Source organism: Coregonus clupeaformis, chromosome 7, assembly GCF_020615455.1.
Source record: "Coregonus clupeaformis isolate EN_2021a chromosome 7, ASM2061545v1, whole genome shotgun sequence".
Taxonomy (NCBI): domain Eukaryota; kingdom Metazoa; phylum Chordata; class Actinopteri; order Salmoniformes; family Salmonidae; genus Coregonus; species Coregonus clupeaformis.
This window is the reverse complement of record NC_059198.1, coordinates 11,381,487-11,452,489: the sequence shown is the minus strand read 5'-3', so window position 1 is coordinate 11,452,489 and position 71,003 is coordinate 11,381,487. Positions and strand designations below refer to the sequence as shown.

At 43.9% G+C, this 71,003-nt stretch overlaps 5 protein-coding genes across 12 annotated transcripts in view; 2 read left to right on the top strand and 3 right to left on the bottom strand.

Moving 5' to 3' along the window:
* The window catches only part of prex2 (phosphatidylinositol-3,4,5-trisphosphate-dependent Rac exchange factor 2), a 232,533-nt gene extending 231,440 nt beyond the window's left edge, over positions 1-1,093 (bottom strand). For both annotated transcript variants that reach the window (XM_041880313.2, XM_045221164.1), the window contains exon 1: positions 639-1,093. In XM_041880313.2, the coding sequence (XP_041736247.1) occupies positions 639-782 (144 nt within the window). In that variant the 5' untranslated portion in view covers positions 783-1,093. The remainder of the gene's footprint in view (positions 1-638) is intronic.
* A 9,559-nt stretch (positions 1,094-10,652) lies between these two features.
* LOC121569399 (proteasome activator complex subunit 2) lies at positions 10,653-17,450 on the top strand. Its single transcript, XM_041880314.2, has 11 exons — positions 10,653-10,789; positions 11,434-11,466; positions 11,605-11,667; positions 12,254-12,340; positions 15,313-15,358; positions 15,548-15,645; positions 15,896-15,964; positions 16,097-16,164; positions 16,288-16,342; positions 16,460-16,546; positions 16,987-17,450. Exons 1-11 carry the CDS (start codon positions 10,742-10,744, stop codon positions 17,065-17,067), a joined length of 735 nt encoding a protein of 244 aa, XP_041736248.1. The 5' UTR covers positions 10,653-10,741; the 3' UTR covers positions 17,068-17,450.
* A 632-nt stretch (positions 17,451-18,082) lies between these two features.
* LOC121569400 (U6 snRNA-associated Sm-like protein LSm5) lies at positions 18,083-28,122 on the bottom strand. The gene is made up of 5 exons (XM_041880315.2): positions 28,035-28,122; positions 20,746-20,841; positions 19,788-19,815; positions 19,627-19,699; positions 18,083-18,394 (listed from the first exon to the last, which is right to left on the bottom strand). Exons 1-5 carry the CDS (start codon positions 28,117-28,119, stop codon positions 18,362-18,364), a joined length of 315 nt encoding a protein of 104 aa, XP_041736249.1. The 5' UTR covers positions 28,120-28,122; the 3' UTR covers positions 18,083-18,361.
* Positions 28,123-28,664: 542 nt separating this feature from the next.
* LOC121569401 (late secretory pathway protein AVL9 homolog) lies at positions 28,665-62,942 on the top strand. Of its 5 annotated transcripts, none has more exons than XR_006661169.1 (16): positions 28,665-29,418; positions 39,703-39,823; positions 43,505-43,593; positions 43,772-43,843; positions 44,888-44,977; positions 45,145-45,211; positions 45,740-45,780; positions 46,038-46,076; positions 46,333-46,402; positions 46,536-47,083; positions 49,033-49,167; positions 49,991-50,210; positions 50,443-50,560; positions 50,763-50,816; positions 50,942-51,093; positions 51,333-52,267. XR_006661169.1 is itself a non-coding variant. In XM_041880316.2 (16 exons), the coding sequence occupies exons 1-16, from the start codon at positions 29,335-29,337 to the stop codon at positions 61,740-61,742; spliced, it is 1,974 nt and encodes a 657-aa protein (XP_041736250.2). In that variant the 5' UTR covers positions 28,665-29,334; the 3' UTR covers positions 61,743-62,942. The 5 variants fall into 5 exon arrangements, 3 of the variants coding, with proteins under 3 accessions (XP_041736250.2, XP_045077097.1, XP_045077098.1); XR_006661168.1 differs by having other exon boundaries at positions 50,914-51,093; XM_041880316.2 differs by lacking the exons at positions 50,942-51,093; positions 51,333-52,267 and adding exons at positions 61,273-61,361; positions 61,606-62,942.
* Positions 62,943-67,324: 4,382 nt separating this feature from the next.
* LOC121569402 (kelch repeat and BTB domain-containing protein 2) overlaps positions 67,325-71,003 on the bottom strand; it is a 10,166-nt gene continuing 6,487 nt past the window's right edge. For all 3 annotated transcript variants that reach the window (XM_041880317.2, XM_041880318.2, XM_041880319.2), the window contains 3 exons: positions 70,544-70,709; positions 69,996-70,229; positions 67,325-69,733 (listed from right to left, as the gene is read on the bottom strand). In XM_041880317.2, the coding sequence (XP_041736251.1) occupies positions 68,405-69,733; positions 69,996-70,229; positions 70,544-70,709 (1,729 nt within the window). In that variant the 3' untranslated portion in view covers positions 67,325-68,404. The remainder of the gene's footprint in view (positions 69,734-69,995; positions 70,230-70,543; positions 70,710-71,003) is intronic.

Below are 71,003 nucleotides of genomic sequence, written 5' to 3'. Positions count from 1 at the left end.
CCCAGGGAGATGTATAGTTCAAGTAGATTCATATTTTACTGAGTATTATTTGTAAACACTTAGGTATCAGAAAAATACATCACAGAATAGCTTTAATCACAGAATAATAAACCTGGATCTAAATCTCTCAGTGGAGTCTTATAATAAAAGAAGCCTTGTCTTTTAAGTAGCAAAAAACGATTATAAAGTTGTATTGTTGAAAGAATGTGAGAATAGGATTAAACAGTCACACTGGTCTCAGAAAGTCATAGAGAAGAATGCCTTCCTTTATGCAGTTGCTGCTTTATTTATTTCTCACACTTAATCTGAAAAGGTAATCTCCTTTAAGAAGAGGCCTAGGCTACAAACACTGCTGGTTAACCCTCAACTGGGCTAGATTATTAAACAGTGGTTTACTCTGAGATAGACAAATTATAGTTTGAGTTTCAACATCAATGAGATTGACAGGCAATGCACGACTCGGGTTTTGCGGTGAACCGCATGAGTTCTGTTGTTTGGGGGTCGGAGGACTCCTATGCGCCTTGCATAATAAGTAGGCTAGTTTGTTGTCTGTGACTGAGGTTTCTTCCAGCAAGCGAATATATCTGGGAGATATTAAATAGACTATTTCATTAAATAATAAAACTTGATGAACTCACTGAAAGGAACTCGAGTGTCCCGACATAATCCCGTTCAGTCTTCAGAAGTTCGTTCAAAACACACACTCTCAAACGTAGCTGTTTCTCCAAATCTTTCCCGTATTCTCCTTTGCTTTCATCAGTCATGGTGATAACGCAATTCATGAAGGCGATATATTGTCTGCAGAACGTTTGAAATGAAAAAGTTTAATTCAGTTGTTGCTGAAAAAAGTTTGCAACATGGTATAAAAGTGGAGGTGAAACTCTGTTCACTCACTTCCCTCACTGCGCTGCAAAAACACTCAGTCCAATGAATAAAATGCCCTTTATAACACAACATCCGAAACAACCAAAACAAAAAGCTCAATTTAACAACTTCGCCGCTATAAACGCTCAAAATTCACGACCAAATGTGGAGACGCTCGCATAGTTTCACACGCCTGCCTGACTGAGAGAAAGGAAAGCTGTGAAACCCAACAGTGGTATGCGTCTGGACATCAGTCACACAACTTGACTCCTGTTTAGTTCCAGCCTCCCTCCTCTTTCTCACTCTTCCACCCATAGAGTTAGTTAGAGGACCCAACATTGTATATGTCATGTTATGGAGTCTATGAGCATGAGCAGAGCCATTGGGGCCAACTCCATTTTAAAGTAGTCAATTGTCATATTGTACAACTTCTATGAGTTGGTAAACGAACTGAAAGTGTGCATACTAACACCTGGAGTGTGTTGTTTGAAAAGGTATGAAGCCAAGGTTGGTGATTTACTGCAAACATAGAACGTTTTCTCACAAGTATACGTCATTAGCTGATCCCCCCTGATGACCTGGATGGAATTATGTCATCCTTCCTTAACCCATAGGAAATCCCACCCAGTTGACTACTTAAAAATGGTTAAAGTCCTCAATTGTGCTGCCCATGATTAAACAAGCTTTTGGGCACTAGAATCCTCTATCTATCTCTATGCTTCCACCCAACCATCACCACCAAGAGGACAGGAAACCAACCCTGGGAATGGCCGCCAGCAGACCCAGGTCATGTCCCCAAAGACATTTCACTAATGGCACTCTATACCCTACATAGTGCACTACTTTTGACCAGGACATTAGTGCACTATATAGGGATTAGGGTGTCATTTGGGAAAGACCCAGCCTGCTCCCTTCAGACCAACAGTGTGGAGGGGAAATGTTCATGACATGCATGGTAAGGGTAACATGTAACACTTACCCATAGTGTAAGTGTTACACTATTCATAGGCCTCCTCTCTGGGATTTAGAAGTTATGTATTAGCCTAATGCAAAAGTGACATTTAATGTGAGAGAGTAGTTACAGTTGAAGTCAGAAGTTTACATACACCTTAGCAAAATACATTTAAACTCAGTTTTTCACAATTCCTGACATTTAATCCTAGTAAAAATAGCCTGTTTTAGGTCAGTTAGGATCACCACTTTATTTTAAGAATGTGAAATGTCAGAATAATAGTAGAGATAATGATTTATTTCAGCTTTTATTTCTTTCTTTATTTCATTACATTCCCAGTGGGTCAGAAGTTTACATACACTCAATTAGTATTTGGTAGCATTGCCTTTAAATTGTTTAACTTGGGTCAAATGTTTCGGGTAGCCTTCCACAAGCTTCCCACAATAAGTTGGGTGAATTTTGGCCCATTCCTCCTGACAGAGCTGGTGTAACTGAGTCAGGTTTGTAGGCCTCCTTGCTCGCACACGCTTTTTCAGTTCTGCCCACAAATGTTCTATAGGATTGAGGTCAGGGCTTTGTGATGGCCACTCCAATACCTTGACTTTGTTGTCCTTAAGCCATTTTGCCACAACTTTGGAAGTATGCTTGGGGTTATTGTCCATTTGGAAGACCCATTTGCGACCAAGCTTTAACTTCCTGACTGATGTCTTGAAATGTTGCTTCAATATATACACATAATTTTCCTTCCTCATGATGCCATCTATTTTGTGAAGTGCACCAGTCCCTCCTGAAGCAAAGCACCCCCACAGCATCATGCTGCCCCCCCATGCTTCATGGTTGGGATGGTGTTCTTCGGCTTGCAAGCAACCCCCTTTTTCCTCCAAACATAATGATGGTCATTATGGCCAAACAGTTCTATTTTTGTTTCATCAGACCAGAGGACATTTCTCCAAAAAGGACGATCTTTGTCCCCATGTGCAGTTGCAAACTGTAGTCTGGCTTTTTTATGGTGGTCTTGGAGCAGTGGCTTCTTCCTTGCTGAGAGGCCTTTCAGGTTATGTCGATACAGGACTCGTTTTACTGTGGATATAGATACTTTTGTACCTGTTTCCTCCAGTATCTTCACAAGGTCCTTTGCTGTTGTTCTGGGATTGATTTGCACTTTTCGCACCAAAGTACGTTCATCTCTAGGAGACAGAACGCGTCTCCTTCCTGAGCGGTATGACGGCTGCGTGGTCCCATGGTGTTTATACTTGCGTACTATTGTTTGTACAGATGAAAGTGGTAGCTTCAGGCGTTTAGAAATTGCTCCCAAGGATGAACCAGACTTGTGGAGGTCTACAATTTTTTTCCTGAGGTCTTGGCTGATTTATTTTGATGTTCCCATGATGTCAAGCAAAGAGGCACTGAGTTTGAAGGTAGGCCTTGAAATACATCCACAGGTACACCTCCAATTGACTCAAATGATGTCAATTAGCCTATCAGAAGCTTCTAAAGCCATGACATAATTTTCTGGAATTTTCCAAGCTGTTTAAAGGCACAGTCAACTTAGTGTATGTAAACTTCTGACCCACTGGAATTGTGATACAGTGAATTATAAGTGAAATAATCTGTCTGTAAACAATTGTTGGAAGAATTATTTGTGTCACGCACAAAGTAGACGTCCTAACCGACTTGCCAAAACTATAGTTTGTTAACAAGAAATTTGTGGAGTGGTTGAAAAACGAGTTTTAATGACTCCAACTTAAGTGTATGTACACTTCCGACTTCAACTGTATATATATATATATATATATATTTGTATTATTACTTTAGTAATTTAGCAGATGCTCTTATCCAGAGTGTCTTAGAGTTAATGCATTTATTTTAAGATATACAGTAGCAGTCAAAAGTATGGACACACCTACTAATTCCAGGGTTTTTCTTTATTTTTTATATTTTCTACATTTTAGAATAATTGTGAAGACATCAAAACTATGAAATAACAAATATGGAATCATGTAGTAACCAAAAAAGTGTTAAACAAATCAAAATATATTTTAGATTCTTCAAAGTAGCCACCCTTTGCCTTGATGACAGCTTTGCACACTCTTGGCATTATCTCAACCAGCTTCACGAGGTAGTCACTTCAATTAACAGGAGTGCCTTGTTAAAAGTTAATTGTGGAATTTCTTTCCTTCTTAATGTGTTTAAGCGAATCAGTTGTGTTGTGACAAGGTAGGGTTGGTATACAGAAGATAGCCCTATTTGGTAAAAGACCAAGTCCATATTATGGCAAGAACAGCTCAAATATAGAAGCATACCAGATGGACATCATGAAAATGATCGGAGGAAGTTCAGGAGTAAAAACAATGTATATAGTATGTATAAGCATAAAGTAGAGGCCTAAGCATTGTTGTTCACTAGTTTCCTCCAATTAGGGAGGGGATGGTGTGGTTGGAAAGTAATAAAGGGAAATAAATATATTTTGAAAGGATATGTATGTATGTATATATGTATGTATGTGTATATATATATATATATATATATATATATATATATATATATTTACATTTTCGTCATTTAGCAGACGCTCTTATCCAGAGCGACTTACAGTTAGTGAGTGCATACATTATTTTTATTATTTTATTATTTTTTTATACTGGCCCCCCGTGGGAATCGAACCCACAACCCTGGTGTTGCAAATGCCATGCTCTACCAACTTAGCTACATCCCTGCCGGACATTCCCTCCCCTACCCTGGACGACGCTGGGCCAATTGTGCGCCGCCACTCCCGGTCGCGGCCAGCTACGACAGAGCCTAGATTCGATATACTGTATATATATATATATATATATATATATGTATGCGAGAAAATAAAATAAAAAACATATGGGGGATTGGAAGTGATGCAGACAATTACATTGATGGAAGTTACAATCTATCTGCAATATTAAAGCTGATCTACCCCCCCCTAGACTGGTGGAAATCTGTCCTTTGGTCTGATGAGTCCAAATTTGAGATTTTTGATTCCAACCGCCGTGTCTTTGTGAGACGCAGAGTAGGTCAATGGATGATCTCTGCATGTGTGGTTCCCACCGTGAAGCATGGAGGAGGATGTGTGATGGTGTGAGGGTGCTTTGCTGATGACACTGTCAGTGATTTATTTAGAATTCAAGGCACACTTAACCAGCATGGCTACCACAGCATTCTGCAGCGATACACCATCCCATCTAGTTTGCGCTTAGTCGGACTATCATTTGTTTTTCAACAGGAAAATGACCCAACACACTTCCAGGCTGTGTAAGGGCTATTTGACCAAGAAGGAGAGTGATGGAGTGCTGCATCAGATGACCTGGCCTCCACAATCACCCGACCTCAACCCAATTGAGATGGTTTGGGATGAGTTGGACCGCAGGGTGAAGGAAAAGCAGCCAACAAGTACTCAGCATATGTGGGAACTCCTTCAAAACTGTTGGAAAAGCATTCCAGGTGAAGCTGGTTGAGAGAATGCCAAGAGTGTGCAAAGCTGTCATCAAGGCAAAGGGTGGCTACTTTGAAGAATCTAAAATATATTTTGATTTGTTTAACACTTTTTTGGTTACTACATGATTCCATATGTGTTATTTCATAGTTTTGATGTCTTCACTATTATTCTACAATGTAGAAAATAGTACAAATAAAGAAAGACCCTTGAATGAATAGGTGTGTCCAAACCTTTGACTGGTACTGTAGGTGAGACAACCACATATCACATAGTCATAGTCAGTACATTCTTTCCTCAATAATGAAATGGTGGTACTAATCAGATATTTACATACTGGGCTGTTAAGTTGTGGGAAGGAATACAATCTACACCACAACTGACTAGAAACAAACATAGTCCTACATTTGGGAAATCGCTAAATGAATATTGGTTGGGATTTTGTTTATGTTGTTGTTGTTGCCATTTTTGCAGGCTACTAATCATTTGGTCTTCACTAAAGTATAGTATCATGTTAAACTTCAGAGTAGTGGACCGTCTTGGCAAAAAACTTGTGTGAGAATATGTAATATCTGAACAGTTCATCATTACCAAAAAAGAGAAGAATTCACACTTCTGAAGTGAGTGTTACCCATTTATAACACTGACTGAATATGAAGGTGATGTGTGAGGTGACTGCAACCTGGACTCAGGGGTAGAAGTAACATAGTAAATGAAAATCTGGGACACTCAAATTAATATGATATGTTACATTTGGTATGGTTTTAATTTGTGGATGTCCATCATCCATTTTGTATGATATGTTACAAATTACAATTCGTATGATATATTATGAATTACAATTGGTATAATATGTTACTAATTTCAATTTGTACAATATGTTACGAACTTGCAATATGTATGATATGTTATGAATTCCAAGTTGTTGTAGCTAATGTTAGCTAGGCTAGGGGTTACGGTTAGGGTTAAGGTTGGTAAACTTTCGCAAAAGCAGTGCACCACAAAGGAAACAGGACAGATATCATAACAACAACAACAACAACACACTACTGTAGAATCCTGTAGCCTCATCCTTGAACTGTAACACAGTATGCAGGTTCCCAGACCAGCACTACTAACAATCACTAAACACACCATAGTGGTGGTGGTGACCCAACCAGACATATCAGCATTTCAATCCTACGTAGCATTTCAACAGTGTTGTGTTGCAGATGGCTTACGTGTTACATGAAGCGTTGAATTTGACATTTAGAGTTAAAACTACCTGCCGCCCCATGATTGTCAGGTGAAACATTGTTCGGGTACAGATTACAGAAACAGGCTGGTTAGATTGTTCTGACACACACAAACACACACTCACACAAAAGAGAGAAAGAGACCAACATGCGCACACACACACACACAACATTCAGGTACACACTCACTTCAGCGCTTGCTCCCATATGAATAGGAAGGGGAGCCTATATTGGACTCTTTTGCCTTGAGCTCCTTTTCTTTCTCAACCACAATATTAGGCTCATTTACCCCTTCAATCAGTCTATTCTTTAGATTAATGTACAGCTACTGTGAATTCAAAGTTGTTAGCCAGAGTCTACCTCTATCCTTTGAATTGCTGCAGTTTTTTTGTCCATTTGTTTTCATCTACCTTGGTTTTTAAACATCCCTGGTTTGTTCTCTCCATTTCCCCCTTACTCACACTCACTCACACACACACACACACACACACACACACACACACACACACACACACACACACACACACACACACACACACACACACACACACACATTTAGAGATTAGTGTGGAGGCATTGGGTCTGCATTAACCGCCCGAGGCAAAAGTCAACAAATGTTGTCCAGCTGAGGTCCTAGTCAGGCCTCAGTGAGTTAGGCCTGCTTTTCCTCTGTTAACACCCCTTAACTCACACTCACACCACACACACTCAACAGTGTGACCCCTGTAGGAAAGGGACCCCAAAGCTGTGGTGTCAGAGGCCCCACACACACTGTATGAGGTCTCTCTCTGCCATGCTAACACTGACATGGCGTCTACGCCTTTAGTACATATTTTGGCCAAACTTTGCAGTAGGCCTACCATTACAGGTCTTAGGAATGACCTATGCAATTACCCTGTATCCAACTGGTAAGTACAATCTACCAGCTCGTCCTCTCATCGCTTTCTAAAAGTATAGTGACTTACTTGACTTAAACCTTTTTGGTCTTTGGGGAGCATAGGTCATTCACAATTGTCCTTCATCAGGATCGGTTCTGTGCTGTTTTCTCCACTTGTTTCAAGGATCTTATTGCTTCTCTTAGTTCTGCCTCCACAACCTTCTCCAGCTGTGCCCTGACAAATAGAAATGGTATTGTCAGTCGGTGGACTACTGGACAGAGTCTAATGCCATTTTAAACTGGGTGGTTCGAACCCTGAATGCTATACCATGGGTATGACAAAACATTTAATTACAGTGGGGGAAAAAAGTATTTAGTCAGCCACCAATTGTGCAAGTTCTCCCACTTAAAAAGATGAGAGAGGCCTGTAATTTTCATCATAGGTACACGTCAACTATGACAGACAAAATGAGAAAAAAAAATCCAGAAAATCACATTGTAGGATTTTTTATGAATTTATTTGCAAATTATGGTGGAAAATAAGTATTTGGTCAATAACAAAAGTTTCTCAATACGTTGTTATATACCCTTTGTTGGCAATGACACAGGTCAAACGTTTTCTGTAAGTCTTCACAAGGTTTTCACACACTGTTGCTGGTATTTTGGCCCATTCCTCCATGCAGATCTCCTCTAGAGCAGTGATGTTTTGGGGCTGTCGCTGGGCAACACGGACTTTCAACTCCCTCCAAAGATTTTCTATGGGGTTGAGATCTGGAGACTGGCTAGGCCACTCCAGGACCTTGAAATGCTTCTTACGAAGCCACTCCTTCGTTGCCCGGGCGGTGTGTTTGGGATCATTGTCATGCTGAAAGACCCAGCCACGTTTCATCTTCAATGCCCTTGCTGATGGAAGGAGGTTTTCACTCAAAATCTCACGATACATGGCCCATTCATTCTTTCCTTTACACGGATCAGTCGTCCTGGTCCCTTTGCAGAAAAACAGCCCCAAAGCATGATGTTTCCACCCCCATGCTTCACAGTAGGTATGGTGTTCTTTGGATGCAACACAGCATTCTTTGTCCTCCAAACACGACCGAGTTGAGTTTTTACCAAAAAGTTCTATTTTGGTTTCATCTGACCATATGACATTCTCCCAATCCTCTTCTGGATCATCCAAATGCACTCTAGCAAACTTAAGACGGGCCTGGACATGTACTGGCTTAAGCAGGGGGACACGTCTGGCACTGCAGGATTTGAGTCCCTGGCGGCGTAGTGTGTTACTGATGGTAGGCTTTGTTACTTTGGTCCCAGCTCTCTGCAGGTCATTCACTAGGTCCCCCCGTGTGGTTCTGGGATTTTTGCTCACCGTTCTTGTGAGATCTTGCGTGGAGCCCCAGATCGAGGGAGATTATCAGTGTGTCTTCCATTTCCTAATAATTGCTCCCACAGTTGATTTCTTCAAACCAAGCTGCTTACCTATTGCAGATTCAGTCTTCCCAGCCTGGTGCAGGTCTACAATTTTGTTTCTGGTGTCCTTTGACAGCTCTTTGGTCTTGGCCATAGTGGAGTTTGGAGTGTGACTGTTTGAGGTTGTGGACAGGTGTCTTTTATACTGATAACTAGTTCAAACAGGTGCCATTAATACAGGTAATGAGTGGAGGACAGAGGAGCCTCTTAAAGAAGAAGTTACAGGTCTGTGAGAGCCAGAAATCTTGCTTGTTTGTAGGTGACCAAATACTTATTTTCCACCATAATTTGCAAATAAATTCATTAAAAATCCTACAATGTGATTTTCTGGGAAAAAAATTCTCAATTTGTCTGTCATAGTTGACGTGTACCTATGATGAAAATTACAGGCCTCTCTCATCTTTTTAAGTGGGAGAACTTGCACAATTGGTGGCTGACTAAATACTTTTTTTCCCCACTGTAAGTTGGTAACCAGTTTATAATAGAAATAAGGCACCTCTGGGGTTTGTGGTATATGGCCAATATACCACGGCTAAGGGCTGTATCCAGGCACTCCGCGTTGCGTTGTGCATACCACACACCCCTTGTGCCTTATTGCATAATTATCCTGCAGCAATTGCATTCATTCACCTCATATAACACCTATTGTCTGGTCATTACAGTAGGCCACAACAGTAGAGAGACCAGGGGCCGTATGTGTCAAGTTTTTTAGAGTATGAGTGTTTGATGTTGCACCAGTCTGGCAAGCATAGTAACTTGAAGAGCACTGTACCAGACCCTTGGTATTGTGTGCATTCCTAATCAGATGGAGAGAGCCCTTGGGCACCTGTTTAAGCAGAATCATTAACGCCCACATTTACCTGTTTTAGTTTCACTGGGTGTGTTGAAGGACTAATAATTTTAAAGAGGATTTTGACGGAGTCATTTTCACAACCTAAACTAATGGTTTAATAAGGATTAACCCTAATCAAATATTTAATGTGAGAATTCAATTAGATCTATTTTACACTGTGTTTGTGTCCCAAATAGCACCCTATTCCTGTTATAGTGCACTACTTTTGACCAGAGTCCTACTATTGATCTGAACATGAATTAGGCCTACTCATTGGGTGAGTAGAACATTTATTCAGAATGTCTCTGACTATTTAGACTAGAGTATACGCAGGTAGAATACCTCCAAATGAAGACATTACTATAAATATAGTGAGTAAAGCTTTTAGACATGTCCTCCTGGTTAGTCTAGCTTTCCTAATCGGGATCCTAATAAAATACAAAATACCAAGTTTGACAAGCAATGGTATGTGTATTTTATTATCATAGGCTATATTTTTATGCACATAAAACATACAAACTGAAAAGCTGCTATGCAGGTATGCGGCGAAAGGTAGTCCTACAGTAGTAAGGTGAAGTGAAGACATCCATCATTGGGAAATATAATAAACCTTGGTGTGTGCTGCCCTCTATTGGTCTATGATCATCTGTTCGTTTGTGAGGAAATTTCAATCAAAGCCAACTTCAATGTAAATTTATTATAATTATGCCTATGCCAAATGTGTTATAGACAGAATTGTTGTGGGTGCCCTCAATTAAAATGTTCCCAGTAAATTTGTTTTGTATAGAGTTTTGGTCTTGGTGGTCTTCAATGATGAGTTTGTGAGCAAGCTACTGTATTTTAAATGGCAATTTAATTCAATAGCAAACAAATGTGCTAAATATCAAGCGGCTAAATTTTTTAAAAATAATTAATTATTTCAGTGGGTGTGGCTTGATCAGGTGGTTTTCGAATGTAATCCTATGAAAACGAAAGTAGGCTACTTTGAGGAAATAGACTTACACCGACGGGTTTTTACTTGATAGAAATTTCACTAAACCGTTTGCTCAAAATGTCGAGGTCATCTGTACTGAAAATAAAAAGTGTGAACGCAGTGAAGGTAAGCACTAACTAATGCAAATGTTGTTAATAAGTGTTAAGCGTTAATTTAGCCGAGTTTTTGGCAACGCCACGATGTAGCGAGCTAACGTAAGCTACTTTAGTTAGTTAGCTATATGTAGCCTAAATCACATCAATGGACCCAGAAACCCAGCTAGCGTTAATTGGGCTAAATGTTTTTTCTTACATAAAATGCTCCCCTTTAACTGTGCGCGAATGGTTGCATATGAGCACCTATAGATTATAACTAAACGTATTTTTCTGCGATATGGCCTGAAAAAAAGATAACTTGTTCAGTTTTTCTCTGTTACGCACAACCGTTGTTTGTTGGAAAAGTCCCTAGTCATTCTGCCAGACAGCCATTACTTGTGCAAAAGAGAAAGCGAAACAAAACTGGCAACACCGGTTTCATGGGTTTACTCGATTGAGGGGGCGTTCCAGGCTGTCTATTTTTTTGCAGTGCGTCTGTAACACCACCTGAGTTTAGGTGTGTAAGGTAGTTTACAATAGATTACACAATTATGACACACTGATCGTAATGTGCTTGTGAGTTTAAGTTGTTTTATAGTATGAGTTTAGCAAACCTATTTCCACATTATGCAACACTTAGACAGAAAGTGTGTTATTTTCATCCCTTCGGCTTAGGTGGAGAACTTCCGCCAGTCTCTGTATCAACAGGTTAGTCTCTGTATGTGTTTGCCTTATTGTATTAAAACAGATGTGTGTTGGTGCAATTGCATTACCATTTGAAGAAGAAATGGAAATGCTGTTGTGGCCAAATTGTGTAGTTAGTAATGACCTATTTCTGTTTATTAGGCAGAGGATCTGTTTTCAAACTACATCCCATTGAAGATCAACCAGCTGGACAACCTGCTGAAGGTAGGCCTCATTGGTTAGTTCACATCCCATGTATCACTGTCTGTTCCCACATTGTGAAGTTAACCTTCATTTTCATCCTTCATATCTTGTCCAACCCTCTCTACCTACTTGCCTCTCCCTCTCATCTATCTCTCCCTACCTCTACCTCCCTCCCCTACTTCCCTCCCTCATCTCTCTCCCTCCCCTACCTCTTTAACTCCCTCCAATCTCCCGCTTCTATCTCCCCTTCCTCCCTCTCTCCCTCACCTTCCTCCCCCTCCTCTCTCTCCCTCCTCCTCCCTCCCCCTCCCCCTCCCCCTCCCCCCCCTCTCTCCCTCCCCTCTACCTCCCCTTCCTCTCCCCCCTTCCTCCCCCTCCCCTCATCTCTCGCTCTCCTCTATCCCTCCCGCTCTTCCTCCACCCATCCCTCTCTTCCTCCACCCATCCCTCGCCTCCCTCTCTCTCTCCCTCCCTCACCTCCTCCCTCCCTCTCTCCCTCCCTCTCTCTCCCTCTCCTCTCTCCCTCTGCTCTCGCCCCTCCCCCTCCCTCCCTCCCTCCCCTCCATCCCTTTCTCCCCTCCCGCTCTCCTGTCTATCTCTCTTCCAGGAGGAGGATTTCAGCATCACAGACCTGTCTACTCTCCAAGCTCCTCTAGACATCCCTATACCAGACCCTCCTACTCCAGAGGATGAGGTGACTGGCTATCATGCTCTTCTAACCAAATACACCATGCCTGCGTCCCAAATGGCACCCTATTCACTATTTACTGAACTGCTTTTGACCAGGGCCCATTGGGCTACCCACAGGGCTCTGTTCAAAAGTAGTGCACTATATAGGCAACAGGGTGCCATTTGGGACACAGACCATATATACTGAACAAAAATATAAACGCAACATGTAAAGTGTTGGTTTCATGAGCTGAAATATGTGCATAAAAAGCTGATGTAATTTTGTGCACAATTATTATTATATATAATATTTTTCCTTTGCCAAGATAATCCATCCACCTGACAGGTGTGGCATATCAAGAAGCTGATTAAACAGCATGATCATTACACAGGCCACTCTAAAATGTTTTGTCACACAATACAATGCCACAGATGTCTCAAGTTTTGAGATAGTGTGCAATTGGCATGTTGACTGGTGGGGTTATGGTATGGGCAGGCATAAGCTACGGACAACGAACACAATTGCATTTATTCGATGGCAATTTGAATGCACAGAGATACTGTGGCGAGTTCCTGAAGCCCATTGTCGTGCCATTCATCCGCTGCCATCACCTCATGTTTCAGCATGATAATGCATGGCCCCATGTCGCAAGGATCTGTACACAATTCCTGGAAGCTGAAAATGTCCCAGTTCTTCCATGGCCTTCATATTCACCAGACATGTCACCCATTGCGCACGTTTGGGATGCTCTGGATTGACGTGTACGACAGCGTGTTCCAATTCCCTCCAATATCCAGCAACTTCACACAGCCGTTGAAGAGGAGAGTTTCAACATTCCACAGGCCAAAATAAACAGCCTGATCAACTCTATGCGAAGGAGATGTGTCGCACTGCATGAGGCAAATGATGGTCACACCAGATACTGACTGGTTTTCTGATGTACGCCCCTACCTTTAAAAAAATAAGTATATGTGATCAACAGATGCATATCTATATTCCCAGTCATGTGAAATCCATAGATTAGGGCCTAATTTATTTATTTCAATTGACTGATTTCCTTATATGAACTGTAACTCAATAAAATATTTGAAATTGTTGTATGTTACGTTTTATATTTTTGTTCAGTATAGATCAAAAGGATTGAATTGTTTGACTTACTTGCCTTTAACCTCTTGGCCCAATTGGGAGCATATGGCATCCACCATGATGCTCCACCTCACTCTGTTCTGTGCGAGGGCTTTTGTCTCTTGCCAGGAGATCCCCACTTTACTCAGTTCCTGTAGAGTGGAGCGTCTCCAGTTGGTTTTTGGCCTTCTCTGCTGGGGAAAGCATTTAGGGTTTGAATAGCAGTTAGCTCATTCATTATAATAGCAGCATATACAGTGCATTCGGAAAGTATTCAGACCCCTTGACTTTTTCCATGTTTTGTTACGTTAGTCTTATTCTAAAATGGATTAAATCGTTTTTTTCCCCTCATCAATCTACACACTATCCCATAAAAACGTTTAATTTTTTTCAAATTTATAAAAACTATTAACTGAAAATACATTTACATAAGTATTCAGACCCTTTACAAAGTACTTTGTTGAAGTACCTTTGGCAGCGATTACAGCCTTGAGTCTTCTTGGGTATGACGCTACAAGCTTGGCACACCTGTATTTGGGGAGTTTCTCCCATTCTTCTCTGCAGATCCTCTCAAGCTCTGTCAGGTTAGATGGGGAGCATCGCTGCACAGCTATTTTCAGGTCTCTCCAGAGATGTTCGATCAGGTTCAAGTCCGGGCTCTGGCTGGGCCACTCACGGACATTCAGAGACTTGTCCCAAGCCACTCCTGCGTTGTCTTGGCTGTGTGCTCACGGTCGTGGTCCTGTTGGAAGGTGAACCTTTCACCCAAGTCTGAGGTCCTGAGCACTCTGGAGCAGGTTTTCATCAAGCATCGCTCTGTACTTTGCTCCGTTCATCTTTCCCTCGATCCTGACTAGTCACCCAGTCCCTGCTGCTGAAAAGCATCCCCACAGCATGATGCTGCCACCACCATGCTTCACCGTATGGATGGTGCCAGGTTTCCTCCAGACACGACGATTGGCATTCAGGCCAAAGAGTTCAATCTTGGTTTCATCAGACCAGAGAATATTGTTTCTCATGGTCTGAAAGTCCTTTAGGTGCCTTTTGGGAAACTCCAAGTGGGCTGTAATGTGCCTTTTACTGCAGAGTTGCTTCTTTCTGGCCACTCTACAGTAAAGGCCTGATTGGTGGAGTGCTGCAGAGATGGTTGTCCTTCTGGAAGGTTCTCCCATCTCCACAGAGGAACTCTGGAGCTCTGTCAGAGTGACAATCGGGTTCTTGGTCACCTCCCTGACCAAGGCCCTTCTCCCCCAATTGCTCTAGGAAGAGTCTTGGGGGTTCCAAACATCTTCCATTTAAGAATGATGGAGGCCACTGTGTTCTTGGGGACCTTCAATGCTGCATAAATGTTTTGGTACCCTTCCCCAGATCTGTGCCTCGACACAATCCTGTCTTGGAGCTCTATGAACAATTCCTTCGACCTCATTGCATGGATTTTGCTCTGACACGCACTGTCAACTGTGGGACCTTTATATAGACGGGTGTGTGCCTTTCCAAATCATGTCCAATCAATTGAATTTACCACAAGTGGACTCCAATCAAGTTGTAGAAACATCTGAAGGATGATCAATGGAAACAGGATGCACCTGAGCTCAATTTCGAGTCTCATAGCAAAGGGTCTGAATAGATATTTATTTTAAATGTTTTATACATTTGCAAACATTTCTAAAAACCTGTTTTCGCTTTGTCATTATGTGGTATTGTGTGTAGATTAATGAGGAAAATGTTTTATTTAATACATTTTAGAATAAATAAGGCTGTAATGTAACAAAATGTGGAAAAAGTGATGGGGTCTGAATACTTTCTAAATGCAATGTATATTTGACATGGTAGGCTAAGGCTACAGATTGACAAATGTATTCTCCTTCCAGGAAATGGAGACGGACAAGAATGATGATGATGAGAAGAAGAAGAAAGGTAAGAGACAGTGGTTCAAGTCATGACCTTCATTTAGGAGTGGCAGCTGCCATTCCCTAGCTCAAAAATAGGCTTCTAAAATAATTCCAAGTTGTGTGTATTTATTATTTTACATAAATGTATTTTATGTGGATGCAGGTGGTGGTAACTTACCAGTTGGTGTTGTTGTTCTTCCTTGGTCTGTTTCAGCTCCAAAATGTGGCTTCATCAAAGGGAATGAGAAGATTGTGAAGCTGCTTGACACAGTCAAACCAGAGATCCTAGCACTGAGGGAGACCATCATTACAGTAAGAATTATACAGAGATCCTAGCACTGAGGGAGACCATTACAGTGAGAATAATACAGAGATCCTAGCATTGCGGAAGACCACCATTACAGTAAGAATTATACAGATATCCTAGCTCTGAGACATCACAGTAAGAATACAATAAAGCAACAGTGACGTCTTGTGGTCAAATGAAAGATCCAACGCTCTGATACAGGCTGGTGAAGGTTTAAATTTACTGTAGCAGTCATTGGTGTTGGTATCTTCTTAGGTGTCCTGCTGGATTCAGCATCTCATCCCCAAAATAGAGGATGGGAATGACTTTGGCGTTGCAATCCAGGTAAATGGTCAACACATGTATGGTTATCTTTAAGGTCAAGTGGTCATTCATGAAAAAAGTTAAACTGGTACAGAAGGAATTGTATTCTCCTGATGTTTCATTAAAATCAACATTTCCATGTGCTACTTCCAGGAGAAAATCTTGGAAAGAATAGCTGCAGTGAAGACCAAAGTGGACGGCTTCCACACCAACATTAACAAGTACGATAGATTTTCATCCTTTCAAGTAACTTAGAGCCCTTGAGGTTATCATACATTGATCCTACATTTGACAATAACTTTTGACAAAATAGATATACGTTTCACAATAACTTTGTCATTCAGGTACTTTTCCGAGAGGGGGGATGCAGTGGCTAAAGCCTCCAAGTTAACTCATGTGGTGAGAATTGGCATTTGTAGACACTCCCCAATTCTGTATTCAACTATGACCTGATGTCTGACACATCCCTCTTCTCTTACTCATCCTCATATTTCTTCTCCTTCTTCCTGTTATCAGATGGACTACCGCTCTCTGGTCCATGAGAAGGATGAGGCTGTTTACTCTGACATCAGAGTCATCCTCCTGGACATCCGTGGCTTCTATGTGAGTGACTATGACTTCATCCCAAACGGTACCCTGTTCCCTATATAGTGCACTACTTTTCACCAGAGCCCATAGGGTCTCTGGTCAAAGGTATTGCACTATATAGGGAATAGGGTCCCATTTGGGACAGAGCCAAGATGCTACTACCATATACACGACTATAGTAGTCTATATACTGCTACTACTAACACTAGTCTGTCTATCATCATTAATAACATCATTAATCTATAAGGGAAATGGGTAAAGGGATAAACAAAAGTTTGTCAGATGTTTTTAGACCTCAAAAGTTAACTAATGTCAAGATGAAACCACGTCCCACAACGTTGTTTGGTTTTGATCCAGCTATACGCCTCCAACCCCAAAGATAAGCTCCAGTGTACAGTAAAGGATGCAAGAGCACTTACTTCATCAATGTTTCTATCTGTGTTTGTGTGCTACAGGCGGAACTGTATGACATCATCAGCAAGAACCTGGAAAAAGTGACTAATCCAAAAGGAGAAGAAAAGCCGTCAATGTACTGAGATACGCATGAAGGGAAGGGGGAGGAATGAAAGAATAGTTGAGCTCAACGATGTGACATTTTTCAGGGGTGTACTAAGGGATGGAATTTAATGATCTTTGGTACTGGCCAGCCGGGCTAGTAGACCACAATTTGTAATAACCCGTATGACATTGTACTATGGTCCAAAATATGTGCCATGCGATATTTGAAATTAGAGGATTTAGCTGGCGGGCTAGTTTGGCACATTTTCTACTAGCCTCGAGCTAGCAGACTTGTTTAATTTCCATCCCTGGGTATCCTACTATACCAATCAGTCCTGTTTGTACATCAGCAACAACGCTGCTTGTCTTTGTCCAGATTTGTCAGTTTTTTCATGCTAATAAACACATCTTTCATGTTTAACACTGAACCTAGACACATTTTTGAAATTGCAGGCAGTGATTAACAGATCACAAACTTCCAGCTGACTTCTAGGGCAAGACACACCATAACGAACGTCGTCCGTGCAGTAGAACTGTGCCAATTCAACATTAACATTTTAGTCATTTAGCAGACGCTCTTATCCAGAGCGACTTACAGTTAGTGAGTGCATACATTTTCAACAAGTACAATCGTCCGCGCAGTAGAACTGTGGCAATTTTAACAAGTAAAATAATTGGGAAATCAACAGAAAATGACGGCCAACGTTCTAAAACGAATCAAAATCAAATTCATTTGTCAAATACACATGGTTAGCAGATGTTATTGCGAGTGTAGCGAAATGCTTGTGCTTCTAGTTCTGACAGTGCAGCAATATCTAGCAAGTAATATCTAACAGATCCACAACAAATACCTAATACACACACATTTGTAAAGGAATGGAATAAGAATATATAAATATATGGATGAGCAATGTCATTATCAGAGTGGCATAGGCTAAGATGCAATAGATAGTATAGAGGACAGCCACCCGCTGGGCACGGCCGACATTCGTGTTGGTCTGTCTTGTCCTTTAGGAGCTACAAATGAACACACTGGGGGTTGTTTATTTCCAATGACACTTGATTCTGTGATTTATTTATAACAAAAAACTAGTAGTTTCACCACATGGTAGAAATGGTTTACATGTCAAAGGTCAAACCAACTGTTGCTCTGTACACACCTTATCAAGGCTTCATTAGGAAAAACACTTGTTACAAAAATCTTCTCAAAACCGAAAGAAAGAACCCAAATATAACATGATCACAAACTAGTTAAAGTAACTACTGATGGGAAGGCAAGTATACATCCACAAGAACATAAAAAAAGGTTTCAGAAAACCTTCGCTTCTTTTTTCATACTTCAGGCCCTTCGCCTCCAGGGATGAGCTAGAACAGAACAAGTAGTGACAGTATCATTATATCATGCAGCAAGTGTTTGGTAAGTTCAGCTTGAAATACCACTACCCGCGCCATCGAATTGCAAGAGGGCAGTCACGTGTGTTTGTGTAGACAGAAGATCCAATATCGAATACCAGTGTGTGGAAGGAAGCATTACCGTTAACCCTTTAACTGTATCTTCTTGAAAAACATGTTGAAACAATTATTTCACCTTAAATTCCTATTACTAACAACTCGAATAAGAACTTCCAATAGTTGTTTTTTCTTCTTGATGTTTATTTTGGAAATAACAGAGCTCTCTACCAGATGGTTGAGAAGACAAACGGTCATACCAGCAATGCCATACTCGAATGGCAATTTGCATAGCATTTTTAGTTATTTCAACAATATTACAATAATTACTTTAGGTCTGCTTCAATGGCTTTTATAGGTAGGTATTAGCTAAGCATTGTAAAATAAGGTCACATTATGGTAATTGTGTATGTCCAAACATGAATATTCAATTACATTGAAATTAATGTGTTTTCAGGTGGTGTATAGTGGAATGTCCCTCAAAATAGTACATTTCAAATGAGCCAGGTTCTTCCACTATGTTTCCCACATCTTCAGACTACATTTTGAGATATTTGACAATGTGCAGTTTTTTATTACTATAATAGGCATTATTTTATAGGCGACCTTAAATCTGAATATTTATTAATTTACCCCATTGGCCATGAAATGTGGTTTAACGAATTGATGTTGCCTAATATAGTTTGTCAACAATTTATATTCTTCACCAAAATAAGTATTTTTAATAAAAAAATAAATGTAACCTATTCTTAGTCCACCATACTTTTACTGACATATTAACCGCTATTTAGCTTTTTTACATTTATTTTCATATTCCTACTCTTCAAGGTCTCTACTAACAGGAATGGTGCAATATCAATCCCTCACCAACTGAATTCCTGCCTTTTTTCCTATATCTTTGGTGACTGAGTTTTCTTACAGCCCTCTGAGTGGGCAAAGTTAGAGTGCCACAACACTGAACGGCAGAAACCCAAAAATATACAAAATAATGTAAAGTGATGCAGGAGGGCTGGGGGAGTTGACCAATCAAGTTCAAGTGAAGATTGTTTTAATATCCACTTATAAATCCATTGTCAAAACATGCTCTACCAGCCGGTTGAGAATAGGGTTAAAGGGTTAAGCAAGCAGCATGACCTCGTTACACCTACCATGGTGATGTTGTTGCCGTTGAGTAGGATCTGGTCCAGTTTGGTTATCCTTCTTCCCTCCGGTGTGATTTCACTAAAACACACAGTCATCAAGGAGAAGGATAAAACATGTCCAGAATCATCAGATCTGAAAGGATTTAATGGGTAAAAGAAGTACTTACAATTCTGTCACGTCTTCCAACACCATGTCTGAAGGGGTGGGTGAAGGATCAACTATATATATTGACAATATACACTGAACAGAAATATAAACGCAACATGTAAAGCGTTGGTCCCATGTTTCATGGGCTGAAATAAGAGATCCCAAAAATTTTCCATACACACAAAAAGCTTATTTCTCTCAAATTTTGCGCACAAATTTGTTTATATCCCTGTTATTGAGCATTTAGCCTTTGCCGAGATAATCCATCCACCTGACAGGTGTGGCATATCAAGAAGCTGATTAAACAGCATGATCGTTACACAGGTGCACCTTGTGCTGGGGACAATAAAAGGTAACTCTAAAATGTGCAGTTTTGTCACACAACACAATGTCACAGCTGACTGCAGGAATGTCCACCAGAGCTGTTGCAAGATAATTGAATGTTCATTGTTTTAGAGAATTTGGCAGTACCTCCAACCGGCCTCACATCTGCAGATGGTGTTGTGTGGGCGAGCAGTTTTCAGATGTCAACGTTGTGAACAGAGTGCCCCATGGTGGCGGTGGGGTTATGGTATGGGCAGGCACAAGCTACGGACAACGAACACAATTACATTTTATCGATGGCAATTTGAATGCACAAAAATACCGTGACGAGATCCTGAGGCCCATTGTGATGCCCATTTTTTTCATGGTATCTTTGACCAACAGATGCATATCTGTATTCCCAGTCATGTGTAATCCATAAATTAGGGCCTAATGAATTTATTTCAATTGACTGATTTCCTCATATGAACTCTTAACTCAGTAAAATCCATGACATGGTTGCATGTTGCATTTATATTTATGTTCAGCATAAATGACTACAGTAGCAATGTTTGAATTGAATAGATTGCAAAACTACTGCTAAAGTGCACAACCTGCATTACAATGAAGGAAAAATAATGAGACGTTTTGTTGGACATTTCCATAAAGGATACTGACAAAATCATCGAAACCCAGCAGGGTACCGACAATTTCTTTGTCGTTCTTCATGACGATATGGATTCGGGAACCTATACATTTGTCCACGAGCTCTGGAAGAGAACACAAAGAGGAGATGTTGAAATCACATGATTACTTGCATGTTATCTGGTGCCAGACAGTCCAAGAGAGCTAGGCCTAGTATATGTGTGCAGGCTTTTGTTCCAGATCTACTTCAGCGAGGCTTAAATCATTGACCAGATGGAAGACTATGACTAGCTGTTTGGATCAGGTATGTTAGTGATGGGGAAAAGCCTGCACCCGTTACTATGCAGGACCTGATTTGGAGAACCCCGTTTTTTCCTGCCATAATGTTAAATTGGCTAATCTGGTTGGCTAGCTAGCCAAGCAGGCAGCATTCTTCCTAAATGTAACTTACTTAGTAAATGGCTAAATTAAACTTAGCTGGCACGGATATAATGCAGAAAATAACTGCAGAAGCAACATTTCATTCATAGCTGCAACATCCTGACCGACAGGTAACGTTTGCTGGGTCGTTCCACGAAGAGTACCTTTTGCGTCCCTTTGATATTTTAAGTAGAAATTGTGCACCAATATTGAATTTTATAAGCCTGTTATATTAAATGAAGTACCATTTAATATAGACCACAATAACTGTCGTGACATTTTTTATCCAACATGCACTTACAAAGGTTGGATGGAAACCTGGTTATTAACCATTTTTGTGACAAAACTATCGGTAGAGTTGAAAATGTGATGGAAACACATTGAACTTTAGATTTTTAATTTGGTACATGGAAACTTAAGCGATAAAGTACAGTTTGCGTGCACTACCTCATCATGCACAACCTTTTAACAAGTGAGTTTGGTGGAAACATATTGTCATGCCCTGGCCTTGAGAATCCTGTTAGTCTCTAGTTAGTTTGGTCAGGGTGTGAATGTTGATAGATTCTATGTTATCTATTTCTATGTTGGCCGGGTGTGGTTCCCAATCAGAGGCAGCGGTCGATCGTTGTCTCTGATTGGGGATCATACTTAGGTAGCCATTTTGCCTATCTTTAGTTGTGGGATCTTGTTTCTGTTTGTTTGATGTATAGCCTTTAGAACTTCACGTTCAGTTGCTTTGTTATTTTGTCAAGTGTTTATTATTAACATTAAACATGTACGCATACCACGCTGCACCTTGGTCCAATCCTTTACACGACGAACGTGACACATATGTTGTGGGAAAATGTGCATATTTTATTTTTGCTGATTTTAGAATATTCGCATGAAAATCTGTCGCCAAAATTGGATGGAAACCTGGCTATTATAAAGCCCTGGTTATTTTGTTGCTTTGAGAAAGTAATTTCTGAAGATTATTATTGATGACGTAGTGATCAGTGATTAATTTACTTCTTAAGGTCAACCCTGTTACATGAACTGAACTCTAATTTTAATATGGTGAAACTATTCCTTTTTAAATATGTTTTTCAAAAGAAAACATTGACCATATAATAGTTAAATCATAGTGTAAAAGCAGGTGAGCTGGTTGCACCACAGGCTATCTTCCCATTTCCCCTATTTTCAACCTCTGCATAGTGTGCCCATAGATAGACAGGCTAGAAATGTGTAAATATTGTTTACAAATGTGTGAAGCTTGCATTCAATTGCAACTACATGTTGCACACAACAAGTTTCCATTCCCGTCACGAGGGGATTTATGGTAGCCTGGACAGACGCTAGTGGGCGCTATTCTCCACTATCGTCTGGACTCAATGATACACTCGTGTCCCCCGGCGACCGGTTCGTACCGGTCCTCTGTAGCTCAATTGGTAGAGCATGGCGCTTGTAACGGCAGGGTAGTGGGTTCGATCCCCGGGACCACCCATATGTAAAAATGTATGCACGCATGACTGTAAGTCGCTTTGGATAAAAGCGTCTGCTAAATGGCATATTATATTATAAAACATCCTCCATTCAGGCTGCATAGGTGTCGGTTTCCTCAACTCAATTTGATGGTCAGCCAGCTTTAAAAAACGGGGGAAATATGCGTACCGTCTTAATAAAACATTCTGACAACTTACGGATGTTGCATACCGCGTTCAGCCAATCAGGTTAGCAGTCTGTTGTTTACCCCTGGCAGTGTGCAACATCGGGAAGAAGCATTAGTCACTCTAGCACAGTGGTGGAAAATAGTGTTTTATTAAGACAGTAAGCATATTTTCCAGTTTTCTTTTTCACCAAGGGGCCTTTAAATCAAGTTAAAGAGGAAACCGAGACCTTTGCAGCCTGAATGGAGGATGACTTATGTATGAACCGGTCGCCGGGGGACGAGTGTATTACTGGCTGTGCAGATTAATGCAGGACGCCAATGGCAAATGACGTAAGGAATAATAGCGCTATCTAGTGGTTTTTAAGATGAAATTATCAACCCTGTTACTTTATTTGGCACTTAAAGGTGCACTATGCAGAAATCGCTCCGCCATTTCCTGGTTGCTAAAATTCGAATATCAAATCAAATCTTATTTGCCACATGCGCCGAATACAACAGGTGTACAGTCGTGGTCAAAAGTATTGAGAATGACACAAGTATTGGTCTTCACAAAGTTCGCTGCTTTATGAGATATTTTTGTCAGATGTTACTATAGTATACTGAAGTATAATTACAAGCATTCCATAAGTGTCAATTACATTAAGTATATGCAAAGAGTCAATATTTGCAGTGTTGACACTTCTTTTTCAAGACCTCTGCAATCCGCCCTGGCATGCTGTCAATTAACTTCTGGGCCACATCCTGACTGATGGCAGCCCATTCTTGCATAATCAATGCTTGGAGTTTGTCAGAATGTGTGGGTTTTTGTTTGTCCACCCGCCTCTTGAGGATCGACCACAAGCTCTCAATGAGATTAAGGTCTGGGGAGTTTCCTGGCCATGGACCCAAAATGTCGATGTTTTGTTCCCCGAGCCACTTAGTTATCACTTTTGCCTTATGGCAAGGTGCTCCATCATGCTGGAAAAGGCATTGGTCGTCACCAAACTGTTCTTGGATGGTTGGGAGAAGTTGCTCTCGGAGGATGTGTTGGTACCATTCTTTATTCATGGCTGTGTTCTTAGGCAAAATTGTGAGTGAGCCCACTCCCTTGGCTGAGAAGCAACCCCACACATGAATGGTCTCAGGATGCTTTACTGTTGGCATGACACAGAACTGATGGTAGCGCTCACCTTGTCTTCTCCGGACAAGGTATTTTCCGGATGCCCCAAACAATCGGAAAGGGCATTCATCAGAGAAAATGACTTCACCCCAGTCCTCAGCAGTCCAATCCCTGTACCTTTTGCAGAATATCAGTCTCTCCCTGATGTTTTTCCTTGAGAGAAGTGGCTTCTTTGCTGCCCTTCTTGACACCAGGCCATCCTCCAAATGCAAATAGTCTGGGTAGCCATGATTAGCTGTTCAGGAGTTTTATGGCTTGGGGGTAGAAGCTGTTAAGGAGGCTTTTGGACATAGACTTGGCGCTCTGGTACCGCTTGCCATGCGGTAGCAGAGAGAACAGTCTATGACTAGGGTGGCTGGAGTCTTTGATAATTTTTAGGGCCTTTCTCTGATACCGCCTGGTATAGAGGTCCTGGATGGCAGGAAGTTTGGCCCCAGAGATGTACTGGGCCGTATGCACTACCCTCTGTAGTGCCTTGCGGTCGGAGGCCGAGCAGTTGCCATACCAGGCAGTGATGCAACCAGTCAGGATGCTCTCGATGGTGCAGCTGTAGAACTTTTTGAGGATCTGAGGACCCATGCCAAATCTTTTCAGTCTCCTGAGGGGGAATAGGCTTTGTCGTGCCCTCTTCACGACTGTTTGGTGTGTTTGGACCATGATAGTTTGTTGGTGATGTGGACACCAAGGAACTTGAAGCTCTCAACCTGTTCCACTACAGCCCCGGAGATGAGAATGGGGGCGTGCTCAGTCCTCTTTTTTTCCCTGTAGTCCACAATCATCTCCTTTGTCTTGATCACGTTGAGGGAGAGGATGTTATCCTGGCACCACACAGCCAGGTCTCTGACCTCCTCCCTATAGGCTGTCTCATCGTTGTCGGTGATCAGGCCTACCACTGTTGTGTCGTCGGCAAACTTAATGATGGTGTTGGAGTCGTGCCTGGCCATGCAGTATGGGTGAACAGGGAGTACAGGAGGGGACTGAGCACACACCCCTGAGGGGCCCCCGTGTTGAGGATCAGCGTGGCAGATGTGTTGTTACCTACCCTTACCACCTGGGGGTGGCCCGTCAGGAAGTCCAGGATCCAGTTGCAGAGGGAGGTGTTTAGTCCCAGGGTCCTTAGCTTAGTGATGAGCTTTGAGGGCACTATGGTGTTGAACGCTGAGCTGTAGTCAATGAATAGCATTTTCACGTAGGTGTTCCTCTTGTCCAGGTGGGAAAGGGCAGTGTGGAGTGCAATTGAGATTGCATCATCTGTGGCTCTGTTGGGGCAGTATGCAAATTGGAGTGGGTCTAGGGTTTCTGGGATAATGGTGTTGATGTGAGCCATGACAAGCCTTTCAAAGCACTTCATGGCTACAGACGTGAGTGCTACGGGTTGGTAGTCATTTAGGCAGGTTATCTTAGTGTTCTTGGGCACAGGGACTATGGTGGTCTGCTTGAAACATGTTGGTATTACAGACTCAGTCAGCGACATGTTGAAAATGTCAGTGAAGACACTTGCCAGTTGGTCAGCGCATGCTCGGAGTACACGTCATGGTAATCCGTCTGGCCCTGCGGCCTTGTGAATGTTGACCTGCTTAAAAGTCTTACTCACATCGGCTACGGAAAGCGTGATCACATAGTCATCCGGAACAGCTGATGCTCTCATGCATGCTTCAGTGTTGCTTGCCTCGAAGCGAGCATAAAAGTGATTTAGCTCATCTGGTAGGCTTGTGTCACTGGGCAGCTCGCGGCTGTGCTTCCCTTTGTAGTCTGTAATAGTTTTCGAGCCCTGCCACATCCAATGAGCGTCAGAGCCGGTGTAGTACGATTCAATCTTAGTCCTGTATCAACTCTTTGCCTGTTTGATGGTTCGTCGGAGGGCATCACCGCCTTGAAAGCGGCAGCTCTACCCTTTAGATCAGTGCGGATGTTGCCTGTAATCGATGGCTTATGGTTGGGGTATGTACGTACGGTCACTGTGGGGACGACATCATCGATGCACTTATTGATGAAGCCAGTGACTGATGTGGTGTACTCCTCAATGCTATCGGAATTATCCCGGAACATATTCCAGTCTGTGCTAGCAAAACAGTCCTGTAGCTTAGCATCTGCGTCATCTGACCACTTCCTTATTAACCGAGTCACTGGTGCTTCCTGCTTTAGTTTTTGCTTATAAGCAGGAATCAGGAGGATAGAGTTATGGTCAGATTTGCCAAATGGAGGGTGAGGGTGAGCTTTGTATGCGTCTCTGTGTGTGGAGTAAAGGTGGTCTACAGTTTGTTTTCAAATGATTGAACATTGGCAAATAGGATTGATGGAAGAGGCAGTTTACTCGCCCGCTGTCGGATCCTTACATAAAAATAATTAACTTACATGGCACCCCGACCTACATCCACGATTCTCTGTCTCTTTCTCATGCGAATGACGGGGATTTGGGCTTTGTCGGGTGTCTGTAGGTTATCCTTCACGTCCGACTCATTGAAGAAAAAATCTTCGTCCAATACGAGGTGAGTAATCGCTGTCCTGATATCCAGAAGCTCTTTTTGGTCATAAGAGACAGTGGCAGAAACATTATGTACAGAATAAATTACAAGTAACGCGAAAAAATTGGTTAGGGGGCTGTAAAACGGCAGCCATCTTCTCAGGCGCCAGTTCTGAAAGGGCCTAATTTCAGTATTTTTTGGAGTATTTTACCCCCTTTTTCTCCCCAATTTCGTGGTATCCAATTGGTAGTTACAGTCTTGTCCCATCGCTGCAACTCCCGTACGGACACGGGAGCCATGCGTCCTCTGAAACACAACCCAACCGAGCCGCACTGCTTCTTGACACAGTGCCCACTTAACCCGGAAGCCAGCCGCACCAATGTGTCGGAGGAAACAGCGTACACCTGGCGACCGAGTCAGCGTGCACTGCGCCCGGCCCGCCACAGGAGTCGCTAGTGTGCGATGGGACAAGAACATCCCTGCCGGCCAAACCCTCCCCTACCCTGGACGACGCTGTGCCAATTGTGCGCCGCCCCATGGGTCTCTAGTGGCACAGCTAGCACTGCGATGCAGTGCCCTAGACCACTGTGCCACTCGGGAGGCCCCCTAATTTCAGTTTATGTGACAAAACAAGCAAGCATAGTGTAGAGACTCATTGTACCATCTAAACCGTTGTGAAATATCTTTTCCATAACCAAACATTTTATTTTCATCGGTTTGAAGCTGGTGTACAAAACCAAAAGATGCAATAACGAACAGGAAGCATAGAAATTGCACAGAGACCAGATCTACCGCGTCTTAGACTTGCTTTCAATGAGAATGACAGATCTATAACACATTTCTATGTGAATTTGGTTGAGTCGCCCAAAAAGTTACATATTGTAGCTTTAATATAGTCATTTTTTTACTTAACCTCTTGAGATGGGAAAACTTGTTTATGAAGTTGAACATGTGCTCTTTATGACAATGTTAAAATGAGGTGAAATCTATATATTTAAAAAAAATATCAAGTTACACTTCTCAAAAGGCACTGAATTGGTGAAACGACCCTGCTACCACAGAACAAAAATCGTTGCTACTACTAACGTGTAGAAATTTGTATAAAATATATATTTTTTCATTGAGAACAAAGGATGTGCAGCATGTGTCCCTCCCTTCTGAACAATTTAAAGTTGGTTTGATGTTTCTATATGATCAAAGAGTTATTGAAATTTGAATATTTTGATCATGCACTTTGTTGACGGTCCCTAACTTGTTGCGTTGACAATGTGCTAGGCTGCCTACACCGTTGCTGTGCGATTATTAAACTCGGGTCAGAATCGGGGAAAATAAGATCTGTGCAATGTTGTACACATTTTTTTCTTCATAAAGACACTAAGGTCTGTAGCTCAAATCGTTAGTGAGCTATTGGGGTTTGAACGTCCGAATGTCTGGCGAATATCGAATCTCAAACCAACTTTACCACAGTGCTATACCTTAGCAATGCGGACATGGTACTGCTAACATGACTCCTGCATTTCATATCTGTCAAAAGTGTAACTGTCGCAACACGACTTCAAGCGTTAACAACGTACTTGGTATCTACAGCTAGCTGGACATAAAAATTATTAACAAAATCAAACAAACCAAGTGGGAGCAACTGTGATGGATTTGTAGCTGGGGTGGCCGCCATGTTTAGTTTGAAAAAGACGGAAGTAATCAATTGAAACATGGACGATGGGAATCATCAGACTACAACAGTCGAGCACAGACGGTAGTACCCGTCGTTTGGTGCGACGCAGACCCGGTGGAGAGCGTGGTGAAACAGAGAAAACACTGTCTGTCCTGCAGAGTTTTGATGCAGAGTCTTTACCCGACAAAGTCTAGTGGTCATGTTGCAGCAGTGTGTAGGAGGGAGATTTCTAGATGTGAGAAGTGTATGAGACAAAATAATGTCTTGTATCGGTGGAAAAGGTGTGTGTTAACTGTAGGGGTACCCATGGTGCTGGAGATCAGAAGTGTCTGGTGAGAGAAAGGCAGATTGAGGTTGCCATGATCAGTGGTACAGAAGGTGTCAAATGCTGAGGCAGTCAAGAGAGTACTAGAGGAAGATTGGTCCAGGGCGAGGGATTCTAAGACGATCCCTGTGAGTAGGCCAAGCCCAAAAGAGAGTGACAGGAATAACGTACTTCAGTAAGGTTGGTTTCTTAGCGTTCATAGCCATGGTTATCAACTGTACTGCAGAAATGGAACGTAGATCACAGAAAATATATGTTGTGGCAGCTGCAGAGAAGTACTTGGGTGTACGAGATTTTACTGCAGAAGAGTTACAAGGTGTGTTTAATTAGTGTCGTGTCCTCCCAGGCTGCCGGCCAGGTGTAGGATCAGATAGGGCCAAGTAGTGAAAGGTTGTAATGGGTGTAGGGTTCTTCCCTTTTCCCCGGCCCTTTTCTCGGTCGGCCTCCAGAACAGTAGGCGGAAACACAGGGCTAAATAAGAGTAATAGATTAATAAGGAGGCCGACCGCCCTTAAACTTTAGTATAGTAGGTGGCGATCCGCCAATACAAATTTAAAGAATAATTGCACACATTTCTATTTTTATTCCAGCACTGCGGTGTTTTTGATTATGATCAATGAATATTTACAGGAAATAATAAATTCACTGATTTCACGAAGCCCAAACAGAACAAACAACGTTTACTTGATGCATTCCGTGGATCAAATAATAAAAAAGACGGTGTTGAAATAAAATGTCCAAGCGGTGGCGCTACATTTGAGTGACGTCATCCTACTACTGCAACCTGACTGGAACAGACGAAGAGGAAGAGAAAATCCATTGCGTTGATTGTGGACGTTGATTCAAGGAACAGAAGCGCCTGTTCCAACCCTGTTTACATTGATCTCTCCAGTGAAAAACAACACATAACTGCCCAAATATCTGCGGCCATGGAGTCGCATGGCAAAGAGGAACTCAAGGGACCGGTGTTGCATATCGTGGTGGTCGGATTTCACCACAAGAAAGGCTGTCAGGTACGTCAAGCTCGGGTGGCATGCTAACTAGCTCCTTGCTCCAGTTTTTCAGTAGCAGAGAATGCACTGGAGAGCTGCTCCTACTAGGCTACACAACATGTCGAGCATTGGTTAATGCCTGAGTGAGGGTGCGAGTGAATTGGGTATTTAACTAATCAACAACAACAACCCACCCAGGGACCTTTCCTGTTCTGTTCTACCGACCAGTGGTTGACAGACACACACTGCTGCTTGGAAGGAAGTCATTGATCATTTGTTGCGTATGAAAGAGCACAGATGAGGCCGACCAGGGGGGTATTTTTAACACAGCATCTTCTTTACATAACTAACACAGTTGTAAACAATCAGAGACCACCTTGTTGGTTTTCCTAGAATTCATGGTAGTGCATGGAGAAGTCATGCTAGGTTGTGATTAAAGCCTAACTAGCTGGATTTATATGGACCCAGAGGCACACTGATAACAGGGTTATGTAAGATAAAGTATGATGCCTGTGCACCATTCATCAACTGCAATCAATGTCAGTTACTGAAATGTTATAATAAGTAGGCCTATGTGCTTCCATGCATTAATTTGCTCTTTTAACTGACATGAGATTTCATCTGAGATCTTGTCTCGTAGCTCATTTCCTCACTCTTGGCCAGAGATTTGTATTTCAACCTGCCAATGTTTGCACTAATTGACTCTACTCCCTCAGTTCTGTGACTGTGTTAAAGAACATACATTGAAGTAGGAAGTTTACATACACTTAGGTTGGAGTCATTAAAACTCGTTTTTCAACCACTCCACAAATTTATTGTTAAAAACTATCGTTTTGGCAAGTCGGTTAGGACATCTACTTTGTGATTGACACAAGTAATTTTTCCAACAATTGTTTACAGACAGATTATTTCACTTATAATTCACTGTATCACAATTCCAGTGGGTCAGAAGTTTACATACACTAAGTTGACTGTGCCTTTAAACAGCTTGGAAAATTCCAGAAAATGATGTCATGGCCTTAGAAGCTTCTGATAGGCTAATTGACATCATTTGAGACAATTGGAGGTGTACCTGTGGATGTATTTCAAGGCCTACCTTCAAACTCAGTGCCTCTTTGCTTGACATTATGGGAAAATAAAAAGAAATCAGCCAAGACCTCAGAAAAAAAATGGTAGGTCTCCACAAGTCTGGTTAATCCTTGGGAGTTATTTCCAAACGCCTGAAGGTACCACGTTCATCTGTACAAACAATAGTACGCAAGTATAAACACCATGGGACCATGCAGCTGTTATACTGTTCAGGAAGGAGACACATTCTGTCTCCTAGAGATGAATGTACTTTGGTGCGAAAAGTGCAAATCAATCCCAGAACAACAGCAAAGGACCTTGTGAAGATGCTGGAGGAAACGGGTACAAAAGTATCTATATCCACAGTAAAACATTTACATTTACGTCATTTAGCAGACGCTCTTAACCAGAGCAACTTACAAATTGGTTTATTCCAAGATGGCATAGCAGTGCGGTCGTGTTTTCTGTAGTGTCCTTTATGTAAATAGCCTGTTTTTTGTTTTTTGTCTTTTTCGTATATATTTCTCAATCTCACTTTCCATCCTTTAACTAAATATACTTTCCTGCAACCCGCCTCACCCAATGTGGAACGGATTCTGTTGTTTCTTCATACATTTTTATCCAGAACCTCTGGCTGAAACAGCTAGCCAGCTAACTAGCTACTTGCTATTAGCCACCGTTTAGCGGTCTTCACCATTGTCCGTGGCCGTGGTCTGCACTACATACCAGCCAGCCAGGTCTAGCCTGGACTATTATTCGGCCAGTCTGCACTGTCTGCACAGCGCGTTATCGACCCTGAACATATCGTATTTTCTGCTGGAATCACTGAACCATTAGCTAGCTGCAACCAAATGGACGTTTTGTGGTTGGCTAATCAGCCCTGAGTTAGCCTTGAGCCAGGCCCATCTCCCGGCTATCTACCTCCTTGTCAACCGGACGGGACCTCCTAGTGTCGACACGGAGCCCCGCCGATCCAACACGACTCTTCTGTCGACGAAATCGTCTGATGTGGTTACAACAGGCTTCCCGTTACGACGTCGACCACGAAGATCCATCTGCTAGCCCCGGCCCACTAGCACACGCTAGCCGTGGCCTCTTGCTAGCTAGTGCTGTAGCAGCCCCCGAACTACCTCCGAACTCTCCTATTGCTGTTCACCGGACCTTATGATAACTCCGCTATACAGCTGATGCCTGCTGGACTGTTCCATTTTACGGTACCGCATCCTGTTTATGTTTAGCCTCAGCCCAAACTTTGTCGCCATTACCAGCTGTTGTCTTAGCTCTCTCGAATTACACCTGTGATTGCTTTATGCCTCTCTTCCATGTCAATATGCCTTGCTTATTGCTGTTTCACTTATTTGTTATTGTACTATTTCACTGTAGATCCCCCAGCCCAGCTAAACCGGCCTTAGATAGCTCTTTTGTCCCACCCCCCCATACACGCGGAGACCGACTCAATCGGTGCCTCCAGTGATGCTATCTCCTTCATCGTTACCCAACGCTTAGGTTTACCTCCACTGTACTCCTATCCCTCCATATCCTTTTCTGTACATAATGCCCTGAATCTATTCTACAACGCCCGAAAACCTGCCCCTTTTTTTCTCTGTACCCAACGCACTAGAAGACCAGTACTTAAAGCCTTTAGCCATATCCTTATTCTACTCCTCCTCTGGTGATGTAGAGGTTAACCCAGGCCCTGTATCCCCCAGTATCACTCCTACTCCCCAGGCGTTATCATTTGTTCACTTCTGTAATCGTAAAAGCCTTGGTTTCTTGCACGTTAATATCCGAAGCCTCCTTCCTAAGTTTGAGTTATTCACTGCGCTAGCACACTCCGCCAACCCTGATGTTCTAGCAATGTCTGAATCCTGGCTTAGGAAGGCCACCAAAAATTCAGAAATGTCCATCCCCAACTACAACATTTTCCGTCTCGATAGAACTGCCAAAGGGGGTGGGGTTGCAAGCTACTGTAGAGAGAGCCTGCAGAGCTCTATCGTACTATCCAGGTCTGTGCCCAAACAGTTTGAGCTTCTACTGCTAAAAATCCACCTTTCCAGAAATGTCTCTCACTGTTGCCGCTTGCTACAGACCCCCCTCAGCCCGAGCTGTGCCCTGGACACCATATGTGAACTGATTGCCCCCCATCTATCCTCAGAGTTCATACTGCTTGGTGACCTAAACTGGGATATGCTTAACACCCCAGCCAACCTACAATCTAAACTAGATGCCCTCAATCTCACACAAATGATCAACGAACCTACCAGGTACAACCCTAAATCTGTAAACATGGGCACCCTTATAGATATCATCCTGACAAATTTACCCTCTAAATACACCTCCGCTGTCTTCAACCAGGATCTCAGCGATCACTACCTTATTGCCTGCGTCTGTAATGGGTCCGCGATCAAACGACCACCCCTCATCACTGTCAAACGCTCCCTAAAACACTTTAGCGACCAGGCCTTTCTAATTGACCTGGCCCGGGTATCCTGGATGGATATTGACCTCATTCCGTCAGTAGAGGATGCCTGGATGTTCTTAAAAAGTGCTTTCCTCTGCATCTTAAATAAGCATGCCCCATTCAAAAAATTCAGAACTAAGAACAGATATAGCCCCTGGTTCTCCTCAGACTTGACTGCCCTTGACCAGCACAAAAACATCCTGTGGCGCACTGCATTAGCATCGAACAGCCCCCGCGATATGCAACTTTTTAGGGAAGTCAGGAACCAATATACACAATCAGTTAGGAAAGCAAAGGCTAGCTTTTTCAAACAAAAATTTGCATCCTGTAGCACTAACTCCAAAAAGTTTTGGGACACTGTAAAGTCCATGGAAAATAAGAGCACCTCCTCCCAACTGCCCACTGCACTGAGGCTAGGAAACACTGTCACCACCGATAAATCTACAATAATCGAGAATTTCAACAAGCATTTTGCTACGGCTGGCCATGCTTTCCACCTGGCTACCACTACCCCGGACACCAGCTCTGCACCCTCCGCTGCAATTTGCCCATGCCCCGCCCGCTTCTCCTTCATACAAATTCAGACTGCTGATGTTCTGAAAGAGCTAAAAAATCTGGACCCCTACAAATCAGCTGGGCTAGACAATCTGGACCCTTTCTTTCTAAAATTAGCTGCCGAAATTGTCGCAACCCCTATTACTCTCTTTTGTAACGTCTGAGATCCCCAGAGATTGGAAAGCTGTCGCGGTCATCCCCCTCTTCAAAGGGGGTGACCCTCTAGATCCTAACTGTTATAGACCTATATCCATCCTGCCCTGCCTTTCGAAAGTATTTGAGCCAAGTTAACAAACAGATCACCGACCATTTCGAATCCCACCGTACCTTCTCCGCTATGCAATCTGGTTTCCGAGCTGGTCATGGGTGCACCTCAGCCACGCTCAAGGTCCTAAACAATATTATAAACGCGATCGATAAAAGACAGTACTGTGCAGCCGTCTTCATCGACCTGGCCAAGGCTTTCGACTCTGTCAACAAACCGCATTCTTATTGGCAGATTGCATAGCGGAGAAGGTACGGTGGGATTCGAAATGGTCGGTGATCTCTAATGACTGCCTCGCCTGGTTCACCAACTACTTCTCAGATAGAGTTCAATGTGTCAAATCGGAGGGCCTGTTGTCTGGACCTCTGGCCGTCTCTATGGGCGTGCCACAGGGTTCAATTCTCAGGCCGACTCTATTCTCTGTGTATATCAATGATGTCGCTCTTGCTGCTGGTGACGCTCGGATCCACCTCTATGCGGACGACACCATTTTGTATACATCTGGCCCTTCATTGGACACTGTGTTAACAAACCTCCAAATGAGCTTCAATGCCATACAACACTCCTTCCGTAGCCTCCAACTGCTCTTAAACACTAGTAAAACTAAATGCATGCTCTTCAACCGAACGCTGCTTGCACCCGCCCACCCGACTAGAATCACTACTCTCGACGGGTCTGACCTAGAGTATGTGGACAACTACAAATACCTAGGTGTCTGGTTAGACTGTAAACTCTCATTCCAGACTCACATTAAGCATCTCCAATCCAGTGAAATCTAGAATCGGCTTCCTATTTCGCAACAAAGCCTCCTTCACTCATGCTGCCAAACATGCCCTCGTAAAACGGACTATCCTACCGATCCTTGACTTCGGCGATGTCATTTACAAAGTAGCCTCCAACACCCTACTCAGTAAATTGGATGTAGTCTATCACAGTGCCATCCGTTTTGTCACCAAAGCCCCATATACTACCCACCATTGTGACCTGTACGCTCTTGTTGGCTGGCCCTCACTACATATTCGTCGCCAATCCCACTGGCTCCAGGTCATCTATAAATCACTGCTAGGCAAATCCCTGTCTTATCTTAACTCACTGGTCACCATAGCAACACCCACCCGTAGTCTGTGCTCCAGCAGGTATATCTCACTGGTCATCCCCAAAGCCAACACCTCCTTTGGCCGCCATTCCTTCCTGTTCTCTGCTGCCAATGACTGGAACGAACTGCAAAAATCTCTGAAGCTGGAGACTCTTATCTCCCTCACTAACTTTAAGCATCAGTTGTCAGAGCAGCTTACCGATCACTGCACCTGTACACAGCCTTTCTGAAATTAGCCCACCCAACTACCTCATCCCCATATTGTTATTTATTTTGCTAATTTGCACCCCAGTATCTCTATTTGCACATCTATCATTCCAGTATTATACGAAATTTTAACTATTTTGCACTATGGCCTATTTATTGCCTTACCTCCATAACTTACTACATTCGCACACACTGTATATATATTTTCTGTTGTATTTTTGACTTTGTTTTGTTTTACCCCATATGTAACTCTGTGTTGTTGTTTTTATCGCACTGCTTTGCTTTATCTTGGCCAGGTCGCAGTTGTAAATGAGAACTTGTTCTCAACTGGCTTACCTGGTTAAATAAAGGTGGAAAAAAAGAACAAAACTAAAAATAATTCAACTTATGATAGCCAGTGGGACAACCACTTTTTTTCTTTATGGGGGAGTGGGGAAGGGGGTAGAAGGATTACTTTTATACTATTCCAGGTATTCCTTAAAGAGGTAGGGTTTCAAGTGTCTCCGGAAGGTGGTCAGTGACTCCGCTGTCCTGGCGTTGTGGGGGAGCTTGTTCCACCATTGGGGTGCCAGAGCAGCGGATAGCTTTGACTGGGCTGAGCGGGAACTGTGCTTCCGTAGAGGTAGGGGGGCTAGCAGGCCAGAGGTGGATGAACGTAGTGCCCTCGTTTGGGTGTAGGGTCTGGTCAGAGCCTGAAAGTAAGGAGGTGCGGTTCCCCTCACAGCTCCGTAGGCAAGCACCATGGTCTTGTAGTAGATGCGAGCCTCAACTGGAAGCCAGTTGAGTGTGCGGAGGAGCGAGGTGACATGAGGGAACTTGGGAAGGTTGAACACCAGACGGGCTGCAGCGTTCTGGATAAGTTGTTGGGGTTTAATGGCACAGGCAGGGAGCCCAGCCAACAGCGAGTTGCAGTAATCCAGACGGGAGATGACAAGTGCCTGGATTAGGACCTGTGCCGCTTTCTGTGTAAGATAGGGTCGTACTCTGCGAATGTTGTAGAGCATGAACCTGCAGGATCGGGTCACCGCTTTGATGTTAGCGGAGAACGACAGGGTGTTGTCCAGGGTCACGCCAAGATTCTTTGCACTCTGGGAGGAGGACACAATGGAGTTGTCAACCGTGATGGCGAGATCATGGAGCGGGCAGTCCTTCCCCGGGAGGAAGAGCAGCTCCTTCTTGCCGAGGTTCAGCTTGAGGTGGTGATCTGACATCCACACTGATATGTCTGCCAGACATGCAGATTCAACACCTGGTTATCAGAAGGGGGAAAGGAGAAAATTAATTGTGTGTCGTCTGCATAGCAGTCCTATATCGACATAACCTGAAAGGCCACTCAGCAAGGAAGAAGCCACTGCTCCAAAACCGCCATAAAAAAGCCAGACTACGGTTTGCAACTGCACATGCGGACAACGATCATACTTTTTGGAGAAATGTCCTCTGGTCTGATGAAACAAAAATATAACTATTTGGCCATAATGACCATTGTTATGTTTGGAGGAAAAAGGGGGTAGTTGCAAGCCGAAGAACACCATCCCAACCGTGAAGCACGTGGGTGGCAGCATGATGCTGTGGGGGTGCTTTGCTGCAGGAGGGAATGGTGCACTTCACAAAATAGATGACGACATGAGGAAGGAAAATTATGTGGATATATTGAAGCAACATCTCAAGACATCAGTCAGGAAGTTAAACTTGGTCGCAAATGGGTCTTCCAAATGGACAATGACCCCATGCATACTTCAAGGTCAAGGTATTGGAGTGGCCATCTCAAAGCCCTGACCTCAATCCTATAGAACATTTGTGGGCAGAACTGAAAAAGCCTAAAGGAGGCCTACAAACCTGACTCAGTTACACCAGCTCTGTGGGAAGCTTGTGGAAGGCTACCCGAAACGTTTGACCCAAGTTAAACAATTTAAAGGCAATGCTACCAAATACTAATTGAGTGTATGTAAACTTCTGACCCACTGGGAATGTAATGAAAGAAATAAAAGCTGAAATAAATCATTATCTCTACTATTATTCTGACATTTCACATTCTTAAAATAAAGTGGTGATCCTAACTGACCTAAGACAGGGAAGTTTTACTTGGATTAAATGTCAGGAATTGTGAAAAACTGAGTTTAAATGTATTTGGCTAAGGTGTATGTAAACTTCTGACTTCAACTGTATTATTGGCAAATCCAAAGAGATATCCACAGTCACAGCCTGCAATGTTGTTGTCACTGTGATTTTGTTTTTTAGGGATTAGGATAAAGCTTAGAGAGTCCTTGACAAATGAAGGAGCGCTTGACAGACACGCTGCATATAATGTCCACAACAAGGTCTAAAGGCAGTGTTTACACCTGGTTAGTAACCTAGTGAAAGGTTGTGTGTGAAATTAACAGGGACAAGAAGATTAGTGCAGTAAACTTGAGATATTATCTACAGAGCTTCTGAAGAGGAGGGACTATCCCTCCAGAGGTACACGAGGACAGTAGTCCCCCATAAAGAATGGATGGGGAGATTTACTGCACATGTTTTCAACAAACACAATTTGCCCACAGGCCTTGCTGTATGTGTGCGAGTTATACTCAATAGCTCCTGCTCAATAAAGTAGCCTAGCATACTGCACGCACAGAAGTTTTTATAAAAAAACATAGAAAATCCTAGGCTACGACTTGTTCTGCATTGCAGCCACAGATTGGACAAAATATTATTATTAATCAATTTGTATTCGGCTCTGTCAGTTTCTGTTCCGATAACGCCATCTTAGCCATTTCTAAGTAATTTCGAAGTACCACAGAGCCAACAGCCTGCTGCAAGAAGTCCAACAAGAAGGTGACGACCACTTTGTTTGTTTCTTTGTTACTGGCTGCTCTCTACCTGCTGCCTGCCCCTTTGTCCTGAAGAAAGTCTGCCTGTTTCAGAGCTCTCGGAGACTCAGCTGCTGCTCATCCTGACAGACCGATAAAAGTGGGTTATGTGTGCATGTCTGCGTGACAAACAGGCCCAAACCCTCCCCCTCCCCCTTGTGACCACCACCACCAAACAGGCCCAAACCCTCCCCCTCCCCCTCGTGACCACCAAACCTGTGCACAACAGGACAGACCAGACAGGACAGAGGGTTTTCTTTGTCAGGTAATAGCCTAGGTTCTCACTAGAGGTAGGCTGCATCTCAAATTGCACTCTATTCCCTTTTATAGTGCATTATTTTTGACCAGAGTCCTAAGGGCCCTTGTCAAATGTAGTGCACTATATAGGGAGTATGGTGGCATTTGGGACATAGACAGGGAAGTGGAGTGGGATTGTCTGTTACCTGATAGGAGACCGACTGGGTATCACTAGATTAGGTTCTTGTCTTTCTGGCGGGAGGGCCTCGCTCTCTACTTATCCCTCTCTTGCTCTTTCTCTCTCTCAATTCAATTCAATGGAGCTTTATTGGCATGGTAAACATATGTTTACATTGCCAAAGAAAGTGAAATAAACAAAAGGGTAGAAGAAACAAAAACATCTCTCTCTCTCTCTCTATGGGACCTGGGTAAAAGTAGTGCACTATATAGGGTGTAGGTGCCATTTGGGATGAATCCTCAGTGTGGGGTATTTTAGAGCCTCACTCCCCCTCCCCTCAGAACTGCAGTTAGGGAGAGAGAGACCTCTCTGTGGGGGTAGTTGGGTGGGTCTTCACCTGTCCACCTGGTGTGTCCTACACCTCACCTGTCCACCTGGTGTGTCCTACACCTCACCTGTCCACCTGGTGTGTCCTACACCTCACCTGTCCACCTGGTGTGTCCTACACCTCACCTGTCCACCTGGTGTGTCCTACACCTCACCTGTCCACCTGGTGTGTCCTACACCTCACCTGTCCACCTGGTGTGTCCTACACCTCACCTGTCCACCTGTGCTTTCATGGCTCTAGAGCCTAGATGACACCTGTCTGTCACATGACTGGCTCCGTCAATAGAGGGATTCATGATTGATGTAGGGACTGGGGAGGGGACATGGATATGGTGCTAAGGAGAGTGAGAGCTCTCTGGTTTCTATTGTTCCATGGTCAAAAGGAGTGCACTACATAGGGAATAGGGTGCTGTTTGGGACGTACTCCCAGTTATTTTATTGCCTTTACAGAACTGCAAAAATATAGCCCTACAGTTTCACAATTGCAACAAATCATCCTGGACTTTTGATTTGCACAGCACCAATGGCATATTTCCTTAGCAAATGTAGACTTTATAAATTAGCAATTGCATAATAATTGCATATCACATATGATGTACTATTTGCCAAGGTTGTGGTTATTTGGCCTTTTCCTCTACAGGCGTCTTGTTTAACTAGTTTATGAACAGCTGATAACAAACAGGACCTTGAACATGTTCCGTACAATATCCAGAGGCTGCTGTGACTCATAGTCACATAATTATGAGTGTGAATAGCCCTCTTCATCTGGGCTACTGTTGTTATGCATATTGTCCTTACTGTACACTCTCGCATGCTATCTTCAGTGTATGAGCTATTACTTTCCCTAACAAATTGAGAGCCTCATTTTCTAAGTGTGTGCATTTGACCTATTTGCTTTTAGTTGAGTCATTTTATTCCCTGGCCTATGCTAAGTCAATCTGGTCCATGCCTAAGATAGCTAGCATTTTAGTTTTGTGGGTTCGTTTCTCTCTCTCTTCTCAGGTGGAATACTCCTACCCTCCACTCATCCCAGAGGAGGGCCATGACAGCAACAACCTGCCTGAGGAGTGGAAATACCTGCCTTTCCTGGCCCTGCCTGACGGGGCACACAACTACCAAGAAGGTACATTGACCCCTAACCCCAACTTTTACCCTAACCTTAACCCTGCCTGACGGGGCACACAACTCTCAAGAAGATACATAGAGGTTGCGTCCCAAATTGCACTCTATTCCCTTTATAGTGCACTACTTTTGACCAGGGCCCATAGGGCTGTCATAGGGTGCAATTTGGGACGCACCCAGTCACTTTTGCCTCTTTTCTTTCTCATCTCTCCCACGTGTAATTACACTGCTACTGATAGTTTTAATAAAATGTCAGGTGAAACATTCAACCCCTCTCTTTGCCCCTGCATGACTGTGTTCTCAGCCAACTTACCTGGTAAATTGATAGTTAAATAAATTAAGTAAAAATCATCTCTGCTGATGAGTCACCATTACCGCAGTGAAAAAATGGACTACATCTCTGTCATGTTTGGCTTCGGCCTAAATAGGCCACTGCTCATGTTAGAGTGCAGAATCACCAGGAATGCTGGAAATGATATTTTAAGCTAGTTATAGTGCATTCGGAAAGTATTCAGACCCCTTGACTTTTTCAACATTTTGTTACGTTACAACCTTATTCTAAAATGGATTAAATATAATTTTTCCTCATCAATCTACACACAATACCCCATATTGATAAAGCGAAAACAGGTTTTTAGATATTTTTGCAAATCTATTAATGCTAAAAAAAACAGTCTCCTAGAGGAGTGGCTTCTGTCTGGGCACACTACCATAAAGGCCTGATTGGTGGAGTGCTGCAGAGATTGTTGTCCTTCTGGAAGGTTCTCATATCTCCACAGAGGAACTCTAGAGCTCTGTCAGAGTGACCATCAGGTTCTTGGTCACCTCCCTGACCAATGCCCTTCTCCCCCGATTGCTCAGCTTGGACAGGCGGCCAGCTCTAGGAAGAGTCTTGGGGGTTCCAAACTTCTTCCATTTAAGAATGATGGAGGCCACTGTGTTCTTGGGGACCTTCAATGCTGCAGACATTTTTTGGTACCCTTCCCCAGATCTGTGCCTCGACACAATCCTGTCTCGGAGCTCTACGGACAATTCCTTCGACCTCATGGCTTGGTTTTTTCTCTGACATGCACTGTCAACTGTGGGACCTTATATAGACAAGTGTATGCCTTTCCAAATCATGTCCAATCAATTAAATTTACCACAGGTGGACTCCAATCAAGTTGTAGAAATATCTCAAGGATGATCAATGGAAACAGGATGCACCTGAGCTCAATTTCTAGTCTCATAGAAAAGGGGCAGAATACATATGTAAATAAGGTATCTCTGTTGTTTTTTTTATTATTAATAGATCTGCAAAAATATCTAAAAACCTGTTTTCGCTTTATCAGTATGGGGTATTGTGTGTAGATTGATGAAGAAAAATGGTATTAATCAATTTTAGAATAAGGTTGTAACGTAACAAAATGTTGAAAAGTGAAGGGGTCTGAATACTTTCCGAAGGCTGCCGTGCAGTGTATCTGTGATAGTGTTGCTCTGCTGGGTAGTGTTGCCCTAAGGCCCTCCATCTTGTCAAAGCCTCCTTCTGTTCATAATGTCACTGAGGCCAACAGGCCGGCTCGTTAGTTAGCATTCATCATGTGATGTGATTTTCCTTTGGTCTGCTGGCCTGCCTGGCTTGTGTTGTTGAGCTGGGAAAGAGAGGGAGAGAGGGAGTGGACTTGGTTCACAGTATTATTTTGGAACACGCCTATTTCTTTCTAGTGGAAATGTAGAGGTTAGGCCTAGGTCTAGTTAGCTGAGAAAGCTGAACAATATTAAAGCAACTTCTCCTTTTGAAAACATCCTATGTGGCATCGATATGAGTCAGAAACATTTATAGTGCCAAAATTGACTACAAAGTGTAAATAGGATAATTCTGGTCTTAAAGTCACTTGAAAAAATGTAATGTCACAGAATGAAGGGAACCGTAACCGTTTCCTTAGGTTGGGTTTATTTAAATCATGCCCACATGCCCACAGCTGGCAGCACCCAAGTAATCATCAATTCGGAGTGCAGCTGCCCAGGACCTGATCTTAATGCCCATGGTCAATTTGGTTTGACATTCAATATCCCTATGAGGCTAGTTGGGGACCATCGATAAATTGCACAATGTACATGGGACAATATTTTTAAATGTCAATAGCTCAAATTTCAATGACTTAAAAACCTCAAACCAACTATAAATTGTAGATACTCATCTACAAATATTGAAAACATATAATGAGACAACTAAAAGGTGTGCAACATGAAAATATTGTCCCATTTACATTGTGTAATTTATTGACCGTCCCTAACTAGCCCCACAGATCGGCTATCCAAAGTCAAACCAATTTTGCCACAAGGTGCACACCTGCTGACTGAAGCTAATTGAAGAAAGAAGTTGGCTAGCTAGTCTAAGCTACTTCCTGACACAATACCTGGTTAGACTGTTTCAAGTAATCTAGAAGGATGAGTGACTGTAACTGTGTACTATTTTGGCAGAACGCTTCCCACGTTCGAACACACACACACAAGAGACATCCACATCAAAGCACACCTCCAAAACCCAAATCTCGTTCTCAGTCGCATTTCCTAATGAAGAGAATATAAACCTAGGCTAACTCAGGAAGTTCAGCCCCCCTTTAAGAGATTTGTGTTATAGGCATAGAATTAGAATCTCATTCTTGTTCTGTGATTATAGGCCTACATACAGCTATAGAAGAAGACTGAGTATTAGCCTAACTACACTCCGATATTTTTCAGTCTGTGATTATACCATTTCTGAACAAGTCCTCAGCTATTCCATATTTCACACTGTAGGCCAAGTGTGTGTGTTTGTTCACCTGCTGCTTGCTTGATGGATGCAAATAAACCCTCTGTGACGCAGTAGATTTTATTACGGAGCGATTCTGCTGCAGTGCAGTCAGGCTATAAAAGCAACAGCATCAACAACACGAGACAGACTCATGCATGGGATGGCAGAGTTCATGGGAGTAGAGCAGAGCAGAGCATAGTGCTACTGGGGAGCGAAACGCACAAGGCAGTACAGCTGTGGCCCATCCTGACTGCTTGGCCCTGCCTGGCCCTGCCTACTTAATCACTCACTGGCCTTTTAGAGATGTGATGTGTCCTTGGTTGCTGCTGTGTTCCAGTAGCTATCAGTCAGCCTTAACAACATTAGAAAACCACTCCCTCATCATCATGGCCATTGGTCCAGAGTCGACCCGACCTTCTCTCATCAAATCGAATGAATTGCTCCTTGTATCCACATAATATCCACAGTACATTTACATTTTAGTCATTTAGCAGACGCTCTTATCCAGAGCGACTTCCAGTTAGTGAGTGCATACCTTTCCCCCATACAGTAGACAAGGACAACCGTTTCCTCCTTTTGATGTTGTCCTCTTGATGCTCTTATTCGCTTTATGTAACTGTCAAGTGCTTGGAACCTCATCAGTTTATTGAAGAAGTCACAGATATTTCAGTTATATTTTATTTCCACAACAGATGTTCAGTCTACTGTGTAATTTTAATTTGTCAATGCAGAAATTATTGTTGCATTCTTGATTGGCTAATTTAACAATCAACCTAATTAAATACAGAGGACAGTAATGGTCCAGAGATGTTTGTAGGAAAAACATCCACATATCACAGTTATTGCAAGAAGATCCTTCTTTGAAATAGCCACTAATGATGTGATTGTTGATGTTTTGTTTTGCAGACACTGTGTACTTTCACCTCCCTCCTTTCAGTGGAGCAGATATGAAATGCGTGTACGGAGTCTCCTGCTATCGCCAAATAGAAGCTAAGGTTGGTTCCCCCTCATGGCACTTGAATATTTGTGTCTATTGAATATTTGTGTCTTCTGCTACTTTACAGAAAATAAAGCAGAGTAGTCTCTTCTTTTCTCTGTGGTTATGTTTGCTGACTGTTTGCTGACGTGTCATTAGGTGTAGGCCTCAAAATGTTGGTTGTTTTTCATTTTCAGTCCCTGAAGGTCCGACTGGCTGACGTCACCAGGGAGACGGTCCAGAAGAGCGTGTGTGTCCTCAGTCAAGTGGTGAGTGTGTGTGTGAGGGGGAGGTGTGTGTCCTCAGTCAAGTGGTGAGTGTGAGGGGGAGGTGTGTGTCCTCAGTCGAGTGGTGAGTGTGAGGGGGAAGGTGTGTGTCCTCAGTCGAGTGTTGGGTGTGTGTGTGTGAGGGGGAGGTGTGTGTCCTCAGTCGAGTGGCGAGTCAGCTAACATGTGACATGTGACAAGGTTGTGATAGGGAGAGAGGAAGGAAGGAGGGACAGGGTCTAGAAGCAGGGGGAGATGGGAATGTCAGCCTCGTGGTCCTGTTGTTGACATGACATCCCCAGGATACTCCTGTCTGTCTGACGTCTGTTGGCGGTTTGAGACTGGGGGCTGGAGGTGGGGCTGGGGGATCTCTCTGGGAAAAGGTCTCCTGGAGCACTCTGGCTTCGTCCCAAATGGCACCCTATTCCCTATTTGGTGCACAACTTTTTACCAGAGCCCCCATAGGGAATAGGGTGCCATTTGGGATGTAGCATGTGACCCCTGGGGGTCAGAGGACAGCTCCCATAATTCACAGTTAGGGAACAGCTGACAGGGCAGGGGGTGGCAGGAAGTGGCACGCTTCCTTGGGTAATGAGAGATGGTATGGGGGAGAATGGCACCAGAATCATTGGCTGTGTAGACCGTTTTTAATCATTTTCCAGGATAAGTCATTAGAATATAGTTTTTATTAATCTTGTCACCAAAACAGTGTTTATAGTGTGTATACTGTAAATCCCCACAGGACAACAGTCAGTGAGTGAAGTAGCTTCTATAACTTATTGTTGTTGATAAGAGTGTTGATGTCTGTCTGACCCATTGATCCTCTCAGCCCATACCTCAGCTGGCCCCCACTCCTACCCCTACCCCACCACCCCCGGCTCAGCACGGCTATTTCTAGTCAGGACTAAGAGAAGTTGGTTCCCTTCCTCACATAAACAAACTGACAGGTGCTAATCACCACACACTTGGCTGGGCTGACTGCCCTCACTCACTTAGTCACTCACTCACTCACTCACTGATGGGTGTTTCTCTCCTCTTCCTCCCCAGCCTCTGTACGGTCTTCTCCAAGCTAAACTACAGCTCATCACACACGCCTACTTTGAGGAGAAAGACTTCTCACAGATATCCATATTGAAAGTGAGTGTTTTCAGAGCATTGAATCACAAAGGCCTGAATCCCTTTCTTCTTTGATTTGTGACCTTTTGTGTTTATGAAACATTGAACTTAGAACCTTGTCTTACCTGTTCACTCTCTCTGACTCTCTTTCTATCTCTTTCTCTTTCTTTCTCTCCCTCCATCTGTAGGAATTGTATGAACACATGAACGGTTCTCTGAGAGGAACGGCTCTGAAGGGATCACACATGTTTCTGGGTAAAACATTTCTGCTATTCTATCTGGATCCAACACAAGAGGTCCATTCCAAATGACACCTGATTCCCTATTTAGCTTGCCATTTGGGACACAGGCCAGGGCTCTGGGGCATGTTAGTCTCACACTAGCAATCTGCTCTTACTAGAATGGCTGCTGTTGAATGATCCTGTGTCTATGGTGTCTGTCCTAGAGTAGCCATAGAAATCTGTCAGTCAGGTGTGTCATTGTGGCACTTGTTATGGTGTTCAAATCAGCTTACAGAAACAGGACTATCCTCTTCAGGGATGTCTTCGGTCTTCTTTTTGTTGGACTTGTGACATTGAGTAATGTGGTGTGCGTCCCAAATGGCACCCTATTCCCTATATAGTGCACTACTTTTGACCAGGGCCCATAGAGCTCTGGTAAAAAAAAAAAATAACACTATATATGGAATAGGGTGGCATTTGGGATGCAATTTCACACGTATGATAGAAATGTCCTCCTTTAGGCAAATATCACATTCTTGATATGCAAATCTTCTCCCGACAGGTATGTCACCAAGAGATTTAATACTGCACTTTCGACACAAGGTAAATTAATGTGTTTTAAGGCAATCAAATGGCTTGTAAACATCTAGACTGCCTACCAAATGGCATTCTATTCCCTGTGTAGTGCACTACTTTTGACCAGAGTGCCTTGACCAGAGCTCTATGTGCCCTGGTCAAAAGGAGTGCCCTATAAAAGGAATATAGTGTCCCCCTGGAAACATCCTCCAAGATCGTAGTTAGTTGTTGTGGTGCTATTGACATGCTTCCTTAACTCTGCCGTCTCTCATTCACCCTTTTAGGTTCTTATCCTCTTCAAACTGATTCTGCTGGAGAAGAAGGTGAGGATTTCAATTCTATAAAAAAATCATCACCACAATGGGCAATTTACTTTGGGCATGTGAGTCATCAACAACATGACAGCATACCATAAATGACACCACACACAGTGACTTCATAGCAAGATAGCACAACATCAGTAATCATCATCATACCACAAGACATTACCGGCATATCACCCTCTAGGGGTTTGTAGTCAGAATACATGGCCTTACTGTCTGTGTGTGTGTGTGTGTGTGTTTATGTTTCCTCTTCCAGGTCCTGTTCTACGTATCTCCAGTCAACAGACTCGTAGAAACTCTGATGACAGTACTGTCACTGTTCCCAGGTGAGCACCAGCATAGAGGTCCTATCATTATGATTCTACTCATGCCCCCTTAGTTTTTCCTCTTGAGTGTTTGATTCTTCTTCATAATGGTGGTTCTAAGGTCAAAGATCATCTTGTGTGTTCATTCCTCTAGGTATGATAGAGCACGGCCTGGCCGACTCGTCCCACTACCAGTCCAAGAGCAGTGTCTCAGAGGACATCAGCCTGCTGGAGTGTGTGTCGGGGGCCGAGGAGTTTGTCTCTGTCTCTGTCACTGACATCACCAACGCTACCATGGAGCTGGTAGGGGAGGAGGGTTTCGGTGAGGACCAGACTACCACCACATCCACGGAGGCCTCAATGCGGACAGCCTCACTCCCAGACACCTCCACCCCAGCTGGGGATAGCACAAACCTCAAGCCCCCCTCCCGTACCTCCCCAGACTCATCAGAGAGCGACTGGGAGACACTGGACCCTAGCGTGCTGGAGGACGTTCCAAAAGACTCAGAGACAGGGGGTTTAGGTTTGGGGGGTTTAGGGGTGGAGCACCCAGAGACGTTTGACCCAGAGCCAGGTATCCCCATCACAGTTCAGCCCCAGGGACAGTCAGCAGGGCCAGGGGGGCAGGTGACTGTCACTCAGGGCCTAGTCTCTGGGCTGGAGGAGGACCAGTACGGACTGCCACTAGCCATCTTCACCAAGGTATGTTTTTTAGGGTATGTTGATGTTTTATTGATCGATGGATGAGAATATGAAATGGGGAGATGGATGAAAGGAATAAAACACAGAAAGTGAGTGGCGGGAAGAGGGGATCGAACCACTGCCTCCAGGGTCATATCCAGGGTCTGTCAACCACCACATTCTTATTGGCAGACTAAATAGCCTTGGTTTCTCAAATGACTGCCTCTCCTGGTTCACCAACTACTTCTCAGATAGAGTTCAATGTGTCAAATCGGAGGGCCTGTTGTCTGGACCTATGGCAGTCTCTATGGGGGTGCCACAGGGTTCAATTCTTGGGCAGACTCTTTTCTCTGTGTATATCAATGATGTCGCTCTTGCTGCTGGTGACTCTCAGATCCACCTCTATGCAGACGACACCATTTTGTATACATCTGGCCCTTCATTGGACACTGTGTTAACAAACCTCTAAACGAGCTTCAATGCCATACAGCACTCCTTCCGTAGCCTCCAACTGCTCTTAAACACTAGTAAAACTAAATGCATGCTCTTCAATCGAATGCTGCTGGCACCCACCCACCCGACTAGAATCACTACTCTCGACGGGTCTGACCTAGAGTATGTGGACAACTACAAATACCTATGTGTCTGGTTAGACTGTAAACTCTCATTCCAGACTCACATTAAGCATCTCCAATCCAAAGTGAAATCTAGAATCGGCTTCCTATTTCGCAACAAAGCCTCCTTCACTCATGCTGCCAAACATGCCCTCGTAAAACGGACTATCCTACCGATCCTTGACTTTGGCGATGTCATTTACAAAATAGCCTCCAACACTCTACTCAGCAAATTTGATGTAGTCTATCACAGTGCCATCCGTTTTGTCACCAAAGCCCCATATACTACCCACCACTGTGACCTGTACGCTCTTGTTGGCTGGTCCTCACTACATATTCGTCGCCAAACCCACTGGCTCCAGGCCATCTATAAATCACTGCTAGGCAAATCTCCGCCTTATCTTAGCTCATTGGTCACCATAGCAACACCCACCCGTAAAAAAAAAAGAAAGAAAAAAAAAAGAAAGAAAAAAAAACACCCACCCGTAGTATGCGCTCCAGCAGGTATATCTCACTGGTCATCCCCAAAGCCAACACCTCCTTTGGCCGCCATTCCTTCCTGTTCTCTGCTGCCAATGACTGGAACGAACTACAAAAATCTATGAAGCTGGAGACTCTTATCTCCCTCACTAACTTTAAGCATCAGTTGTCAGAGCACCTTACCGATCACTGCACCTGTACACAGCCCTTCTGAAATTAGCCCACCCAACTACCTTATCCCCATATTGTTATTTATTTTGCTGATTTGCACCCCACTATCTCTATTTGCACATCATCTCTTGCACATCTATCATTCCAGTGTTAATACTAATTGTAATTATTTTGCACTATGGCCTATTTATTGCCTTACCTCCATAACTTGCTACATTTGCACACACTGTATATAGATTTTCTGTGGTATTTTTGACTTTGTTTTGTTTTACCCCATATGTAACTTTGTGTTGTTGTTTTTATCGCACTGCTTTGCTTTATCTTGGCCAGGTCGCAGTTGTAAATGAACTGGCTTACCTGGTTAAATAAAGGTTAAATAAATAAAAATATATAAAAACATATGTGGAGCAGGGGCGGCAACACTATGATTAGACTAGCCTCTCACCATCTTCACGAAGGTACTTCAGTTCAAATTCAAAAAGCTTTATTGTCCAGCGTCAACTTAACATAAGATTTAAAAAATGGAAGTACCTCTCACCAGAGCCATAGATAGTTTTTCCTTTTCGATCACAATGAATAAGATTACATAGACAGAGAGGACCTGATCCTAGATCAGCACTCCTACTCTGAGACACTTGATACGTACAGCCCCAGATCAAGACTAAAATATCCACGCACTCTAACCTCTATGCCTGTGGTTGCCAGGGTTACCTGTGCCTGCCCTACATGGCCTTGCAGCAGCACCACCTGCTGTCAGACGTGACGGTGCGCGGCTTTGTCGCTGGGGCAACCAACATTCTCTTCCGTCAGCAGAGGCACCTGAGTGACGCTATCGTTGACGTGAGTCCTGCTCTCCATCTCTTCTCCCACATCTCCATCTCTCTCCTTCTCTTCTCCCTCCATCTCCATCTCTCTCTCCTTCTCTTCTCCCTCCATTTCCTTCTCTTCTCCCTCCATCTCCATCTCATCTCCTTCTCTTCTCCCTCCATCTCTCTCTCCTTTTCTTCTCCCTCCATCTCTCTCTCCTTCTCTTCTCCCTCCATCTCTCTCTCCTTCTCTTCTCCCTCCATCTCTCTCTCCTTCTCTTCTCCCTCCATCTCCATCTCTCTCTTCATCTCTTCTCCCTCCATCTCCTTCTCTTCTCCCTCCATCTCCATCTCTCTCTTAATCTCTTCTCCCTCCATCTCCATCTCCTCTCCATCTCTTCTTCCTCCATCTCTCCTCTCTCCATCCTCTCTCCCTCTCCCATAGGTCCAGTGGTCTCAAATGTGTACTGACAGTCTGCTACTCTTAGAGGAGAATTAGTGGAGAGCTTAGGAGAACATTGGTCTGTTTTTAACCGGTTCTCTCTGATTCTAGGTTACAGATAGTGATCTTGTCCTTCTCTATTTTCTATAGTTCTATGCTGTTTTCATAATGAGTGTTTAAGTCTCCCACGTGTATGCTGCCTATCAGATTTGACCTCTTTTTTCCAGGTATCATGAGTTACTGAGTGCTTTGTCTGCTGTGTGTGTGACCATATCCGTGTGTGTGACTGTCTATCCGTGTGTGTGATGTGTGTGTGTGTGTGTGTGTGTGTGTGTGTGTGTGTGTGACTGTCTATCCGTGTGTGTGACTGTCTATCCGTGTGTGTGACTGTCTATCCGTCCGTCCATCCTACTAGGTGGAGGAGGCTAAGATCCAGATTGGGGACCCAGAGTTGAGGAAGCTGCTAGGCCTGACCACGGCTGACCTGCGTTTCGCTGACTACCTGGTCAAACACGTCACGGAGAACCGCGAGGACGTGTTTCTGGACGGGACAGGCTGGGAGGGAGGGGACGAGTGGATCAGGGCCCAGTTTGGACTTTACGTCCATTCTCTCCTGTCCTCTACCTTACAAGAAGGTAGGACACTTATAGCCAGGGATGTGCTTCTTTTCTAATTATTCAGGATGTCATGCTCTTTTTTTTACACCTTCCTCTAGTCCTATATCATTGAACGTGATCTAACTCCTACTACTATTTCCATGTTGTATCACTTCCTGCTTACATCCCTGAACTTGACTATATTCCTTCTAGTCATTTGTCTCAGATGATTTCAACAGCTAAATGCTCATTTGTGTGTGTCTGTGTCCAGACAATGAGAAGTTGTTAGCAGACTGGGGCGCTCCCTTCATCTCAGCCTGGAGGATCACACACAACTACAGAGTATGGTTCAGCAACAAACACCCAGGCATGGCCAAGATCACCCCAGGGTAAGATGGCACCCTATTCCCTGCACTACTTTTGACCAGGGCCCATAGGGTCAAAAGTAGTACACTATATGGGAGGGTGGGAGCTGGGTGTTGGATTGGCCATCTTCGGTGTCATGCAAATGATGTTGCTATACTTTCTCAATTAATGATTTTAAAAAAATAACTTCTGATGTAAAATGGCTTGTTCTTTTTTATTTCTCAGCCATCCATTCCAAGGACAGTACAGTGCTGCTGATCTGAAATTAAGATTCTCACAGTGAGTACTTAATTCTTCATTGAAATCTATTGATTGCCGGTATACATACACTATCTGTAATATAGGCTATATCCAATGTGTATTTACTCTAAATCAGTAAATGACAACCCCACGAAAACATGCAGATGACTGCCCCCCAGTGGTGAAGATTGGAAGTGCTTCTGTGCCAGGGAGAATTGATTCTGTGGGTCAGAATATAGGGAGAATCTGATGGTTTTGCTCAACTCCTGCGTCCTCTCCTCCGTCCGGTCTCGCCTCCTTTTGGAAAAGGTCAAAGGTAATCGTGAACGAAAATGCGCTTGTATGAAATGAGACTCTCCTTCCCCCATCGGGCAAATGTTTACAGGGGTGGAATCCCAAAATAAATGTGTCAAGTGATAAAAACGAATTAAGTTAGTTGTGCAATACATTTTATAGATAAAAGGATAAGTAGCGTATGGTTTTTAAATGTGCTCAACAACCGTTGATTCATAGAGGGTGTGGCGGATTAACAAATACTCCTGCTCTTCCCGCCAGGAGACTTGTGCATCCTTGGCCGAAGTAGGTAATCAAGGAGGGAGGCATACTCCTCGGTTCACCGACTAATGAATTGACACCCCTCGACCACTCAACCACTTATCTGTTTCCGGGTCACGGAGGAGAGGAGGACGGAACGAGTCAAGGAGAGGACAGATTTTTTCCCAAATGAGAATCTCCCATTGTGAAGATCAGATGTGGCATGATGCAGATTCATCATAAATAGACATTTCACTGCTTCTCTATGCCTTGCTATTTCTGACAATACACATTATAATAATACAGATTACAGACCATTATGTGATTGTATATCTATTTGTTGCCAAGACATGCAAATCCAAGTCAAGTCTTTGAGGGGAGAGTTCGAGTGAAGTTGTAGTATTGAGGACCAACAGGTAGAAATCAGGGTAAATGGATGAAAACCAATGTTATAGGTAACTTTGAATATTTTTTACCCTCAGTATACTGCAGAACACCTAGACCAGTTTTCTGCAATAAAATTGTATATTTTCCCGTTTTGAGGTTAATAGACTCAAAATACCATCTTGGTATAACTTCTATTCTGAGCAAAGTGGGGAAATGAATACCAAACCAAGGGGACTGTTGGAAGGCTCCAAGATGACACTATGGGGTCATTCCTTATGTATTGGCCATATTCTAAGCTGGGATAAAGTAACGAGAGCCCAAACATGGTATATTGCTGCTTCCTAGTGATTTATTCCTGCACCCAAATATACAACATTTCTACTCAATCTTTATTACTATTTTTTAGCCCAGCACCGGTAGTCTCAAGTTTAGGATGTGCATATCACCCTCCCTTCCTCCATATTCTTAACTGCTCAGTCATCGTCTATAATTATGTAATTATTATAATTATGTAACCTAGTGCCTTCGGAAAGTATTCACACCCCTTGACTTTTTTCATATTTGTTGTGTTACAGCCTGAATTTAAAATGGATTAAATTGAGATTATTTTTTTTGTCACCTGACCTACACACAATACCCCATAATGTCAAAGTGGAATTATGTTTTATGACATTTTTACAAATTAATTAAAAATGAAAAGCTGAAATGTCTTGAGTCAATAAGTATTCAGCCCCTTTGTTATGGCCAGCCTAAATAAGTTCAGGAGTAAAAATGTTCTTAACAAGATGCATAATAAGTTGCATGGACTCACTCTGGGTGCAATAATAGTGTTTAACATGATTTTTTTAATGACTACCTCATCTCTGCACATACAATTATCTGTAAAGCCCTTCAGTTGAGCAGTGAATTTCAAACACAGATTCAACCACAAACACCAGCGAGGTTTTCCAATGCCTCGGGAAGAAGGGCACCTATTGTGTAGATGATTAAACATTTTTAAAAAGCAGACATTGAATATCCCTTTGACATTGTGAAGTTATTCATTACACTTTGGATGGTGTATCAATACACTGTCACTACAAAGATAGAGGCATCCTTCCTAACTCAGTTGCCGGAGAGGAAGGAAACCGCTAAGGGATTTCACCATGACGCCATTGGTGACTTTAAAACATTTACAGAGTTTAATGGCTGGGATAGGAGAAAACTGAGGATGGATCAACAACATTGTAGTTACTCCACAATACTAACCTAAATGACAGAGTGAAAAGAAGGAAGGCTGTACAGAATAAAAAATATTCCAAAACAGGCATCCTGTTTGCAACAAGGCACTAAATTAATACTGCAAAAGATTTGGCAAAGCAATTCACTTTGTGCCCTGAATACAAAGTGTTGTGTTTGGGGCAAATCCAACACATTACTGAGTACCACTCTCCGTATGTTCAAGCATAGTGGTGGCTGCAACATGTTATGGGTATGCTTTTAATCGTTCAGGACTGGTGAGTTTTACAGGATAAAAAAGAAACGTAATGGAGTTAAGCACAGGCAAAATCCTAGAGGAAAACCTGGTTTAGTCTGCTTTCCACCAGACACTGGGAGATGAATTCACCTTTCAGAAGGACAATAACCTAAAACACAAGGCCAAATCTACACTGGAGTTGCTTACCAAGAAGACAGTGAATGTTCCTGAGTGGCCGAGTTACAGTTTTGACTTAAATCTACTTGAAAATCTATGGCAAGACCTGAAAATGGTTTGCTAGTAATGATCAACAATCAATTTGACAGAGCTTGAATAGTTTTGAAAAGAATAATGGGCAAATATTTTAGCACAATCCAGGTGTTCAAAGCTCTTAGAGACTTACCAGAAATACTTGCAGCTGTAATCGCTGCCAAAGGTGCTTTTACAAAGTATTGACTCAGGGGTGTGAATATTTATGTAAATGAGATATTTCTGTATTTCCTTTGCAATACATTTGCAAAAATGTAGGGAATTGTGTGTAGATGTGTAACACAACAACATGTGGAATAAGTCAAGGGGTATGAATACTTTCTGAAGGCACTGTACGTGCCATGTTGCACTGTAGTCACTCTATTTCATAGAGTACTAAGCTACTAATTGCTGTGCCCTACTTGTGATGGTGATAAAGAAAGACACCAGGTCTCATTTAGCTCTCTCCATTCATTATTAACTCATTCTCAAAAACCCTTGCTGGCTGCCTTCAGGGGCGGGGTTACGTTACAGGAAGTGCAGAGGAAATGTGATCCCGCTGTACGTTGACTGTCCTGGGTCCTTCTCTCCAACCCTGCCTCTAAGGTTCCATTCTATACTCCTCCCAAATGGCACCCTACTCCCTATATAGTGCACATAGGGAACAGGATGCACTATATAGAGAAAGGGTGCAATTTGGGACACAGGCAAAGTGTCTTCATCCGTAACTTCTCTATTGATAGCTTTATGGTGAGAACATGGGGATATCTGCTTGGTGGTAATATATGGGTTCTCTCTCTTTCCCCTCCACTATTCAGTGACATGCATGACCCCTGTAAACTCTGACGTAATGGCAAACAAACAGACTGTGTCCTGTTGAAAATCCTCCTGAACTCCTCTGAGCGGCAGAGCGGTGGCGCGAGAGTGGCGAACTCTCAGAGCAGAAAAATACTTCAGAAACTCTCCTAGTCAGAACTAAGTGAACTACATGGATTTATATTTTATGTATGTAATAGAAACTTCATAACAATGAGTATCAGCTAATTCAAAATGCCTGCCACAGAATGAAATACAACATATTTATGTATTAGGATCTCTGTGATCCCTGCTGTATATTCTGATAGTGTAACTCACACAATCAAGCTGTTGCATATATATATAGGCCAACTTTCCAAAGGAATGTAAAAGCATGCCTTTGTACAGTGAATTTTCCATAGGACTCTGATCGAAAGTAGTGCACTACGTAGAGAATAGCGTCCCATTTCGAACGCAGCCCTACTGTTTACCAGAGTGAAGGGTAGATGAGAGTATGTTGTGCAGGTTGGCATTGATTGTCATGAATCTTGCCCTTGAGGCATCTCTGCAAAGTGGTCACTAGCTGGTATAACCACAAAATCTGATTTTAAACCTAACCATAGCCTTAACCCTAACCGTAACCACACAGCTAACCTGAATGCCTAACCTTAAATGAAGACCAAAAAGCAAAGGAGTGCACTATATAGGGAATAGGGTGCCATTTGGTATGCAGACAAGGTGCTGAAGGGGTGTATGGATGTGTGTGACACCCCCTGCACGGTAAACTCTTGATATAGCATACTAGATGTAGAGTCAGAGGCTGCGTCCCAAATGGCACCATATTCCCTATATAGTGCACTACTTTTGACCAGGGCCCTAGGCGTGCGCTATGTAGGGAATATGGGACTCACCCATCAGACAGAGAATTTGGCAGTTGGCCATGTAAGCTCTTAAGGAATAAATGAAACTAATTTCCTGCTTCATTCACTTCGTATAAGAGCAGCCTGAGTTCCTTTCTACACAGGAACACTGTGGTATTCAGCACGTCTCACGATCTCTGTGTGTGTCCATCTCTACCTCCCCCCACTGTGACTGTCTTAGATGTGAAAGAGTAAGGTGTTTAATGACATTGTGTGAGGCTTCTCTCCCATCGCTGACAGATGGACAAAAGAAAACACAGAGGGTACTGTTCAGTAGGGCAAAACATACCAAAACATTTTAAACATTTTTTATTTATTTATATGTGTTCTTATTGGACCAAATCCAGGTAGTACCCTCCCATTTCATTCTGTTTCGAAACGTTTCGTCCCATACTGAATACGACCCAGGAGGTTCTATCTCACCACCATCTCACACAGAAGCCTGAACCAAACCCACACAGATTGGACAAATGTTTACAATGTGGGCATTTTCTCGTGCCCTAATTGGTCAGCGGCGCCATCAGTCATCAGGGCTTCCTTGTTTCCCTCATCACTCAATGACAGTGGAATTCTCTTTCTCTATCTCTACCCCATCTATCTCTCTTCCTCCCTCTCTCTGTCTCTTTCTCTCCCTCTTTCTCTCTCTTATCCTCTTTCCTCTCTCCCTCCCGGGGTGGTAGGGCTGTAAGGGGTTTGTATTCAGGTCTTTGGGCAGGCTAGAAGGGTGTTGAACAAAGATAGGGAGAAACTGAGTTATTTTCTTTCCTCTTGGTCCTGTCACTGTCTCACCTCACACAATGACCAGTCTTTGTCCTAACCAGGTCCTAGCTGGCTTCTTCCTCATCCCCCTCTCTATTTTTCTCTCTCTGAAAAAGAGTAAACAAACCTGGTGAGAGAGAGTGGTGAATGTTGCATCTGTATTGTACTGTTAGGTTCAACACAGCTCTCCTATTCATCTGTCCTTATCTCCACTCATAGAGAGACAGAGATGTGTTTTTGAAAACAAAGCCACGTGACTGCATTACTTTTTGCCGGCCCTGCAGCAATCGGAGCGGAGTCCATGTCTGGCTGCCGACCGTCGCTGTGCCAACAGACGGGTGCATCTCAAATGGCACCCTATTCCCTATGCAGTGCACTACTTTTGACCAGGGGCCATAGGGATATGTAGGGAATAGGGTGCCATTTGGGACATACAGGTGGATCTGTTTTATTGTGAGGCGTGAACTGCCAGGGCTGGGCTGGACCAACATGGCTATTTATTTGGGTCAGGCAGTGAGGGTGTCAGTGAGGGTTGGGCCTGTCTGTGTGGTCGGGCCGGTGTCCGATCACTGGCACTGAATTGGTGTCACTCTGTCGCCCAGGCTCCTAGCAACCACCACTGGAGCCTATGAGAGAGGTGAATCGGGTTTGGTGTCCTGTCCCGTGTGCAACAGCAACAGTCACAAGGCTGTGGCGTGTCACTGTGACGTTCACAGTCTGTGGTGCTGCAGAGACTGGGACAGAGAGAGAGGATATGTCTGAAATGGCACCCTGTTCCCTATAAAGTGGACTACGCAAGCACACACACACACTCACATACACACACACCATGCACACAGATACACTATATATACAAAAGTATGTGGACACCCCTTCAAATTAGTGGATTCGGCTATTTCAGCCACACCCGTTGCTGACGGGTGTATAAAGTCGAGCACACAGCCATGCAATCTCCATAGAGAAACATTGGCAGTAGAATGGCTTTACTGGAGAGCTCAGTGACTTTCAACATGGCACCGTCATAGGATGCCACCTTTCCAACAAGTCAGTTTGTCACATTTCTGCCCTGCTAGAGCTGCCCCGGTCAACTGTAAGTGCTGTTATTGTGGTGGTCCTTGGTTGCAACACTGACTACCGAGTTCCAAATTGCCTCTGGAAGCAACGTTAGCACAACTGTTTGTCGGGAGCTTCATGAAATGGGTGTACATGGCCGAGCAGCCGCACACAAGCCTAAGATCACCATGCGCAATGCCAAGCATGGACGAATCTGGGTTTGGCGGATGCCAGGAGAACGCTACCTGCCCCAATGAATAGTGCCAACTGTAAAGTTTGGTGGAGGAGGAATAATGGTCTGGGGCTGTTTTTCATGGTTCGGGCTAGGCCCCTTAGTTCCAGTGAAGGGAAATCTTAACGCTACAGCATACAATGACATTCTAGATGATTCTGTGCTTCCAACTTTGTGGCAACAGTTTGGGGAAGGCCTTTCCTGTTTCAGCATTGCAATGCCCCCGTGCACAAAGCGAGGTCCATACAGAAATGGTTTGTCGGTGTGGAAGAACTAGACTGGCCTGCAAAGAGCCCTGACCTCAACCCCATCGAACACCTTTGGGATGAATTGGAATGCCGATTGCGGGCCTAATCGCTCCCCATTATAGGTGCCCGACCGCACTAATGCTCTTGTGGCTGAATGGAAGCAAGTCCCCAACATCTAGTGGAAAGCCTTCCCAGAAGAGTGGAGGCTGTTATAGCAGCAAAGGGGGGACCAACTCCATATTAATGCCCATGATTTTGGAATGAGATGTTCGATGAGCAGTTTTGGTCATGTAGTGTATGTTATGATGATGGCGCACAGTTGACTGCACAGGCACCATGAGAGAAGGGGTGTGTGTGTGTGTCAGTGTATTGTGTGTGTGTGTGCATGTATTTGGATGATGTGTGTGTGAAAGGCGACAGCCAGCGTGACCCACTTGTGAATCTGCCCCTCCATATTGCCGCTACCTCTGGCTGGGCTGGGGACAGTAGTGGTGTAAAATATCTAGTCAGTTTATGTAATAATAGCAGGGTTATGTCCATTATGAGTTCAGTGGATGTACGACCATTATGAAAAGGCCAGGGACCAGTGGATTGTTGTGTCACTGGTCATGGTATAGAGTGACAATTAAGCCTTGTTCACATTGGCAGTTTGAAGTGACTCAAATAAAAAAAAAATTGCATATCTGATTACAATCTGTTCTTTTCCCAGCAGTCAAAAAGCACATGGGATCAGATATTTCAGGCCACATTTCAAACCACCTTCGTAGGTGGTTTGAAATCAGATACAAATCTGATTCCTGGCCATGCGACTTGTGTCTGAACGGTCAGATCTGATTTATTTGCCTTCAAGTGTTTTTTTAGACTGTTATTTGGCATATCTTGTTGCTTGTTAACTACTGTTGACAGTTTGACAAGAACATGTGGTAGCTAACTAGGTTGTTAATAGTTTACAAACAAATTAATTAATATGATAGAGAGCGAAAAAGCATCCTAGCTAGCTAGTTAGCTGCTGTGGCATGCCAAAAAGGACTTGTTTTGATAGTTGGATTATCTTATCCTTTGAGGCTTAAAAACAGTTCTTACACTATGATTTTGAACATCCAAAGCAACTGGGAAACATCCATGGCAGGTATTGATGTCACCTTAGCTTGCTACATAACTTCTGAGAGATAAGAAGCAGGAGCACCACCACCAATCAGCCTACACCTGTGTTTACAGTGAACACTGAGGCTACCCTTATAGTTTTAGACAGTAGCCAATAGCCTGTTGTGGCTATTTAATGTAGGCCAAATAGGTGACTGTGAATTGTATTGTGTTGTATGATGCAAGAAACCAGTTTACAAAATAAAATAAATTATTACCATACAGAGAATTAGACAATGTAGGCTAGCCTTCTACCTATTGGTTTATTTGTACACTGCTCAAAAAAATAAAGGGAACACTTAAACAACACAATGTAACTCCAAGTCAATCACACTTCTGTGAAATCAAACTGTCCACTTAGGAAGCAACACTGATTGACAATACATTTCACATGCTGTTGTGCAAATGGAATAGACAACAGGTGGAAATTATAGGCAATTAGCAAGACACCCCCAATAAAGGACTGGTTTTGCAGGTGGTGACCACAGACCACTTCTCAGTTCCTATGCTTCCTGGCTGATGTTTTGGTCACTTTTGAATGCTGGCGGTGCTTTCACTCTAGTGGTAGCATGAGACGGAGTCTACAACCCACACAAGTGGCTCAGGTAGAGCAGCTCATCCAGGATGGCACATCAATGCGAGCTGTGGCAAGAAGATTTGCTGTGTCTGTCAGCGTAGTGTCCAGAGCATGGAGGCGCTACCAGGAGACAGGCCAGTACATCAGGAGACGTGGAGGAGGCCGTAGGAGGGCAACAACCCAGCAGCAGGACTGCTACCTCCGCCTTTGTGCAAGGAGGAGCAGGAGGAGCACTGCCAGAGCCCTGCAAATGACCTCCAGCAGGCCACAAATGTGCATGTGTCTGCTCAAACGGTCAGAAACAGACTCCATGAGGGTGGTATGAGGGCCCAATGTCCACAGGTGGGGGTTGTGCTTACAGCCCAACACCGTGCAGGACGTTTGGCATTTGCCAGAGAACACCAAGATTGGCAAATTCGCCACTGGCGCCCTGTGCTCTTCACAGATGAAAGCAGGTTCACACTGAGCACGTGACAGAGTCTGGAGACGCCGTGGAGAACGTTCTGCTGCCTGCAACATCCTCCAGCATGACCGGTTTGGCGGTGGGTCAGTCATGGTGTGGGGTGGCATTTCTTTGGGGGGCCGCACAGCCCTCCATGTGCTCGCCAGATGTAGCCTGACTGCCATTAGGTACCGAGATGAGATCCTCAGACCCCTTGTGAGACCATATGCTGGTGCGGTTGGCCGTGGGTTCCTCCTAATGCAAGACAATGCTAGACCTCATGTGGCTGGAGTGTGTCAGCAGTTCCTGCAAGAGGAAAGCATTGATGCTATGGACTGGCCCGCCCGTTCCCCAGACCTGAATCCAATTGAGCACATCTGGGACATCATGTCTCGCTCCATCCACCAACGCCACGTTGCACCACAGACTGTCCAGGAGTTGGCGGATGCTTTAGTCCAGGTCTGGGAGGAGATCCCTCAGGAGACCATCCGCCACCTCATCAGGAGCATGCCCAGGCGTTGTAGGGAGGTCATACAGGCACATGGAGGCCACACACACTACTGAGCCTCATTTTGACTTGTTTTAAGGACATTACATCAAAGTTGGATCAGCCTGTAGTGTGGTTTTCCACTTTAATTTTGAGGGTGACTCCAAATCCAGACCTCCATGGGTTGATAAATTTGATTTCCATTGATAATTTTTTTGTGATTTTGTTGTCAGCACATTCAACTATGTAAAGAAAAAAGTATTTAATAAGATTATTTCGTTCATTCAGATCTAGGATGTGTTATTTTAGTGTTCCCTTATTTTTTTTGAGCAGTGTATATTCAAGCCTGTCTCAAAAACAACACTGCCCCTTTAATTAAGACGTAAGCTTTTTACCTGACTGGCTTTTCAAAGACAGCTTGAAATGTAGCCTACACGTTTTGTGCTCTTGTGGGAAGCAGTAACTCCACATTGCTGACCTATACTTATCTAGAACTGGGCTAATAACTTGCTAACTAGCAAAGAATATCAACAAATGTGCACGCGCGGCTCTGCACTCTGATCAAAACTGATCTGAAAAGCGCATTCACTCGCGGGCGATTGAAAGACGGCTCGTGGGCTACACCCGCCAATAGAATTATATTCCTTTGCTCTCTGGCTCTGCCTACAACAAAATCACAGACTACATCTTGCAACGTTGATCTATATAGTGCAAACTAATGGGGCGAAATCAGTGTTGTTCAATCTCCTGCGTCTCAGAGCGGCGTGGCATTTCTTCTGCGCGGCAGTCCTGGAGTGCAGTTTAGAGGTCACTTGGATTAGAAAAATAAAACAGATTTGAGCATTAAGGCCTGCAGTGTGAACAAGCCTTTAGAGCCTTTAAGATTGTAATGTTGTAATGTGTGTGTTGACATCTGGGCAATTTAAAAAGAGACCGCCAGGCTGGATTTATTTGTGTGCATGTTGTGAAATGTACCCGGGACAACAACCGGACGCTCTTTGCTGCTCTAGTCTCAGGTTGGCTTGGTTGGGATAATTAGATCCAACCACCAGTGACAGTAACTCTCTCTCTACTTCCGCAGAGTTATGCAGTACTATAACAGGATGTAGCAACATTTAGATGAGAAATGTGTCATACTGCTACCCAGGGTTTATTTCTGGGTGCAACATGGTTGGTTGTGACTGAATAGCCATTTTCTCTCTCTGAATTTCAGCTCGGTGCAGAACAGCGAACGGGGGAAGAAGATCGGGGCAGCTGTGATCACCACCAGTCGGAGTGTCGTGCAGACCGGGAAGGCAGTAGGTGAGACAGTCAGTCTCTCTAACCAACCTTTTCCCAGACTCAAATTAAGGCACTTGTGAAGGATTTTTAGTCCAGGACTACGCTTAATCTGGGTCCAGGAAACCGGCCTTCAAATAGTCAGAGTACTCCTTACTAACATTCACTCCCAGATGGCTTTGTTTTCATCATTTAATTTATAAGAAATGTATTGTTCAGTACAGAACTTTATATCTTATCCACAATCCCTCCTGTCTCCATCCTCCAGGTCAGTCGGTGGGTGGAGTGTTGACCAGTGCTAAGTCAGCCATGTCGTCGTGGTTCTCTACGTTGGCCCAGCCCGCTATCTTAGCCACTCCAGCAGCCTCCCCTGAGCCTCAGTCACCTACTGAGGCCAAGCCTTGACCACCTGCCTGCCTCCTAACCTAACCTTAGCCTCTGTCACAGGCTTTCACCAACATGAGTTAAGCCTAGGAGCTGAGGATACCCTAACCTAACCCCCTCCAACGGTCCTTCCCTGACTCTCAATTAATCTTTCCTTGATTCCCTGCATCCTTTCTCCTGAGCTCCTTCTCAAAACCTATTGGAGAAGGTCAGAGGGGAGGGATCTTGGACAGTGTCCTCCAATACGGTTGAGAAGGATGCGATGTGACACACTCCTCCTCCTATTCCTACTCTCCCCCCTTTCATTCAGAACCAGCTAGTTACAGAAGAAACTGGGGTCAGGTGGGCAGGATAGGTTGATTTGTGTGTTTGGGGAAAGGTTTTATTTTATGAAGGATTTGTTTCAGGCCTTCAGGCCTCTGATGGGATACCACAACACAGCAGAGGGATCCAGGTCTTTGTCGTAAATGATACCCTATTCCCTATGTAGTGCACTACTTTTGACCAGGGCCCATAGGGTACTGGTGATAAGTAGTGCACTAGGAATAGATGCCATTTAGGACAACCCTGGTCTGCAGTACCCTCTCCCCTCCATCCCCAGGTTACAACTGCTCCAGCATAGAGGACAGATGAGAGGAAAAGCCACTTATGCTAAACAGACAGAAATATCCATGCTCAGAGCCTCAGACATTTCAGATTTCAGTATGTTTTATCCCATGCGAGTGTTTTGCTCTTTCTGTATTCCAACAAGGTGTATACTGTATATACTGACAGTGTGAAACCAATGCATCGCTGGCTGGATGCTGTGTTACTGTAAATGAGCAAGACGCTGGGTCAGCGCAAGTTATTCTCAGTTTGCTGGACAGGACAGACAAGCTATGGTCATGTCCCAAATGGCACCCTATACCATAGTGCACTACTTTTGACCAGATCCCCATGGGCCCTGGTCAAATGTAGTGCACTATAAAGAGAAGAGGGTGCTATTTGGAACACATTCTGCTTTTGATCTATTTTCCTCATTATGTAATAGTGAACTTTATAAAGATGAAGGTTGGAAAATGGGATAAAATGAATATTAGTTGTATATAGTTTGGACTCGTACATAAATAATAATTGTGATTTCCCTCTGTCATGACACCACTGGAACCAATCTCTACCGATCTATGGCTCACTACAGCTATTGTGCATCTGAAATAGCACCCTATTCCCTATATACAGTGGGGGGGGAAAGTATTTAGTCAGCCACCAATTGTGCAAGTTCTCCCACTTAAAAAGATGAGAGATGCCTGTAATTTATCATAGGTACACGTCAACTATGACAGACAAAATGAGAAGAAAAAAAATCCAGAAAATCACATTGTAGGATTTTTAATGATTTTATTTGCAAATTATGGTGGAAAATAAGTATTTGGTCAATAACAAAAGTTTCTCAATACTTTGTTATATACCCTTTGTTGGCAATGACACAGGTCAAACGTTTTCTGTAAGTCTTCACAAGGTTTTCACACACTGTTGCTGGTATTTTGGCCCATTCCTCCATCCAGATCTCCTCTAGAGCAGTGATGTTTTGGGGCTGTCGCTGGGCAACACGGACTTTCAACTCCCTCCAAAGATTTTCTATGGGGTTGAGATCTGGAGACTGGCTAGGCCACTCCAGGACCTTGAAATGCTTCTTACGAAGCCACTCCTTTGTTGCCCGGGCGGTGTGTTTGGGATCATTGTCATGCTGAAAGACCCAGCCACGTTTCATCTTCAATGCCCTTGCTGATGGAAGGAGGTTTTCACTCAAAATCTCACGATACATGGCCCCATTCATTCTTTCCTTTACACGGATCAGTCAGTCCTGGTCCCTTTGCAGAAAAACAGCCCCAAAGCATGATGTTTCCACCCCCATGCTTCACAGTAGGTATGGTGTTCTTTGGATGCAACTCAGCATTCTTTGTCCTCCAAACACGACGAAGTTGAGTTTTTACCAAAAAGTTATATTTTGGTTTCATCTGACCATATGACATTCTCCCAATCCTCTTCTGGATCATCCAAATGCACTCTAGCAAACTTCAGACGGGCCTGGACATGTACTGGCTTAAGCAGGGGGACACGTCTGGCACTGCAGGATTTGAGTCCCTGGCGGCGTAGTGTGTTACTGATGGTAGGCTTTGTTACTTTGGTCCCAGCTCTCTGCAGGTCGTTCACTAGGTCCCCCTGTGTGGTTCTGGGATTTTTACTCACGGTTCTTGTGATCATTTTGACCCCACGGCGCTCAACTGGTAGAGCACGGCGCTCAACTGGTAGAGCACGGCGCTTGTAACGCCAAGGTAGTGGGTTCGATCCCCGGGACCACCCATACACAAAAATGTATGCACGCATGACTGTAAGTCGCTTTGGATAAAAGCGTCTGCTAAATGGCATATTATTATTATTATATTATTATTATATCTTGCGTGGAGCCCCAGATCGAGGGAGATTATCAGTGGTCTTGTTTTTCTTCCATTTCCTAATAATTGCTCCCACAGTTGATTTCTTCAAACCAAGCTGCTTACCTATTGCAGATTCAGTCTTCCCAGCCTGGTGCAGGTCTACAATTTTGTTTCTGGTGTCCTTTGACAGCTCTTTGGTCTTGGCCATAGTGGAGTTTGGAGTGTGACTGTTTGAGGTTGTGTACAGGTGTCTTTTATACTGATAACAAGTTCAAACAGGTGCCATTAATAAAGGTAACGAGTGGAGGACAGAGGAGACTCTTAAAGAAGTTGTTACAGGTCTGTGAGAGCCAGAAATCTTGCTTGGTTGTAGGTGACCAAATACTTATTTTCCATCATAATTTGCAAATAAATTCATTAAAAAATCCTACAATGTGATTTTCTGGATTTTTTTTCTCTCAACTTGTCTGTCATAGTTGACGTGTACCTATGATGAAAATTACAGGCCTCATCTTTTTAAGTGGGAGAACTTGCACAATTGGTGGCTGACTAAATACTTTTTCCCCCCACTGTAGGTCACTACTTTTGACTAAGGCCCTTTAACCTATTCCCTAGATAGTGCACTACCAAAACTAGTGCTGTACGTAGGGAATTGGTTGCACATAGGAAAGATGATTATATTTCTATGTACTCTTAGTAGCCTATATTGTAACTTTTTCCCCAACTGTTTGTATTGAAGTTGTTGGATAAGTTTGTAACAACAGTTAGGCACAGATCCATATATTTAGAAAATAAATGTGTTGTGTCTTTTATAGGCATGCTCTTTGAGACCTGGGCTTGTATCCACTAAAAGTCTGAGTAGGAGTGCTGATCTAGGATCAGGACCCCACCTGTCCATATAACCTTATAAATTAACATCTGAAAGGCCAAACTTGATCCTAAATCAGCACTCCTACTCTGAGATGCTTTATGGACATGGGCCCAGGTCCAGTTTTTAAACTGTAATAACGAAATCTTTGCCAGTTGTCTGAACTTTGGACCATCATCTCCTTGATTTCCTGTCTTGACTTTAACTAAAATCTGAGTCATTCGTATTGCCTGTGTTTTGACTGTATGCTCCATTTGTTGCTGTTGAACTCTGAAAATGACATTAAGTATGAAACTATTTGTTTTTGAGGTGTTTTCTCTTTCATCTGACATTGTATTTAAAATATGAATGTATCAAATTGTGAATTGAAATTCACAAAATGTTTGGGTGAAAAAGTTAGTTTATGCTATATTGCTGCATTAAATATGAAAAGACAGATGGAAATAGACTTTCTCATAGCTTTTGTACTTAAACAGATGGAAATCAGCCTTTTTATCTTTGCTTCTGTACCTAAAAAAACTATGAAAGGAAAGTATTTCTCCTGTAAGCTTCTTAGAAACATTGTTACTACACAAAATATTAAAATAGTATTTTCCCCTGTAAGCTTCTGTTAAAGAGAGCAAGATATTCATAGTCTGGTCTGTGTTCATACTGTATGTAGGTCAGCCAAACAAAAGACGGTGGGGGGCGAGGTAGGGGAGAGTACCAGGACATGTGGTAGCAGGCGCAGGGTCTGCCGGACAAAAACAGGCTGCAGCCACGTGCCTCAGTTCAACAACATCACATACACGAACCCAGGGACCTCACGGATGACTTTCAGATTATCAGCTCAAAAGCTGTGGGTGGGGGCAGAGCAGTAGAGGGATGTTTGTTTGGCTTCAGCGGTTCAGTCACAAATGGCACCCTATACCCTGCATAGTCCCTACAGGCCCTGGTCGAAAGTAGTGCACTATGTAGGGAATAGGGTGCAATTTGGGACACACAGCTATTCAGAGGTGGTACTGACAGAGGGCCTGGGTGAATGACTGTGGATGGATGCTGCCTGCCTTTTGGGTGTGAGGCAACGCATGAGAATGGAGAAACAACATTTTAATTTAACATAGGCTAAATCCCAACCCTTTATTAAGAACTTGCCTGATCAACAATATGCTCAGTAACTAATGCTGGTAAAATAATGACAGGTCTGTAATTGTGAACTGACTGGATTAACGGGTATGAATACATTTTGTGACATGTTTAAGACAAAATCAAGTGTGCTTCATTAACCCATGTGAAAATAACAAGTTGTTTTTTCGAGAACGTTTTGGTATGTTTTTTAATAAATTAACGTTCATTCAAAATACAGTGCCAAAGGAACATGATGCAGCCAAACACGCTAGTAAGGTTTGTCATGAAGCACCTGTGCTCATGTTAAGGTTAAAACCATGAAGCAGCTCCGTCTGCTCCTTCCCTCCCATACCATCCTCCATTCTGTCTCCACTACTGCTAGTGGTTGCCGGGACAATTTCCATAGCAACAGCCCTGGGCCAGCCCTCTCCTTCCTTTTCAGACCCAATCAGCAGCAAGATTCCTCAATATTCCACTCACAAGAAAATAATATGATGGGGGGGTGGATACCTAAACACAATCACACTACAGTAATGTCTGATATTAAATTAAAAAAGACTAATACAAAATAGAACCTGGTTATTTTCCCCAACACAAACAATTTGTCTTTTATAAACATATGAAAAATATATATTTATATATTTCAGCAGCTTGGGAAGAAAAAAAATGCATGAGCCCAAAAATCTATGGTTGATGAGAGTATTGAGATAGAGTGAAGGAGGCGTGTGTTGTTGCAGGGCATAAATCCTCCTATCACGACAATGAGATGGCGGTTGGTTAGAGTGAACTCTGTTCTGTAAACTGCTGGCTAGCTCTGTGGAAGACCTGTGTCCAGAGAGATTGACTAAGGATGCCTCCCAAATGGCACCCTATATAGGACACTACTTTTGGCAAGATCTCTATGGGCCAGCTCAACAAGCCTATGGTGGCCCTTTGCACCCTGGTCAAAAGTAGTGCACTGTGTAGGGAATAGGGTGCCATTTGGGAGGCGTCCTAAGAGACAGACAGTGGTGCTAGTGTGAGCAGTGGACTAGAGGACTGAGGGGAGAGGCAGGGGACTAGAGGACTGAGGGGAGAGGCAGGGGACTAGAGGACTGAGGGGAGAGGCAGGGGACTAGAGGACTGAGGGGAGAGGCAGGGGACTAGAGGACTGAGGGGAGAGGCAGGGGACTAGAGGACTGAGGGGGGGGGGAGAGGCAGGGGACTAGAGGACTGAGGGGAGAGGCAGGGGACTAGAGGACTGAGGGGAGAGGCAGGGGACTAGAGGACTGAGGGGAGAGGCAGGGGGTTGCGTGTCTGGAACAGAGGTGAAGAAGAAAAGGCTAGTGACTGGACCTGCAGTCACCACCTAGAACCCCTTCTCTCCCGTACCTCCCTGTTACCGCCACTAGGCCTACTACCTACTCACCCCCCAACACTAGGCCTACTACCTACTCACCCCCAACACTAGGCCTACTACCTACTCACCCCCCAACACTAGGCCTACTACCTACTCACCCCCCCAACACTAGGCCTACTACCTACTCACCCCCCAACACTCGGCCTACTACCTACTCACCCCCCAACACTCGGCCTACTACCTACTCACCCCCCAACACTCGGCCTACTACCTACTCACCCCTTCAACACTAGGCCTACTACCTACTCACCCCCCAACACTAGGCCTACTACCTACTCACCCCCCAACACTAGGCCTACTACCTACTCACCCCCAACACTCAGCCCTGTATGTTCCTACACCAGGAGCATCCCAAATGGTACCTTATTACCTATTTAGTGCACTACTTAGGGAATAGGGTACCATATGGCTGGGACACAGGCCAGGTGTCCCTAGGAGAGATGGATGTGGGTTTACAACAGTGGTGATATATATGAGAGAGAGAGACCAGGAGGTTGGGGGAATTTGCTACAGTTATTCGAAGGAGCTTTTCGCCCGTAAGTGCATCATCACAAATCAGTCGACTTTCAATTATCACATTGTAGAAACAGTATAACAGACTTGAAGTTGCAACGGACAAAAGAAAAAACAGAAAACTATTTTTTTCCCATATTACTAGTATTTTGAGGGGAATCGTTTTTCACCTATATTTTGAACGTCTGAGGCTTTGTATAGTTTGTCAGCAACAGCCAGCCATGCAGGCAGCCAGAACAGCCTTGTAGCTCTCAGATCCCTCTGGAACAGACAGACATCAAACCTTCCCCCCTGGCCTTCAGGTCCATCCCTCAACATGTCACATCCAGAGTTCAAGTCGGGGACACAGTTTGGGGGCAGAGAGGTGAAAGGTTAAGAGCTATATGTGAGGGAGGGAGACCATCTCCCCGTCCACCTCAAACTCCTCGGCCCCGTCGGGGGAGAACAGGTAGGTGGGTGGTTTCCATGGGGATTCTTCCAGACAGGATGGGTACAGCTTCCCCACGGCGCAGCGGAAGTCCTTCCCCAGGTCCCAGAGCACGCGCTCTGACACGGGCTGCCTCAGGTACCAGCGGTCGAGCTCCAGGTCGTACTGGTAGATGGCGTACTTGGCGCGCTCGTTCATGTGAGTCTCGCGCATGAAGATGCACAGAGAGCCAAGGAGCACCACAGCCCGCACGCACGGGTCCGAATAGCGCTTGGCGGGGATGTTGGCAGCCAGGCGCCACTCGTTCTTGCCGACGTCGTAGATCTCCACAGTGACGGAAGAGCCGTCGATGGTGCTGGTGGGCATGCGGACACCCGAGTTGGAGACGACGTGGAGCCCCCCGATGTAGAAGATGAGGTCACCGAATGTGGCGGCGGAGGCGAAGCAGCGACTGGTCTTCCTCATGGCCATCTCTACCCAGGTGTCAGCGCGGGGGAAGTAGCAGTACATGAGGTCGTGGGTCATCACGTAGATACAGTCGTGGGCTGCTACGGACGTGGTCCAGTTCCAGGCGCAGGGGAGAGGGCTCATCATGGCCCACTCATCTTTCTCACAGTCGTAGCGCTCTACGGTACGTTTATTCAGCTCCCCGCCCACGTTGTCCCCCCCGATGGCGTAGATATACCCCTCGCAGTAGACCAGAGAGGGCTTGATGCGGGCACACAGCATGGGCGTCTTGGGCACCCATGCATTCTGCTGGGCGTCAAACCAGAAGAAGCTATCCACCGATCGGAACACCGCCTGTAGCTTTCCACCGCTCTTCCCGTGGTTGGCGATCGAGTTCTTAAGCGGGATCTGCCCGCCAGCGATGAACACGTCGTTGTCGGGTGTGACGAGCGTCCCAACCTTCTGGAGATCGCCGGGCGGGTTGCTGAGCTTGTAGACCTTCTCGGCCTGTGGGCTGTAACATACCACTGTGTGGTTGGGGCCCGTCATCACGTGACCCATGTCGGCCGGCCACTCTGACGTGGCCTCCATGAAGATGAGCATCTCCTCCTTGGTCATGCCCAGGCGGGGTTTGAAGAACTTGGGCATGGACTTGTAGAGGCCCTGCACTACGACAGACTTGTCGTTAGGCGGTAGGCCCTGGAACCAGGCACGCTGAGTCACCTCGGAGAGAGCATCGATGCGGATCTGGCTGAGAACTGAGGACAGGTACTGGGACCTAGCCTCCATGTTGTACTCCAGCCACAGCATGGCAGCCTCCCTCACAGTCTCCTCCTAAGAGAAAAGAGAATATTTGAACATCAAACATACTACATCGTGACAGCACCATAGGTATCAGTTTTACAAGCAGTCACTTTGTGTAGCCAGAATCCGTATTCTTATCCCATAGGGGTAACTTGCTTTACAGCTCAGGGATAAGAAATACACATACAACCAACAACATTAAGACAGAGTAGAGAGTACATATACCTGTAGGAATATTTCTAAGTATGTAGAAAGTACATAAGTACATATAAACAGAATAGTGTGTACCCACCTTCTCCACGTTGAGGTTGTCTGAGCACAGTACGTCGACCAGCAGCTCGTGGGACAGCTGTAGGAAGGCCTCCTGGTGGTACACTACGGGGAACTTGTGTTCCACCATGCGCTTTGCGCTCTGTTTCAGCTCCACACAGGAGAACAGATCCCCGATGCTCAGCATCCGGACACAGTTGTCTGCGTGGATCTTCTTCACCAGGTAGTCCCTGCACTGCAGTAGCACATCCTCTACCTAGACAGAGGGAGGGGAGCAGGGTCAGAGTGGTATTATAGAGAACTAGCTACTGCTTGAAAAACAAGATCAATATCACAACTATATTACTAAGAAGAATCACAATCACTGTCCATTTGCCTATACATACTCCTCATTCCTCAGAGTCCACTGATCAGAAATAGGAGGGTCAGTGATGTGATGTAGTCAATAGACAAGACTCACAAGGACAGACATGGTAGTAAGTGGGTAGAGTAGGATACGTCTAGATTAATAGAGTAATGTTGAGACCCAGAGGAGTGGGGGGGTGGATGGATAGGAGACTGGTACCATACCTGTAGGAAGCATGCGGTCTCATAGAGTGGCTCCACAGTGCTGTCATTGATAGCCAGGTTGCCTGTATAGGCGTAGGTGATGATGATCTGGAGAGTGGCAGGGTCCACATTCCTCAGGTGAACATTAGTCTGTTTACTCTCAGACAGACCACTCATAAACATTGCCCTTGAGAGAGAGAGAGAACAGGGTTGGAGGGACAGGGATCAGTAATCAGTCAGCTCATCATTAAAATGTTGTCCATATCAAAATTCAGTGATTTCACATCTTTATTAAAGCACTAGTTTACTGCTATGGGCGAAGTAAAGCATGTTGTATTGTGACAGACACTGAGCATAACATATTAGACAGTCATCTACAACAGGGTTTCTCAAACTCGGTCCTGGGTCCCCCCTGGGTGCACGTTTTGGTTTTTGCCCAAGCATTCACAGCTGATTCAAATAACCAACTCATCATCAAGCT

Coding starts and splice junctions, on each gene's coding strand:
- LOC121569399 (XM_041880314.2), top strand. CDS start 10,742: ATGTCGAGGTCATCTGTACTGAAAATAAAAAGTGTGAACGCAGTGAAG. Junction 10,790..11,433: donor AAAGTGTGAACGCAGTGAAG/GTAAGCACTAAC, acceptor CCTTCGGCTTAG/GTGGAGAACTTCCGCCAGTC. Junction 11,467..11,604: donor GCCAGTCTCTGTATCAACAG/GTTAGTCTCTGT, acceptor TCTGTTTATTAG/GCAGAGGATCTGTTTTCAAA.
- LOC121569400 (XM_041880315.2), bottom strand. CDS start 28,119: ATGTTTCAATTGATTACTTCCGTCTTTTTCAAACTAAACATGGCGGCC. Junction 20,842..28,034: donor ATCACAGTTGCTCCCACTTG/GTTTGTTTGATT, acceptor GTTCTCTTCCAG/AGCTCGTGGACAAATGTATA. Junction 19,700..19,787: donor TTGGAAGACGTGACAGAATT/GTAAGTACTTCT, acceptor TGTGTGTTTTAG/TGAAATCACACCGGAGGGAA.
- LOC121569401 (XM_041880316.2), top strand. CDS start 29,335: ATGGAGTCGCATGGCAAAGAGGAACTCAAGGGACCGGTGTTGCATATC. Junction 43,594..43,771: donor ATCGCCAAATAGAAGCTAAG/GTTGGTTCCCCC, acceptor TTTCATTTTCAG/TCCCTGAAGGTCCGACTGGC. Junction 49,168..49,990: donor TGAGTGACGCTATCGTTGAC/GTGAGTCCTGCT, acceptor CCATCCTACTAG/GTGGAGGAGGCTAAGATCCA.